The sequence below is a fragment of the Lathyrus oleraceus genome, unplaced genomic scaffold, assembly GCF_024323335.1.
Source record: "Lathyrus oleraceus cultivar Zhongwan6 unplaced genomic scaffold, CAAS_Psat_ZW6_1.0 chrUn0023, whole genome shotgun sequence".
Classification (NCBI taxonomy): domain Eukaryota; kingdom Viridiplantae; phylum Streptophyta; class Magnoliopsida; order Fabales; family Fabaceae; genus Lathyrus; species Lathyrus oleraceus.
The window spans coordinates 41,855-105,320 of NW_026112414.1; the positions used below are offsets into that span (position 1 = coordinate 41,855).

Sequence of the window (63,466 nt, forward strand, 5' to 3'; positions counted from 1 at the left end):
TTTAGCAATATGAACCTATTTAAATAGTCATCTATTGGTTCGGAGTGTTTTCTCTTGACACTGGCTAATTCTTTCAGACTTATTTTTGTTTGTCCCATGTAGAATTGTTCATGGAACAGCCTTTCTAATTGGGTCCACGTGTATACTGAGTTTGCAGGCAAAGATGTAAACCAAGTAAACGCGTTTTTTGTTAAGGAACTAGGGAAATATTTTATTTTCAAATTTTCGTTACGGGCTATCTCCCCTGCCTCGATCAGGTAACGTGCCACATGTTCTATAGTGGACTCACTAGTGTCCCCTGAGAACTTTGTGAACTTAGGGACTTTCCACCTTGGTGGCAATTCTTCTTGCAGAATATATTCTGATAGTGGGGATGCGTAACTAGGCCTTTGTAAACCCATGTTCATCCCATTTTGTGCCATTATCGTTTCGACCATGGCTGCCAAATTATTTTCGACAGGCGGATTATTATACCGCATCCGTTGTTGCAATACAACATCCGCGTCCTGGCCTCTCTGGATTACTATCCTTCTAGGCTCTTGTGGAATGGGGATTTCGACACGAGGCTGTTCGACTACATCCTCTCGGTTTCTGACGTTCGTTTGAGGATTGTCTAACGGTATCTGGTTTATCGTAGGTTCTTCTTGGACCGCTACCGCTGGGTTATGAACCACTTGTTCTCTGTGTCGAGTTTGAGGGACTCCAAAGAAATCAGCAATGGGCGTCATTTGCGCTGCCAACACTTGGTTTGTTTGAGTGGTGTTCTGTATCAGTGGATTAAACACCGCTCCCATTTGTTGCGTCAACATTTGGACCATATCATGATTACTCTCGTCCATCTGCTGTCTAATCACTTGCGCCGAATTATTTGTTATCGGCGGCACGTAAAGTGGTTGTTGATTCAGTCTACTCACGTTTCCACCATATCCTGACCCTTGTAAGGGTGAAGACACGTTGGCCATCGAGTCTGAATATATTAACGGGGAGTTATGTAAATTTGCCATCACCGAAGTTGGCATTCCGAAGGGTTGTTCCCTACCAGGCGGAGGCATGGTGAAATTCGTTACAAAAGGCCTAGAAGTGTTTCCCACAGGGGGGGTGTCCCAATGGGCATTTGTTGTGCCCTGAAGGACGAACTAGGCGCGTTTTGTGACATCGAAACCGCTGGTATCGACCCCGCTGACGAAGGTACAGCCTCTGACACAGGGACCGATCCTATATTGCCTTCTGTCGAAGGGACAGGGTTAGATACTGGGATGGATTCGTTAGGATTATTTGGCTGGTTCGCCATTTTCCTTACTCTTGTTCTTTTAGGTATTTCTACTTCGGATACGGCTAATTTACCGCTTCTCAGTCTCATACAAATGAAGGACAGATTTTGACTAGCGATTATCTAACTTTCTAAATTTTTGCACAGTCCCACTGGGCGTGCCAATTTGTTCGCTGTGAATTTTGGCGAACAACCTCTGGTTTACCAAAACTTGTAGAATTGGGTCACTTGCAGGATCAACCACACAAATCCTAGGACATGTGCAAAATCTAGATGGTCTTGAAGATGTCTAAAATCACTTTCATATCTTTCATTTCTGTTCTCTAAGTGTTTTACGTCGAAATATGCTGATTACAATGTTAAGTGGATGTAGATTTAACAAGATAAAGTAAATGGCGGAAAATAACTGACGAAATGTAAAGTGTCGAAAAGGATAAAGTGCAGAAAGATAAATGACTGGAAAACATAAAAGAGATTTGTAAAGAACTTTGAACTTTATAAAATAAACTTTGAAGGAATTGGTGTTTGTTTACACATACATTTTCCAAATATGACTCTTTTCTCTCACACGGGTACTTTGAGTGTTTTCAGGAATTTTGTATAAGTAATCCTTCACACACTTTTTAGATAATAACTACCCTATATATACACAAATAACATAACTGTTATTAACGACTAAATCCTAAAACTATGACACATGGCTCTCCTCCTTTCGCCAGATGCTTCCACGCGTCTTCTGCCAAACGTCACAACCTTTTAAATTCAAATTTACTTTTAAGTCGAAATGACGTCTTCCTTCAGGATTTTTGTCGAATTATCAACATACTGCAATGTTCTCCCTATCTGTCAAAAGTGCTTTTCCTAGGTGCAAACATCTTTGTCGAAATGACGAAACTTCCATTTTGTCGAAGTGTCGAACCATACTTATTAATCAAATCGTTTCAACCCATGTCATCATTTGTCGAAAACATCATTTCTTACACCAAATCTCATGGCGTCGAAAACGCACGTATACACCTAGCCAATCCAATTGGCACCTCCATTCAAACTTTAAAAGGAGTCGCCAATTGAATTGGCGTCTCGTCCTAAAAGTGGGGTAGTTTGGGATTTTTTTTGAAACCAGGGGTATTTTGGGAATTTCCTTGAAAAATTGGATTATTTTGGTAAAAAAATCTATTAATTCCTTAAAGATAGACAATATTCTTGTAACTTAAATATCCTTTTGGTCTCAATTATTTATATGTGAGCATCATAGGTCCTAAATGAGATTGTCAACGAATTTTCCAAAAACAATGATTTTGAATTGTGGAGAATAACAAGGTGTATGAGGAAGAAATACGAAAGATGTATGTGAGAGATAAAGAAGGCAAGTTCTTGAAGGAGAAGACTATATTGGATGTCCAATAAATTGCTTCACATTTAACATTAGATGAGGTGGTAACAAGGTGAACAAATGTAGAATTAGCAACATAGTATAGAAAGGTAATGCTGGTTTTTGTTTTCTCCAAGAAATAAAATTACCTATTTTCAATTATTTTTTAGTTGCTTTTTTTTTGGGTAACAATTATGTTGAGTGTCTTCTAATGGAGCTAACGGAGCGGCGGATGGTCTGGTTATCTTCTGGAAGAAGGGTCTTTTAAACTTGAACTTTAGCTTCAAGGGCAAGGGGTTTGTTGGAGTCAACGCAGATTGTAAAGGCCAGAACTATTTCTTTCTAAATGTGTACTCTCCTTGTAATATAGAAGGGAAGACCATAACTCATTTAATATAATTTTTATTATTTTTTAAAAATCCATGTGGATTTTTTTATATTTAATTTATATTTTTTTTTTAAAAAAAATTACAAAAATGAATTAAAATATTTTAATTTTTTTCCATTTATATTTTGTGAATAACGAATTTCCTATCACACCTCTTTCCCTTCTTATTCCTTCATGGAATTCACCCCTACATAATCCTAATAACCTCCATGATAAACTTCGCTTGGGGCGCTGCTGAGAGTAATGGTTGTTGGTTATCCGTGTGTTGTTTTTGGTTGTATGACGATTCTTTCCGTGAAGCAGCCTTCTTCCAAGTTGGAAGTCTTTGGATTTCTTTCGTTCCTATTAGTTTTGATCTCTTTGAATCGCTTATGGAAGAACCGTGGAGATGAATGCATTTCCTTATGAAAATGTAGAAATTGTCTAATGTTGAAATAAGATATCATTGTGGTGAATGAATTGGTGGGTATGTATGGGAAAATTAGGAGAATGAAGGATGCATGTAATGTGTTTGATGGAGTGGTTGTGAGAAGTGTTTTGTCAGAATTATGCAGTATTATGAATGTAATGTGTTTGATCTCTTTGAATCGCTTCTTGATGTTATTAAGCAGGTTCCCAAATATGTAAAATTTATGAAAGAGTTATGCACATAAAAAGCATCCATTTAAATCATACAAAGAACAAGATTTGAGACTAATAACAAATTCTCATTTGTTTTATAGAGCAAGATTTCACACTTTCAACTTTGAGATCAAAATTCAAGCTTTCACATAAGAGTGTTAGCAAATCCAACATCTGTATCACTTGCGTTATATACTATGTCACGAAATGTAAAGCATTGAACTTGTTCTGTTTTGGGTTAACTTAAGTTAAAATCAAATTGATCAATATTAATTTTTCTTATACATAGATGTTTGCAAATTAATCATTCTGATAAATATAAAAATTGCATATTTGAAACAATGACTCTTTAGAACATCTCTCAATATATGTTGAGTTTCTCCATTTAGACCCATTCATCATATGAGATATGAAAATCCTTTTGATCATCTAGAAATACATTTGTATATAATAAAATTATAACAAAAGATAATCATTTAACACTTTACAATTGATTACACAAGAACAAAAATAAATAAAATAATTAATTTAATTATAAAATATTGAAACAGACCATTTAATGAATATCAATGGATTGTTTGTGATAAAGAAAGAAAGAATGTGTAGAATTAGTTGGCAGCACTGCAGATACGTCTAATGATTCCGGCGGATCCTGTTAATGGTTGAATATCTCCCATGTTTATCATAGAAGCTGCAAAATCAGATTTAAAAGCGGTAGGATTTTGGCTGTATTGAGAAACGATAGAATCCGTAGATCCACCGCTGAAAAGAACTTGGTCTGATTGTAGAAGACCCTTCTTTTGAATTAAATTCTTAAAGTAGTTGTTGTCAAAAGAATTTGGTGTGACCAAGTCGAGTGCTGCCAACTTCTGATTGTTTGAAGTGGAACTGGAAGATGGACAACCACGTTGGCGAGTGGTAGCGAATCCAGCATCTATGTCACTTGCATTGTTGTATATCCTATCACGAAATGTAAAGCATTGAGCTTGTCCGATTGTGTGGGCACCTAAGTTAGTTAAAATGAAATTGATTAATATAAGCAAATATGAAAATATGGATGTTTGAAACTAGTAATAAATTTACCAGATAGAGCAACCATGTCTTTGGCAGTGAGACCTTTAATAGTAAATTTAGATATAAGAGTTTGAAGATCGTCGGTAAAGAATGGAAGGTCCGTATTGGCCAAACTTTTGCTTGCCGTAGTAGAATCTCTTCTTCCAAGTTTCACTGTCCATGATGGACCACCTACCTGTAATTGTAAATATGAAATTATTAATATATAGTCATGAAATTATTAATAAGCATGCAATGCAAATTGTAAACTTACAGCGAATGATGCATCACGTGCGGCTACAGCTACTATGTCTGCACAAGACACAACTCCGGGACATACTTTCTCTACCTGTGATTTTGCATTATCAATGACTTGAAATCCTCTTGCTGAGTTAAGATTTGGAAGTGCAGTCTTTTCGCTCTCGATTGTGGTACTGTCATCTAGCAAAATGGATGCATCACAGCCCTGCACAAAGCAGTCATGAAAATGAAGGCGAATGAGAGATGCAGCCATGCGACGCTCTTTAGAGACAGCTGTACGAATGGCAGTTCTAATGGTGGTTAGTGCATCGGGGCATGTAGTGTCGTAAAATGTAGAAGACAACTGTGCATCACATATTGTGGCTAGCAGCACCAATATTGTAACAACAATTCTATAAGCCATGTAAGTGTTGATTGATGATTGAATTTCAGAAAATAATATATGAATGTTAGCAAGATGATTATGAAATGATCGATCATGCATATATATATATATATATAGTGTGTGTAATAGAAACTGCGAGAGAATGTTTCATGGTCACTCATGTCCGCTACCTTCAACGCGTTGCACTGCAAAGGTTTGCTAATTCGCTCCTCAACCTTTTCCATATTCACAATTCTGACCAATTCTCCCTTGGTTGGTTGGTTGACAAATAGTATTGTTTCTTGCCACTTCATCATCTCTACGTACATACTTTTCAATATAGCACCTTGAGACAAAATTGATTTTATCGACAACCATACTTTCACATATAGCACCTTGAGACAAAATTGATTTTTTAGAGACTATATTAAATACTCATTTTATTAAATCTGATGATAAGTCAAACAAGTTAAAATCTAAGATTGGTATAATTTCTAACAATTTATGAGAAAGTCTTCGGTTGACAGTTTCTCACAATGACAACCCAAATATTATTATTGTTTTCTTATTATTATGGGTAAAAATTCGTTAAAGATAGACAAGTTTCTTGTAATTAAAATATCCTTTCGATCTCAATTTGTTTATAAGTGAGCATCATAGGTTCTAAATGAGTTTGTCAACGAATTTTCCAAAGACAACGATTTTGAATTCAATAAAAATGTGTCGAACCATTGAACGGTGAGGCATTAATGCGGTATCGAAGTCTTCAGAAGTTTAATTCCCAGGTGGTTTGATACCGTGTTGTTAATCGTTGGCTGAATCGGACGCGGTCAGATGTAACTCTCGTCTCAGATCATATGTAGATTCCGAAGTTGACAAGAAGGTTTGGAAACTCATTTATAAGTTGGGAGTTTCAGGAGCGGATAATAGAGATGGATGCGAGAGATAGAAAAGGCAAGTGCTTGAGGAAGAAGACTATATCGGATGTCCAATGAATTGCTTCACATTCAATATAAGATGAGGTGGTAACAAGGTGAACTGACGTAGAATTACTAACATAATGTAGAAAGGTAACACTGATTTTTGTTTTTTCCACGAAACAAAATTACATATTTTCAATGATTTGTTAGCTGCTTCTTTTTGGGGTAAAAATTGTGTTGAGTCGTATGCTAATGAAGCTAACGGAGCGGAAGGTGGATTGGTTATCCTATGGAAGAAGGGTCTTTTAAGGAAAATTTACTTCATATCCATGCAGTTACACCAACACCCCTATATATTTTTAAAAATACCAAATTTACCCTTGTTTGTTTTTAACCAATTTACCATTTCACTTTTAACCGTTCAATTGAGACTTTCGAAAATTACACTATTCACCCTCATACCGGAACTCATTGGAAAAGATTTCCGGTATGTTTTTTTCCAAACCGGAAGACTTCATTAAAGACATTTAGTTTATTGCATAACGTGTTCCGGAAGACTTACTTGAAGAGTTCCAGTTCAGTTTTGAAAAAACAACGTTTCAGAACACTTATCATATGTGTTACGGTTAATAAAGTCACATACACTTAAAGTCTTTCACAAATACTTCCGGTATGTTATTTGTATGATCTGGAACTCTTCCTTGCAGACTTCCGGTTTACATTTTTAAAATTTTTTTGACTTTTTTTTAAATATTTTTTATTGTACATGTATGTAAATTCTTTCCCAAATATGTGTAGGTACTTCTGATGCTTTTTTAACCACTCAAAGATTTAAAACAGACACTGAAAAAGGTTCAAATCCATAATAAAGTAACTATGATCATCACTCGTTCAGATACTGAAACAGACAAGAGAGAGAGAGAAGTAACAAATTAATATTTGGTTGTGATAAAGGTGGGAAGTACAAGGATACTGATAGTGGAACCCAAAATGCGTCCAAAAAATACGGATGCCCATTTAAAATCAGGCCGACTCCGGCGAAAAATGAGTTTGGTTGGAAGATTGATGTAAAATATTGGGTCCATAATCATAGTTTACTTGATAGATTAGAAGGTCATTCCTTTGTTGGTAGGTTGACCACAAATGAGAAGCATCATATCGTTGATTTGACAAAGAGACATGTACCACCTAGACACATATTGCTTGCAAGAGATCTAGAGAATGTCACTCGGATTACGCAAATATACAAGCATAAGAGTATGATAGAAAAAGAGATAAGAGGTCCTATAAGTGATATACATAATTTGTTTAAGCTTATTAAGGATGCAGACTGTGTCAATCCGTGCATGACTTTCTTTTCTTTGACAAGTTCACAATCACCAAATGTCTCCATTTATTGCACTGGTTTTCTTAACCAAAATCATTGGGTTCAGGTACATATTTTATTTTAAATGACTTACTATTTTAATTATTTAACTTAGTTCACTTTATTAAATATATGTTGTAATTATTGTTATCAGGTAAACATGAAAGAGGGGTTTTCGTTGCCACCGGTCACATTAGATTGGAAGAAGTTTCGTTGTCCAGCAGCAACGACTTGGATGTTAGGATTTGCAAAACGTCTACAACATTGGAAATTACTTAGGCCTATATTAGCATGAATCTGTAATCAAAACATGAATATTATATTATAAATATTATATTATGAATATTATGTCAGTTTTAATACATTCAGTTCTAAAAGTTAATACATAAATCAATGTGAACAAGAAATATGCAAAGCTTCAAATAAATCAACAAACTACAGATCTTCCTCTTCGGCATTAACTTGTCTCAAATAACGATGAATCAATGTAGAAACACGAGCCCAATTAGGACCAGGTGGTCCTGCTTCGTAAACATGAACTGTCACCTGTGTTGGTCCATCATGATGGGGCGGGACCAAACGAGGATGCGAAACACAATAATACCACTATAGGTATCCATCTTCTATATCAGATGGAGTGGTGGTCAATGTTATTGGACGGATCACAGCAACAACGCTTTGATGGTAACAAATCCAATCAACATCAATATCATTAGTCATCATACAATCAGGAGGTGGGGATGGAACATACTGTCTGTACCCGGACTAACGTATACATCTGTCAGGAAAGTATGGAACAACTGTGTCAGCCCACTTCAAACACCCCCTGTACAGACATAACTCATCAAACTGACTTCATCCTCTATGATCCTTAAATGGACGCCATATGATGTCGATAGGTGTCAGCTCGTCCAAAATAGTTCACAAGTCATCCACCTTCAGGACTCCTTGCTTATATGATCATCTCATCCCTCGAGGAAGACCATAATTATCAACTGATTTCTAATTCTCTCCTCTTTTTCCAACAGTTGGAAAGTACTCGTGAATCCAGCACTGTTACAATATAAAAATATAATAAACAAAATAAATTAAATTAACATACTTTATAAAATTAATTAACACATAATAAACAAAATTAAATTAAATACATGTAGGAGAGTAGGATATCCACCGAGCTTCTTGCAACTGAACATGGACGTATCTCCAAAGGTAACTAATGCAGTTGCTCCCCAACTGTATCCCGGACATCTATCTAAGTTCGTAATCAGTAAGAGATATCGTGCCTCGACAAGTGTAAAAGTCTTGTCGGCAAAAATTACGGAACCCACCAACATCAACAAATATGCTCTAGTCGCATATGTCCATCTAGAAGCAGCTTTATGATGTACGAATAAATCGTATAACAACTCCACATTATAATAAGAACTCATGCAGCTACGAACATGTCCATGTGCCTCACTCTGTGACACTCCTAAGTAGTCAACAACAAGTTCAACAACAACTTCTTCAGTGACATCTTGAGGACTCCATAACACACCCCTGATGGGCAAGTGAAGCAGACAAGAGACGTCATCCAAAGTAATGCTCATCTCACCAAACGACATGTGAAATGAAGACGTCTCTAGATTCCATCTCTCCCCAAATGCGGATATAAAGTTTGTGTCTATCTTCGTTAAACTAGTTTTTTGGAGTGAATATAACCCAGACCTAGAAACCCAACTGTCCATCTGTTGTGGAAGAGCTAGTGGAACCCTCGATGTCAACTTAAGTCCGTGTCCAACAACCTTCAAATCTTTCTTCGGACCTATCTCCTGAAAACAATTAAAACACATGTTATAAAACACAATATAAAATATTCAAATATTACTCAATTAAAGCACATTTTTCCGATTAATGTTCAAAATCGTAAGTCTTGTACAAAGAGTTCTAGTATGTTGTTTGTGAACCGGAAGACTTACTCTATGAGTTCCGATTTACAATGGTAAAAATGTTGTTCTGAAAGTCTTGAAGCGAAAATGAAGTAAAAACCAATTTTTTTCAGAAATATAACCTATTTATGGGGTATGAGGTAAAATTTTCGTCTTTTAAACATGAAGTTTAGCTTCAGGGGCGAGGGGTTTGTTGGAGTCAATGTAGATTGTAAAGGCCAGAACTACTTCTTTCGAATGTGTATTCTCCTTGTAATATATAAGGGAATGTCATAACTTATTTAATTTAATTTTTATTATTCTTTTATAATCCACATGGATTTTATTTTATTTTATTTTTAAGTTTTAAAAAAATATTAATTTCTTTTTTAATTTTTTTCATTTATATTTTGTGAATGATGAATTTCCTCTCACACTCACACCATTCCCCACGCCTTTTTCCTTCTTCTTCCTCCATGAAATTCACCAATACATAATCCTAATAATCTCCATGATAAACTTTGTTCGGGGCACCGTTGAGAGTGTCGACTTTTGGTTATCCGTGTGTTGTTTTTAGTTGGATGACGATTCTTTTCGTGAAGCAACTTAAAGTGAACGAGGGTATTGCGTAATTAAATAAATTGATTTTTTAGAAAATTTATTAAATACTCATTTTATAAAATGTGATGATCAGTTAAACAAGTTAAAATCGAAGATTGTTATATCTTATTCGTCAGTCTTAGGCTGATTTATATAGTGAAGATACAATTATTACAATTGATTTTCTCCTTAATGGAGAATTAAGAAAAATAAAAGTAGTATTAAAGGCAATAATAAAACCGGAAATAATATATTTTCCAACACCCCCCTCAAGTTGGTGCATAGATATCTATCATGCCTAACTTGTCTATCAAATACTCAAAAGTAGGTCTTGCCAAACTTTTTATCAGGATATCTGCAGTTTTCTAACTTGAAATCACGAAGGGTAGACATATGATTCCCACATCTAACTTCTCCTTTATGAAGTGTCGATCAATATCGATATGCTTTGTTCTGTCATGTTGAACTGGATTATGAGCTATGCTAATAACATCTTTACTATTAGAGTATAATTTCAATGGAAGCTCAATTTTCATCTTAAGTTCTTCTAGGACTCTAAGGATCCATAATCCTTCACAAATACCTTGATACATATCTCTAAACTCGACCTCTGCACTACTCCTTGCTACAACTCCTTGTTTCTTGCTCCTCCATGTCACAAGATTACCCCAAACATATGCACAATATTTAGAGGTTGATCTTTTATCTGTGACTGAACCTTCCCAATCGACATCGATGAAGATAGACACATTTCTTTCACTAGTCTTAAAAAATAAACCCTTTCCATGATTTCCTTTCAAATATCTCAGTATCCTATAGACTGCCTCAAGATGTTCCTCGAAAGGAGAATGCCTAAATTGACTCACTACACTAACTGAGAAAGCAATATCAGGTTGCATGTGTGATAAATAGATCAGTTTCCGAACCAGACTTTGATATCTCCCAGTATCAACAGAAACATTACCTTCTCCCCAAAGTTTAGCATTAGGATCCATAGGGGTATCTGCAGGACGACATCCACTCATTCATGTTTCTTTCAACAAGTTTAGAATGTATTTCTGCTGTGAAACCACAATACCATCTTTGACCGAGCAACCTCCATACCTAGAAAATATCTCATGAATCCCAAGTCCTTGATTTCAAAGTCTACTGCCAATTTCTCTTTTAAGCTTGCCATGTCCACTGTATCGTCTCCAGTAAGGGCAATATTATAAACATAAACAATCAAGACAACAACTTTCCCATCGTGGGAGAACTTTGTGAACAAGGTGTGGTCAGCCTGTCCTTGGATGTACCCTTGTTTCTTCATGGATTGAGTGAATTTTTCAAACCAAGCTCTAGGGGACTGCTTTAATCCATACAAAGACGTATTTAGTTTGCACACATTTGATCCAAATTTATTTTCAAAGCCAGGAGGAATGTCCATATAAACTTCTTCTTCTAGATCGCCATTAAGAAAGGCATTTTTAACATCTAACTGATGCAAAGGCCAATCCATGTTAGCAGCAAGAGACAAAAGAATTCTGACAGTGTTCAATTTTGCAATAGGAGAAAATGTCTCTGAGTAATCAATACCGTAGGTCTGAGTAAAGCCTTTAGCCACCAAGCGAGACTTGTACCTTTTAATTGACCCATCTAAATTATAATTCACAATAAACACCCATTTACATCCAACTCTCTTCTTGCCATCTGGTAATGACATAACACTTCAAGTTTTATTCTTTTCAAGAGCTTTCATCTCCTCAAGTACAACTTCCATCCACTTTGGAATTTCTAGAGCAACCTGTCACTACGCCAAAAACTGGAATAGACAGCGCACCTTAGAGGGCGCTTTATTACAAAAGCGCTCTCTAAAGTGAAGCGAAAAAATAAGGAGCAATAGACAGCGCACTTTAGAGGGCGCTTTTGTAATAAAGCGCCCTCTAAGGTGAAGCGAAAAAATAAGGAGGAGATAGAGGGACAACAATACATGGCGCTTTTTAGAAAGCGCCCTCTAAGGTTACCCTTAGAGGGCGCTTTTAATAAGCGCCGTCTTAGGCCCCCTTTAGAGGGCGCTTTTTTTCCACAAGCGCCCTCTAAGGTCCCCTTTAGTAAACATTAAAATTATAACATACTGCACGTTTTGTTATTTCACTCTCTGTTATTTTCGTTCTTTTTCACGTTAGGGTTCTAAGGCGTTCTCCTTCCACCTCTGTTAGATCTACGACGTTTCCTCCTTCTACCAATCAAAGGTACACGATGCATACATTATTACTTGCACTATTGCTTTGTTTTAGCTTTGCCCCGTTTCAGTTTTATGTTATTGTTGTTTATGCTACGTTTGTTTCGACCTGTAAAGTTTCAATATTCATAGTCATTTAAATAGTTTGGGTTTATTAGGCAATTGACGGTTGGTTTTTAAATTGCTGAATTTGATATCGCTATGAATCACATTCAAAGACTGTTGTTAGGGTTCGGCTATGGTTGCATTATAGAGACAGTAGAAACCTTTGATTCTAGTAACTTAGCGTACATAGCGTAGCTAGTAACTTAAGAAGTTTAGGTATGGATGTTATTTGATAGAGTAAATGGAGACATGAATGCCCTGCACAGAGTATCTTCTGAAATTGGTTTCTCTTCTGAAATTTTTTTTTGTTTATTCTAATTAGTAATGGATAATACATGGATGTCTTCCAATCGATTGTCGAGAGAGTACGAGAATGGGGTATCAGAATTCATTAAGTTTGCCGTTGCGCACGCTGAAGACCCCAGTAGAATGATATGTCCTTGCTTGGGTTGTTGTTATGGGAAACGGGTTGACGCAGTTCAGTTGACATCGCATCTAATGAGGCATGGAATTGATCGAAGTTATACATGTTGGAATTTGCATGGTGAGAAAAGTAACGAGAATGTTGAACCGGGGGATAGTACGACCTATGCCTCAAACTATAGTGGCGCAGATACATACGATTGTGATCGAGTTGAAGATATTGCAGAAGCACTTGAAGGAGATCTTAAGGATTGTCCCGAAATGTTTGAGAGGTTGGTAAGTGATGCAGAGAAACCTTTGTATGATGGTTGCACTAAATTCACAAGATTGTCTGCGGTATTAAAGTTGTACAACTTAAAGGCGGGCAATGGATGGTCGGATAAAAGTTTCACAGAGTTATTAGCCCTTTTGAAAGATATGCTTCCTGAGGATAATGTTCTTCCCAATCGAACATATGAGACCAAAAAGATGTTGTGCTCTATTGGCATGAGCTATGATAAGATACATGCATGTCCAAACGATTGCGTTTTGTTTCGAAATGAGTATGCATCGTTAAATAAGTGTCCTAAATGCGGTGTCTCGCGATATAAGAACAAGTTGTCTCCAGCAAAAGTCTTGTGGTAATTTCCTGTTATTCCGAGATTTAGACGCATGTTTCGTAGTGAAACCGATTCAAGACACTTGACCTGGCATGCAGATGAAAGAATTATAGATGGAAAGTATCGACATCCGGCAGATTCACCACAGTGGTTGAAATATGATAATGATTATCCTGAATTTGGAGAAGAATCAAGAAACCTTCGCTTGGCATTATCTACTGATGGAATGAACCCACACGGTATCCAGAGTATCTCACACAGTACATGGCCTGTGATTATTATGATTTATAACCTACCTCCATGGCTATGTATGAAGCGTAAGTACATGATGTTGTCTATGTTGATTTCTGGACCTAAACAACCAGGGAATGACATAGACGTGTACTTGAAGCCCTTAATCGAAGATTTAAAGATTTTGTGGGAGACCGGTGTGGAGGTTTATGATGGATATAGGAAAGAAAGTTTCAACTTGAGGGCGATGTTGTTTGGCACAATTAATGATTTTCCAGCATACGGAAATCTATCAGGGTATAGCATAAAAGGTCAATGTGCGTGTCCTATTTGTGAAGATAAAACAGATTGGAAGCGCTTGGAGTTTGGTCAGAAGAATGTCTTTCTCGGTCATCGGAGATTCTTAAATTCAAATCATCACTACCGTGGATGGAGAAAGGCGTTCAATGGAGAGACAGAACAAGGCAGAGCTCCACCTATATTGACGGGTGATCAAATTTTTAAAAAGGTGAAAGATTTGGATACTCAGTTTGGCAAGCCTTTTGCCCACACACTTGTCAAAAGTGGGTGGAAGAAGAGGTCAGTTTTTTTTGAATTGCCGTATTGGAAGTCCTTGTATGTGAGACATTTTCTTGATGTTATGCATATTGAAAAAAATGTATTTGAAAGTGTTATTGGCACGTTACTCAATATACAAGGAAAGTCTAAGGATGGCCTTAAGGCAAGAAAGGACTTGATAGCGATGGGAATAAGAACTGAATTAGGACCCTTGAAGAAAGGAAAACGAACATATCTACCGCCTGCTGCTTATACTCTATCTAGAAAGGAGAAAAAAACATTGTGTAAGTTTCTAAGTGAAGTTAAAGTTCCAGAAGGGTACTCTTCAGATATTAGAAGACTTGTGTCTATGAAAGACCTCAAGTTAAAGAGTTTAAAGACCCATGATTGCCATGTTATAATGGAACATTTTCTCCCAATAGGTATACGTTCTATTCTTCCAGAAAAAGTAAGAAGCTCTATAACTAAGTTGTGTTCTTTCTTCAAGTCAATTTGCAGTAAGGTGATCAATCCTGCGATCTTACCAATGTTGCAAAAAGAAATCGTTATTACTTTGTGTGAGCTTGAAATGTTTTTTCCTCCATCATTTTTTGACATAATGGTATATCTAGTTGTTCATCTTGTGAAAGAGACACAATTGTGTGGACCAGCTTATATGAGATGGATGTACCCTGTTGAACGTTATATGAAAATATTAAAAGGGTACGTGAAGAACCGAAGTCGACCAGAAGATTGTATGGTTGAAAGATACATTGTTGAAGAAGCGATTGAGTTTTGTACTGAATATTTGTCTAATGTTCAGTCAATCGGACTCCCCAAGTCTCAGCTTGTCGAAAAGAAAGAAGGAAAAAATCTAATTGGAAATAAAATCGTGGCAGTATCAAGGGTCGAACGGGATCAAGTGCATTTGTATGTTCTGCACAATGAGAATGAGGTTGAGCCGTATGTTGAAATTCACAAGGATATTCTCCGAGGTTTAAATCCCAATAGAAATGAAAATTGGATAGTACGAGAGCACAATCGATGTTTTATACCTTGGTTTAAGGATCATATTTATTCAAAGTATTATTCAGATCCCGCTTCAATAACAGAAAGGTTGAGATGCTTAGCATATGGTCCAAGTTTCCATGTTTTTTCTTATAGCGCATACGCGATTAATGGATACACATTTTATACCAAAGAACAAGATGATAAAACTACTATGCAGAATAGTGGTGTCACCGTGGTAGCTGAAGCAATGCACATATCAAGTGTGAAGGACTTAAACCCCAAATTTGCAAATCTGTCGTATTTTGGTGTTATCGAGCGCATTTGGGTGTTTGATTATGAGAAGTTTCAGATTCCTATATTTGGTTGCAAGTGGGTTGAAAATAATAACGGCATTCGAATGGATAAGTCAGGATTTTTGCAAGTGGATCTTAATAGGGTGGGATACAAAGATGAGTCTTTTATTCTAGCCTCTCAAGCTAGACAAGTGTTCTATGTCAATGATCCGAAAAGTACGAAATGGTCTATAGTTCTTTTTTCCAACAAAGTAATTGATGAAAACACTGGAGATCAAGGGGATATTGATGTTGAGATTGAATCGTTTACCAGAAATGATCAAGATGAGAAATGTAGAACATATTCCAACCAAGAAAAGAAAGAGAACTTAGTGAAAAAGGTACAGGTCAAATGATTTTAATTATTTTCTTTATTACAGATAAAATGACTTTTATGATTTTAATTGTTTTTACACTTGTCATCTGATTTTAATTGTTTTCTTTATTACAGGTAAAATGGCTATTATGAAGTCAATCATTCGTGCAAGGGGCAAGGGATACTTGAAAGTATCAATTGATATTTGTTTAGATGGAGATGTTCCATTGTCGTCAAGCCTCATTCGCGTAGATGATGATGCTGGATATTTGAAAGTATCCCTCTACGACAATGAAACATGTCCATCTAAACAAATATCAACTCTATCTTCAAAAGATAAGGGACCAAAAAAATAAGCGGATTACGCAGCAAATCGAGTCAGTTGCATAAAAAAAAGGTATAAACACAATTATATGATATTTATGCATAGAAAATGTTAATTCTTGATCTTATACTTCACCTAACTAATTTTATGATATTTTAGGTTCATGCTATTGATAACAAAAAGAGGTTGTTGCTAAGAAGACTGCTGCTAGCAAAAAAAACATACATCTCAGAGATGCTTTTGCTACTTAGTTTTATTTCTTTTTAAGTTATGAATTGGTTGTATATTTAGAATCTTTAGAAGTTAAACGATTATATATCAGTGGATTGTTGTATATGTATGGATTGTTGTATATAAGGCTTGTTCAATGCAATGTGTGAAAAAGGGCTTCAAATTATACAGTTTTGGGTGTACTGCTTCAATATACAGGTTGTCTAAAATAAATAAAAAAATATAGCGCTTTTTAAAAAAAAAAATTTAAATAACCACCCACTTTAGAGGGCGCTTCCCAAAATAAGCGCCTTCTAAACCCTTTAAATTTCCACTTTAGAGGGCGCTTTCCAGTAAAAGCGCCCTCTAAACCCTTAAAAGTTTCCACTTTAGAGGGCGCTTTCTAGGAAAAGCGCCCTCTAAACCCTTAAATGTTTCCACTTTAGAGGGCGCTTTCTTTAAAAAGCGCCCTCTAAAGTGGCCCTTAAAGGGCTTAAAGAGCCACTTTAGACAGCGCTTTCACTAGGAAAAAAAGCGCTCTCTTTACCTATGCAAGCGCCAGATTAGAGGGCGCTTTAAAGCGCTGTTATAGGCCAAAAAAGCGCCCTCTTTTCCCTTATTTGGCGTAGTGTGTATACTTTTTGGAATTTCTACACTAGACAATTTTGAAGTGAAGGCATACATAAATGAAAACAAATTTGAATATGATATAAAATTGGACATGGGATGTTTAGTGCAAGATCTGACAGGTTTTCTAATGGAAACATGATCATCTATATCCGGATACAAAATACGAATCTAAAAAACAAAGATAGACTTACCTTCCCTTTTGTTAGGAAGTTGATCATTCCCCGATTCAGATTCCCGGTAGTGTTGAGATGTGGATTGGTCATTTCCTTTATGGTGCTTTTTCATAAAAATCTTTCCTTTCCAAGTCCTGTTTCCTAATTCAAATTTGTTTTGGTGAAATGACTCATTATTTTGTGGCATTTCAATTAGATCATCATTATCATCGTTTTCAGGATTCTCATTGTTTTCTACAGGAGAAAATGTAGGCTCGGATTCACAAGGTTCCTTACTCATAACAGGAGTAGAATCAGATAAAGAATCATGGCCATTTTCTACTGGTGCAGGAGTAAAAATCTCAGAATTTTGTGATGTTGGGTAAGATAAGTTATTTAAAATCCCATGCCCTAAATTAAAACGAGTCTTCGTTTATCTCCCCCCGTTGAAGATGAGTGTCATCAAAAAAAGATTTATTTTCAAAGAATGTAACATCCATAGTGACAAACATTTTCTTATTTTTTGGATCAAAAAATTAATACCTTTTTGGGTTTGATTTGACCTCAAAGCAACTCGATCTGAGTTGCTTCGAATTGACCTCAAAGCAACTCGGTCTTGTTGCCTATATTGGTAGGACTTCAGACAACCAAAGATCAAGAAGAATTATGGAGAATTGAGTGAGAATCGAAGAGATGAAAATTTCTGGAAAACACCATCAATGCAGGTCTGTATAGACTCGATCTTGCTTCCACTTTCTCTTGATCTTGCTCAGGACACTTGGAGGAATGGAAATGAATCAATAAAAGGTACAGGACTCTTGGAGATTTGAATCTCAAAACAGTGAGATTCAAACTCAATTTCCAAAGGAAATTCTCAAGGTTATCCTTTGAATGAAAGGGTTTTGGAGATTGGGATTCAAATTTGGCGCACATGGTCCTTAATTTTGATCACAAGGGTCTCTATTTATAGCCATATGATTGCTAAATGCACACTTGAAATCAAAGCTCCAAAAATAGAAATGTACATTGCATGGGTGCATGGGCGTGTGATAGGCCCATGTAATCATCTCTTAAGGTCCAAAAACAAGTACAAACATTGTTGAAGTCACATTGGTAAGCCATGCAATTGTGTATGAAAGTTTCAAGTTCACTTGTGCCAAATGGTCGTCCATGTTCAAGCCATGCGCAAGTCACTCATACTTTGTCCAAATGGGATGAAATGGGACTTTTTGGAAAGGTTAGATCAATAGGAACAACTTTTATGTTGGACACTTTTTAATTTGAAGCTTGGATAATGATTAATTTTGAGGTGGAAGTTGGGAAAATCAAACATGTCAAAAAAAAAATCTAAGTGTCAAGCCATATGTTCACTTATTCCAACTTGGCTAACTTTTTATGTGAGCTTCAAATGAAAAAGGTTCCTTCATCAAAATTGTATCTATCTGAAAGTAATTCAAAATGGTTACAAACTTGACCTCATTTGGATTTAATATGAAGGAGTTATGCATTTTTTAAACCCTAGATGTGAGCCTGAGATCAATGGTGAGCACATGCCCTACCTACAATAGAGTTAGTTTATACAAAGACATATTTTTGGTATTTTGGTTAGTAAAGATGATAAAATACAAAGTATAATACAATCAAATATGCTTGGTGATCTTTCCCAATGCAAACCCAATGAATGAGGGGTAAGGAGGATCCAAGATGTGATCCCAATGCCAATGCATATGATGAGATAGCATGAGGGATCTTAGGGTTAAAATTGGGGTCTTACAAACCTTATTTCATTGATTTGATCATATTTTAAAATTTATATTTACATGCAGAAAAAGTATTTCATGAACAACCATACTTTCACATATAGCATCTTGAGACATAATTGTTTTTAGAGAAATTGATGTAATATGTAACACTTCTATTTTTTTTCTTATGAAGTGGACGACTGTATCGTGTAATAAAAAAATGTTTTTTTAGAGACTTTTTTAAATACTCATTTTATTAAATCTGATGATCAGTCAAACAAGTTAAAATCGAATATTGGTAAAATTTATAACAATTTATTAGAAAGTCTTACGTTGATAGTTTCAGACAATGACTGCCAAATATTATTATTGATTTCTTATTATTATGGGTAAAAATTCGTTAAAGATAGGCAAGTTTCTTGTAACTTAAATATCCTTTCAACCTCAATTAGTTTATAAGTGAGCATCATAAGTTCTAAATGAGCTTGTCAAAGAATTTTCCAAAGACAACGATTTTGAATTTAATTAAAATGTGTTGAACCATTGGATGGTGAGGCATTAATGCGGTATCGAAGTGTTCAGAACTTTAATTCCGAGGTGGTTTTATTGTGTGTTATAAATCGTTGGATGAATCGGACTGGGTCAGATGTAACTCTCGTCTCAGGTCAGATATGGATTCTGAAGTTGACAAGAAGTTTTGGAAGCTTATTTAGAAGTTAGGGATTTTAAGGGCGGATAATAACGAGGTGTTTGAGGAAGAAATATGAAAGGTGGATGCGAGAGATAGAGAATGCAAGTGCTTGAGCGAGAAGACTATATTGGGTGTCCAATGAATTCTTTTTCGGTAACCTTATTTCATTGATTTTATCATATTTTCACATTTATATTTACATCTAGAAAAAGTATTTCTTGGACAACCATACTTTCTCATATAGCATCTTGAGACATAACCTTTTTTTTAGAGAAATTGATGTAATATGTAACACTTATATTTATTTTTTCTTTTAAAGTGGACGACTGTATCGCGTAATAAAAAAATTTATTTTTTAGACACTTTTTAAAATACTCATTTTATTAAATCCGGTGATCAGTCAAACGAGTTAAAATCGAATATTGGTATAATTTATAACAATTTATGAGAAGGTCTTATGTATATAATTTCTCACAATGGTTGTCCAAATATTATTATTGTTTTCTTATTATTATGGGTTAAAATTCATTAAAGATAGGCAAGTTTCTTGTAACTTAAATATCATTTCAGCCTCAATTAGTTTATAAGTGTGCATTATATGTTCTAAATGAGCTTGTCAAAGAATTTTGCAAAGACAACAATTTTGAATTTAAAAAAATGTGTTAAACCATTGAACGGTGAGGCATTAATGCGGTATCGAAGTCATCGGAAGTTTAATTCCTAGGTGGTTTGATACTGTGATGTTAATCGTTGGATGATTCGGACTGGGTCAGATGTGACTCTCATCTCAGGTCAGATGTGGATTCCGAAGTTAACAAGAAGTTTTTGAAGCTCGTTTAGAATTTAGGGATTTTAGGAGCGGATAATAACATGGTGTTTAAGGAAGAAATATGAAAGATGGACGCGAGAGATAGAGATTGCAAGTGGTTGAGGGAGAAGACTATATCGGGTGTCTAATGAATTCTTTTTCTAAATGAGCTTGTCAACAAATTTTCCAAGGATAATGATGTTGAATTTAATAAATGTGTTGAATCATTGAAGGGTGAGGCATCAATGTGCTATTGAAGTCTTCAGAAGTTTAATTCTAAGGTGGTTTGAAATTGTGTTGTTAATCGTTGGATGAATCGGACTGGGTCAGATGTAACTCTCGTCTCAAGTCAGATGTGGATTCCGAAGTTGACAAGAAGTTTTGGAAGCTCATTTAGAAGTTAGGGATATTAGGAGCAGATAATAATGAGGTGTGTGAGGAAGAAAGATGAAAGATAGATGGGAGAGATAGAGAATGCAAGTGCATGAGGGAGAAGACTATATCGGGTGTCCAATGAATTCTTTTTCGGATAACCTTATTTCACTGATTTTATCATATTTTCACATTTATATTTACATGTAGAAAATGTATTTCTTGGACAACCATACTTTCTAATTCAACATATTGAGACATAATTGTTTTTAGAGAAATTGATGTAATATGTAACACTTCTATTTTTTTTCCAGTTAAAGTGGATGACTGTATCGCGTAATAAAAAATTGATTTTTTAGAGACTTTTTTAAATACTCATTTTATTAAATCCGTTGATCAGTCAAACAAAATAAAATCGAATATTGGTATAATTTATAACAATTTATGGGAAAGTCCTATGTTGATAGTCTCTCACAATGACTACCCAAATATTATTATTTTTTCTTATTATTATGGGTAAAAATTCATTAAAGATAGGCAAGTTTCTTTTAACTTAAATATCCTTTTCGCCTCAATTAGTTTATAAGTGAGCATCATAAGTTCTAAATGAGCTTGTCAAAGAATTTCCCAAAGATAACGATTTTGAATTTAATAAAAATGTGTCGAACCATTGAACGGTGAGGCATTAATGCGGTATCGAAGTCTTCGGAAGTTTAATTCCCAGGTGGTTTGATACTGTGTTGTTAATCGTTGGATGAATCGGACTGGGTCAGATGTAACTCTCGTCTCAGGTCAGATGTGGATTACGAAGTTGACAAGAAGTTTTGGAAGCTCAGTTAGAATTTAGGAATATTTACATGGACAACCATACTTTCACATATAGCATCTTGAGACAGAATTGTTTTTATAGAAATTGATATAATATGTAACACTTCTATTTTTTTTTCTCTTTTAAAGTGGACGATTGTATTGCGTAATAAAAAAATGGATTTTTTAGAGACTTTTTAAAATACTCATTTTATTAAATCCCATGATCAGTCGTACAAGTGAAAATCGAATATTGATATAATTTATAACAATTTATGAGAAAGTCTTATGTTGATAGTTTCTCACAATGACTGCCCAAATATTATTATTGTTTTATTATTATTATGGGTAAAAATTCGTTAAAGATAAGCATGTTTCTTGTAGCTTAAATATCCTTTCAGCCTCAATTAGTTTATAAGTGAGCATCATAGGTTCTAAATGAGCCTTTCAACTAATTTTCCAAAGACAACGGTTTTGAATTTAATAAAAATGTGTCGAACCATTAATCGATGAGGCATTAATGCGGTATCGAAGTCTTCGGAAGTTTAATTCCCAGGTGGTTTAATACTGTGTTTTTAATCATTGGATGAAGCAGACTGGGTCAGATGTAACTCTCGTCACAGGTCAGATGTGGATTCCGAAGTTGAAACCAAGTTTTGAAAGCTCATTTAGAAGTTTGGGATTTTAGGAGAGGATGATAATGAGTTGTATGAGGAAGAAATATGAAAGATGGATACGAGAGATAGAGAATGCAACTGCTTGAGGGAGAAGACTACATCGGGTGTCCAATGAGTTATTTTCCGGATGACCTTATTTCATTGATTTTATCATATTTTCACATTTATATTTACATGAAGAAAAGGTATTTCATGGACAACCATACTTTCTCACATAGCATCTTGAGACATAATTGTTTTTAGAGAAATTGATGTAATATGTAACATTTCTATTTTTTTCTTTTAAAGTTGACGACTGTATCGCGTAATAAAAAAAATGATTTTTTAGAGACTTTTTTAAATACTCATTTTATTAAATCCGTTGATCAGTCAAACAAAATAAAATCGAATATTGGTATAATTTATAACAATTTATGGGAAAGTCCTATGTTGATAGTTTCCCAAAGATAACGATTTTGAATTTAATAAAAATGTGTCGAACCATTGAACGGTGAGGCATTAATGCGGTATCGAAGTCTTCGGAAGTTTAATTCCCATGTGGTTTGATACTGTGTTGTTAATCGTTGGATGAATCGGACTGGGTCAGGTGTAACTCTCGTCTCAGGTCAGATGTGGATTACGAAGTTGACAAGAAGTTTTCGAAGCTCAGTTAGAATTTCGGAATTTTAGGAGCTGATAATAATGAGGTGTATGAGATAGAAATATGAAAGATGGACGCGAGAGATAGAGATTGCAAGTGGTTGAGGGAGAAGACTATATCGGGTCTCCAATGAATACTTTTTCGGATAACCTTATTTCATTGATTTTATTATATTTTCACATTTATATTTACATGTAGAAAAAGTATTTCATGGACCACCATACTTTCTCATATAGCATCTTGAGACATAATTGTTTTTAGAGTAATTGATGTACTACGTAACACTTCTTTCTTTTTTCTTTTAAAGTAGACGACTGTATCGCGTGATAAAAAATTTGATTTTTTAGAGACTTTTTTAAATACTCATTTTATTAAATCCGATGACCAATCAAACAAATTAAAATCGAATATTGGTATAATTTATAACAATTTATGAGAAAGTCTTCTCTTGATAGTTTCTCACAATGACTGCCAAAATATTATTATTGTTTTCGTATTATTATGGGTAAAAATCCGTTAAAGATAGGCAAGTTTCGTGTATCTTAAATATCCTTCCAGTCTCAGTTAGTTTTCAAGTGAGCATCATAGGTTCTAAATGAGCTTGTCAACTAATTTTCCAAAGACAACGATTTTGAATTTGATAAAAATGTGTCGAACCATTGGACCGTGAGGCATTAATGTGGTATCGAAGTCTTCGGAAGTTTAATTTTAAGGTGGTTTGAATTGTGTTGTTAATCGTTGGATGAATCGGATTGGGTTAGATGTAACTCTTGTCTCAGGTCAGATGTGGATTACGAAGTTGACAAGAAGTATTGAAGCTCATTTAGAAATTAGGTATTTTAGGGGAAGATACTAATGAGGTGTATGAGAAAGAAATATGAAAGATGGATGCGAGAGATAGAGAATGCAAATGCATGAGGGAGAAGACAATATCGGGTGTCCAATGAATTCTTTTTTGTATAACCTTATTTCATTGATTGTATCATATATTCACATTTATATTTACATGTAGAAAATGTATTTCTTGGACAACCATACTTTCTCATTCAGCATATTAAGACATAACTGTTTTTAGAGAAATTGATGTAATAAGTAACACTTCTATTTTTTTCTTTTAAAGTGGATGACTGTATCGCATAATAAATCAATTGATTATTTAGAGACTTTTTAAAATACTCATTTTATTAAATCCGATGATCAGTCAAACAAGTTAAAATCAAATATTGGTATTATTTATAACAATTTATGAGAAAGTCTTATGTTGATAATTTCTCACAATGACTGCCTAAATATTATTATTTTTTCTTATTATTATGGGTAAAAATTCCTTAAAGATAGGCAAGTTTCTTGTAACTTAAATATCCTTTCAGTCGCAATTAGTTTATAAGTGAGCATCATAAGTTCTAACTGAGCTTGTCTACGAATTTTCCAAAGACAACGATTTTGAATTTTAAAAAAACGTATCTTAAATATTGGTAAAAATTCGTTAAAGATGGGCATGTTTCTTGTATCTTAAATATCCTTTCAGCCTCAATTAGTTTATAAGTGAGCATTATAGGTTCTAAATGAGCTTGTCAACAAATTTTCCAAAGAGAATGATTTTGAATGTAATAAAAATTTGTCGAACCATTGAACGGTGAGGCATTAATGTGGTATGAAAGTCTTCGGAAGTTTAATTCCCGTGTGGTTTAATACTGTGTTGTTAATCGTTGGATGAATTGAACTGGGTCAGATGTAACTCTCGTCTCTAGTCAGATGCGGATTTCGAAGTTGACAAGAAGTTTTGGAAGCTCATTTCGAAGTTAGGGATTTTAGGAGCAGATAATAATGAGGTGTATGAGGAAGAATTATGAAAGATGGATGCGGGAGATAGAGAATGCAAGTGCTTGAGGGAGAAGACTATATCGCGTGTCCAATGAATTATTTTTTGGATAACCTTATTTCATTGATTTTCAAATATTTTCACATTTATATTTACATGGACAACCATACTTTCACATATAGCATCTTGAGACAGAATTGTTTTTATAGAAATTGATATAATATGTAACACTTCTATTTTTTTTTCTCTTTTAAAGTGGACGATTGTATTGCGTAATAAAAAAATGGATTTTTTTAGAGACTTTTTAAATAACTCATTTTATTAAATCCCATGATCAGTCGAACAAGTGAAAATCGAATATTGATATAATTTATAACAATTTATGAGAAAGTCTTATGTTGATAGTTTCTCACAATGACTGCCCAAATATTATTATTGTTTTATTATTATTATGGGTAAAAATTCGTTAAAGATAAGCATGTTTCTTGTAGCTTAAATATCCTTTCAGCCTCAATTAGTTTATAAGTGAGCATCATAGGTTCTAAATGAGCCTTTCAACTAATTTTCCAAAGACAACGGTTTTGAATTTAATAAAAATGTGTCGAACCATTAATCGATGAGGCATTAATACGGTATCGAAGTCTTCGGAAGTTTAATTCCCAGGTGGTTTAATACTGTGTTTTTAATCATTGGATGAAGCAGACTGGGTCAGATGTAACTCTCGTCACAGGTCAGATGTGGATTCCGAAGTTGAAACCAAGTTTTGAAAGCTCATTTAGAAGTTTAGGATTTTAGGAGAGGATGATAATGAGTTGTATGAGGAAGAAATATGAAAGATGGATACGAGAGATAGTGAATGCAACTGCTTGAGGGAGAAGACTACATCGGGTGTCCAATGAGTTATTTTCCGGATGACCTTATTTCATTGATTTTATCATATTTTCACATTTATATTTACATGTAGAAAAAGTATTTCATGGACAACCATACTTTCTCACATAGCATCTTGAGACATAATTGTTTTTAGAGAAATTGATGTAATATGTAACATTTCTATTTTTTTCTTTTAAAGTTGACGACTGTATCGCGTAATAAAAAAAATGATTTTTTAGAGGCTTTTTTAAATACTCATTTTATTAAATCCGTTGATCAGTCAAACAAAATAAAATCGAATATTGGTATAATTTATAACAATTTATGGGAAAGTCCTAGGTTGATAGTTTCTCACAATGACTACCCAAATATTATTATTTTTTCTTATTATTATGGGTAAAAATTCATTAAAGATAGGCAAGTTTCTTTTAACTTAAATATCCTTTTCGCCTCAATTAGTTTATAAGTGAGCATCATATGTTCTAAATGAGCTTGTCAAAAAATTTCCCAAAGATAACGATTTTGAATTTAATAAAAATGTGTCGAACCATTGAACGGTGAGGCATTAATGCGGTATCGAAGTCTTCGGAAGTTTAATTCCCATGTGGTTTGATACTGTGTTGTTAATCGTTGGATGAATCGGACTGGGTCAGGTGTAACTCTCGTCTCAGGTCAGATGTGGATTACGAAGTTGACAAGAAGTTTTCGAAGCTCAGTTAGAATTTCGGAATTTTAGGAGCTGATAATAATGAGGTGTATGAGATAGAAATATGAAAGATGGACGCGAGAGATAGAGATTGCAAGTGGTTGAGGGAGAAGACTATATCGGGTCTCCAATGAATACTTTTTCGGATAACCTTATTTCATTGATTTTATTATATTTTCACATTTATATTTACATGTAGAAAAAGTATTTCATGGACCACCATACTTTCTCATATAGCATCTTGAGACATAATTGTTTTTAGAGTAATTGATGTACTACGTAACACTTCTTTCTTTTTTCTTTTAAAGTAGACGACTGTATCGCGTGATAAAAAATTAGATTTTTTAGAGACTTTTTTAAATACTCATTTTATTAAATCCGATGACCAATCAAACAAATTAAAATCGAATATTGGTATAATTTATAACAATTTATGAGAAAGTCTTCTCTTGATAGTTTCTCACAATGACTGCCAAAATATTATTATTGTTTTCGTATTATTATGGGTAAAAATCCGTTAAAGATAGGCAAGTTTCGTGTATCTTAAATATCCTTCCAGTCTCAGTTAGTTTTCAAGTGAGCATCATAGGTTCTAAATGAGCTTGTCAACTAATTTTCCAAAGACAACGATTTTGAATTTGATAAAAATGTGTCGAACCATTGGACCGTGAGGCATTAATGTGGTATCGAAGTCTTCGGAAGTTTAATTTTAAGGTGGTTTGAATTGTGTTGTTAATCGTTGGATGAATCGGATTGGGTTAGATGTAACTCTTGTCTCAGGTCAGATGTGGATTACGAAGTTGACAAGAAGTATTGAAGCTCATTTAGAAGTTAGGTATTTTAGGGGAAGATACTAATGAGGTGTATGAGAAAGAAATATGAAAGATGGATGCGAGAGATAGAGAATGCAAATGCATGAGGGAGAAGACAATATCGGGTGTCCAATGAATTCTTTTTTGTATAACCTTATTTCATTGATTTTATCATATATTCACATTTATATTTACATGTAGAAAATGTATTTCTTGGACAACCATACTTTCTCATTCAGCATATTAAGACAGAACTGTTTTTAGAGAAATTGATGTAATAAGTAACACTTCTATTTTTTTTCTTTTAAAGTGGATGACTGTATCGCATAATAAAAAAATTGATTATTTAGAGACTTTTTAAAATACTCATTTTATTAAATCCGATGATCAGTCAAACAAGTTAAAATCAAATATTGGTATTATTTATAACAATTTATGAGAAAGTCTTATGTTGATAATTTCTCACAATGACTGCCCAAATATTATTATTTTTTCTTATTATTATGGGTAAAAATTCCTTAAAGATAGGCAAGTTTCTTGTAACTTAAATATCCTTTCAGTCGCAATTAGTTTATAAGTGAGCATCATAAGTTCTAACTGAGCTTGTCTACGAATTTTCCAAAGACAACGATTTTGAATTTTAAAAAAACGTATCTTAAATATTGGTAAAAATTCGTTAAAGATGGGCATGTTTCTTGTATCTTAAATATCCTTTCAGCCTCAATTAGTTTATAAGTGAGCATTATAGGTTCTAAATGAGCTTGCCAACAAATTTTCCAAAGAGAATGATTTTGAATGTAATAAAAATTTGTCGAACCATTGAACGGTGAGGCATTAATGTGGTATGAAAGTCTTCGGAAGTTTAATTCCCGTGTGGTTTGATACTGTGTTGTTAATCGTTGGATGAATTGAACTGGGTCAGATGTAACTCTCGTCTCTAGTCAGATGTGGATTTCGAAGTTGACAAGAAGTTTTGGAAGCTCATTTCGAAGTTAGGGATTTTAGGAGCAGATAATAATGAGGTGTATGAGGAAGAAATATGATAGATGGATGCGGGAGATAGAGAATGCAAGTGCTTGAGGGAGAAGACTATATCGCGTGTCCAATGAATTATTTTTTTGGATAACCTTATTTCATTGATTTTCAAATATTTTCACATTTATATTTACATGGACAACCATACTTTCACATATAGCATCTTGAGACAGAATTGTTTTTATAGAAATCGATATAATATCTAACGCTTCTATTTTTTTTTCTCTTTTAAAGTGGACGATTGTATTGCGTAATAAAAAAATGGATTTTTTTAGAGACTTTTTAAATAACTCATTTTATTAAATCCCATGATCAGTCGTACAAGTGAAAATCGAATATTGATATAATTTATAACAATTTATGAGAAAGTCTTATGTTGATAGTTTCTCACAATGACTGCCCAAATATTATTATTGTTTTATTATTATTATGGGTAAAAATTCGTTAAAGATAAGCATGTTTCTTGTAGCTTAAATATCCTTTCAGCCTCAATTAGTTTATAAGTGAGCATCATAGGTTCTAAATGAGCCTTTCAACTAATTTTCCAAAGACAACGGTTTTGAATTTAATAAAAATGTGTCGAACAATTAATCGATGAGGCATTAATGCGGTATCGAAGTCTTCGGAAGTTTAATTCCCAGGTGGTTTAATACTGTGTTTTTAATCATTGGATGAAGCAGACTGGGTCAGATGTAACTCTCGTCACAGGTCAGATGTGGATTCCGAAGTTGAAACCAAGTTTTGAAAGCTCATTTAGAAGTTTGGGATTTTAGGAGAGGATGATAATGAGTTGTATGAGGAAGAAATATGAAAGATGGATACGAGAGATAGAGAATGCAACTGCTTGAGGGAGAAGACTACATCGGGTGTCCAATGAGTTATTTTCCGGATGACCTTATTTCATTGATTTTGTCATATTTTCACATTTATATTTACATGTAGAAAAAGTATTTCATGGACAACCATACTTTCTCACATAGCATCTTGAGACATAATTGTTTTTAGACAAATTGATGTAATATGTAACATTTCTATTTTTTTCTTTTAAAGTTGACGACTGTATCGCGTAATAAAAAAATTGATTTTTTAGAGACTTTTTTAAATACTCATTTTATTAAATCCAATGATCAGTCAAACAAAATAAAATCGAATATTGGTATAATTTATAACAATTTATGGGAAAGTCCCTGGTTGATAGTTTCTCACAATGACTACCTAAATATTATTATTTTTTCTTATTATTATGGGTAAAAATTCATTAAAGATAGGCAAGTTTCTTTTAACTTAAATATCCTTTTCGCCTCAATTAGTTTATAAGTGAGCGTCATATGTTCTAAATGAGCTTGTCAAAGAATTTCCCAAAGATAACGATTTTGAATTTAATAAAAATGTGTCGAACCATTGAACGGTGAGGCATTAATGCGGTATCGAAGTCTTCGGAAGTTTAATTCCCGGGTGGTTTGATATTGTGTTGTTAATCGTTGGATGAATAAGACTGGGTTAGATGTAACTCTCGTCTTAAGTCAGATGTGGATTCCGAAGTTGACAAGAAGTTTTGGAATCTCATTTAGAAGTTAGGGATTTTAGGAGCGGATAATAACGAGGTGTATGAGGAAGAAATATGAAAGATGGATGCGAGAGATAGAGAATGCAAGTGCTTGAGGGAGAAGACTATATCGGGTGTCCAATGAATTCTTTTTCAGATGACCTTATTTCATTGATTTTATCATATTTTCACATTTATATTTACATGTAGAAAAAGTATTTCATGGACAACCATACTTTCACATATAGCATCTTGAGACAGAATTATTTTTAGAGAAATTTTCGTAATATGTAATGCGTAAAGTGCCTATTGACATCATTATATACACATGTCCAAACTAAAAATATCAAATGGACTTGTTATACAATAGTGCCTAAAAATAAAAATCTAAGAACTATGTACAATATCTTCATTATACACAACTCCACAGCGGAAGATCACGATAAACAACATCCCTTGAAACATCAGTAGACAACCTCTCTTGAATTCAACGTGCAAGGACTACATGACAAATAACAACAATAATGGGATGAGATGATAATCTCAGTGAGTTCTCCTATCCTATAGGTCCACTCGGCTCTACAGGCTTTCTACTCGATTCTAACTCAAGTATCCACCTTCCGTTACTTGATCATCACTCGCACCTTGTAACTAGGACTTAGGTAACTAAGGGATAATCACAATGTATGGAAACATGTAACATCACTATTCGGATTCACGAAATATCGATCCCCAACCGTACCTACGTCTAGGCCAAGGCTTGGTTCACGCATGCCCGTATGGTCCAACTTTCACGGTTGATACAGGTTCCCCTATAGGACTTGAATCCACTTTTAAGAACCATCACTCGTATGGGACTCGAATCCACTTTGAGTATCTTTCACTGTATGGGACTCTAACCCACTTAGGTGTCCACCTTTCCGCCATGTCCACCATGGTTGGGGCTCAAACCTAATTGAGGCACGAGTCATTGGTGCCACATTCCCACTTACTGCTTTACCTAAGCCCTTGAAGTGGTATGTGCATAATCATAACTAGTTTCGATAATGTGATTAATTCTCAATAACCAATAGGACTTTCGGAGCAACACTCCTCACCACATTAGGACTTTTGGAACAAAAGTTCCTCACCAAAATATCAAAAAAATTCTCATGATATCATATCAATTCTCATGGCATCATAAAATGATCCATTCTTATTACATAAAGTCACACATGTTCCATACAAAGCATATTATCTCATTTATCAGGTGAATACTTGTCCATGATACACACGTAGGTACTGTTGCGTCCAAGCATCATCGCATACCCATTTCCATAACCTAGATTATCTTCTAAGTTGTTAATCAAGTTATTCTCCTAGGTTTCCTCACTCATCTTCATAGGATTTTAAATCATGTTATTTCACATTCAACACAACAACAATGTTTAGCATTCATCATAATATAATTCGTAGCATTTGTAAGGCACATAATATACTATAACATGGTACAAGAATAATAGTCTTTTACGTTATCTTTCTAACGCATCCGTCCGCGTCAAAAATGGAGTTACAACACTCAAATAATCTAACAATCTAACTTAATCAAGAATATAGGTTAACACTTGTTCCTTGCACACATATTCAACAACAGGAGCTTAGTCTAGTGGTAAGGCTTGCTTCATACCAAGGAGGTCCCGACTTCAACCCCCATTGGTGACATATTTTAATTTAACAAGGAATTAATTCATGTCAATGGATTGATCAAATAAAACCTGCATAAACTTCCTTTTTTTCTAACACAACAATTCAATTGATTCCTAAAACAATACTCATCAAAGTTTCACCTTACATCATACAATCATTCCTTAATTTACCCAAGATCATGAAAACATAATCATAATAACAACAAGTTCATCATGGATTCATCAAGTTCATGGTTATGCATTACACACAAAACCTAACCCCAAATTTATAAAATTTCTTCCCCCCAATGCTACACTAGCTAAGAACTCACCTCGAAGATGAAGATGATGGAAAGGATTTGGTTTGATGGTTGATGTTTTCCATTTCTTCTTCAAGACTTCTTCATCCTTCAAGTTTCCTCTTCTCTCTTTCTCTTCTCCTTTTCTCTTCTTTTTCCCCTTTATTTCTTTTCTTTATGATATCTCTATCTCTAATACCTACTCTTCCTTTCTATCTTTATTCATATCCACTTCTTCTTTCTTTTCAATCACCACCACACAATATACATACATAATATATAACTATAATATATAATATCAAGTAGTGATAAAAATATCTCAATTGATATTTTGTCTTCTAGTACCAATTATTAATGTTATCAAAATGTCCCCTCTTGTACTTATTAATAATGGTCCTTCTCTTTTAATAAGGATTGATCTCTTCAGAGTTCACTTGTTACTCTATTGGTCCCAACTGACAAAAGATAGAGTACATAGGAACTCAATTGGTTTTAACTGATAACTAATTAAGTATTCAAGGGAATATGGGATATTACATTCTCCCCCCTTAAATTGAAATTCACCCTCAAATTTCCTCCTCTCGATAAATAAACAATTCTTGCATAAACGTCTTAGACCAACACTTGACTTCTCTTCAATTTCAAACCTCCTACATATTCATTCTTCCAACTTATTTTCCTTGGCAAACTTCTTTCTTATGTGAACTCTCAATACTTTATGGTCTTAACCATATCCTCATTCCAATACTGGATTAACATTTAAACTTGCTCCCACTTAATTCATCTGATATACCGCTCTACATCAGTTGGTCACTTTCCTCCCGGAAACCACGACTTCCCTTCCTTGCACTAAGTGACACAAAACATAATTACGACATCTTATCTTGATTTGGGTAATAAATACTCATTTAATCTTCATAAGAAAACTTATTGATTCCTTGATCACACACAATATTTATTGCTCTTTTTTTATTATTCCTTCAACAAATGCGACAAACTTTGTAATCCATCTATTGATAATCTCATCAACTTCACTTAATCTGATACTATATGCTGCAAGCCTTTACTCCTACTGTTTCACTTCTCTCATACTACTCCAATAAGATAACACCATTAACATGAGATTGTCTTACACCAATTCTTATGAGTAATTATCTCTCATATCCCTATAATCTTGATTAAGCTCTATCATCCATCACTTTTCACTACACTACTATAATTCCAACAGTCGAACACCCGGGATTCCTAGACATTATTGGTTAGCTAACAGTCTACATAGAGGACCACACCTATCCTCCAGAGTGCCCACCACCCAAAATAGTACTAGGACCTCACTGACATCTATTAATAGAATAAATTTCTTGTTGACATACAAAGGTTTAGAATATGACCAACACCCTCCATAAGATAGATATGCAGGAGCCACATAACTACAACCATAAAGGTGTATGACATTCAGATTTATCCTGTGCTTGAATGAACTTATCCAAATTAGTTTGACAATATCTAATTCTTGTTACTATATTCCATATCAAATCCTCTTATAGGGTTCTGATTCTTTCAAGGTTTCTGCTGACACATGATCTCGACCAATAACAAAATAACACCATCAAGGAACTTCGAGTCATCCATGAGACACCACTTCCAAAAGCCTTAAGCAATCTAGAATGTAACTATGAGTTTCCATACTAGTCTCTGAGACACACAACGCTTCACAACTTTAGAAATAACATTGCACTTCTTATCTAGACCCCTTAATCTTAACGTCTTGATCCATCTTCAAGAATCTTAGCTTAAGCACTTACTAATATACAACATGAGTTACACGGTTAACTTCAGCAACATCTGATTCTCGTTCCTCCTCGAAAGTACAACTCGTGAATCCTTCCAATAGGGTAGAGTATCGTTGTATACAAAAAATACTACTCTCCCGGGGGCCTATATTCGAAGGCATGAATCCAAGAAATTATCGAATGTCATAATCTGACTAACCAATTTACACCTTACTAAAACATATGTAAAATACACAACTAACCTCCTCAAGATCACCACTCGATAAGTCTCTTCCATCTATGTTCCTTATAGTTATTCGTAGTCATAAGAATGTTACTTCCAAGACTTACTTAAACTGAGCATGGGTCACCAGGTGGGTCCTCCAAACATCTGACTTCTATGACATCTCTACAGATGACCAATTACGCATTACACCTTCAAAAATCCCAAATTCAAAACTATCAATCTGACTTATGGTAACTTGTAACTCCATCCTCAATTTGTACATCCACAACGGTACACTTATGAGATTTAGGATACCCTTAGCTCCAATAAGGTGTGAATGTTTATACTCTGTAACCAACTACTTAAGAAGATAAATAACAACTAGACTTCCAATAAGCCACCATTACTCTTGAAATTCAACAAGATGCACTTAAGATGAACCTTAGCATTACCACACACTTATGACTGGACTTTTCTTCTACACCAATACCTACTATACACTTCATCATACTGGGGTTACTCGTATAGATGACTTGCTACTAACATTCCTCATTGTCTCTCCATAAGCTCTTACAACATAACATATTTCACATCCTACACTTAGTCCCCATGCTCCAGCTTGGCTTGTCTTTCGTTGTCTATCATAAACTCAACTTCTCACAATACAAGACTCACTACTCAACAAAGTGTGTGTTACTTCACATCCATCTCAAGACAAGGAATCCATTACGCATACTTGTGACCATAATGTCGTTATCACAGACTTCTCTTAATACCAAGGTTTAACTTTTTCCACTACACTCCCTCCTCGGTAAATATCCACATATGAATGATTATCAACCATACACCCCTATCTTAGCCTCAATAAAATCCTTATGACTCCATAGTCTCCTTATGTGAAGTTCATTCCCTTACGATGATTTTAGTGCAAGGTTTACACTACTCCCAAACTCTATGTCTACTTCTTTTCTATGGTAATGCCATTAACTCCAATAATAGAACCATTCTACTAGAATTTTCCTCATGGTTCTTTCTTTTTCCTCATAATATTGATTCCTCAAACAATATTCATCAAAGTTTCACCTTACATCATACAATCATTCCTTAAGTTACCCAAGATCATGAAAACATAACCATAACAACAACACCAAGTTCATCATGGATTCATCAAGTTCATGATTATGTATTACACACAAAACCTAACCCCAAATTTATAAAATTTCTTCCCCCCAATCTTACACTAGCTAAGAGCTCACCTTGAAGATGAAGATGATGGAAAGGATTTGGTTTAATGGTTGATGTTTTCATTTCTTCTTCAAGTTTTCTTCATCCTCCAAGTTTCCTCTTCTCTCTTTCTCTTCTCCTTTTCTCTTCCTTTTCCCCTTTCTTTCTTTTCTTTCTGATATCTCTATATCTCCTACCTACTCTTCCTTTCTATCTTCATTCATATCCACTTCTTCTTTCTTTTCAATCACCACCACACAATATACATACATAATATATAATATCAAGTAGTGATAAAAATATCTCAATTGATATTTTATCTTCTAGTACCAATTACTAATGTTATCAAAATGTCCCCTCTTGTACTTATTAATAATATTCCTTCTCTTTTAATAAGGATTGATCTCTTCAGAGTTCACTGGTTACTATATTGGTCCCAACTGACAAGAGATAGACTTCAACTTTGAGATCAAAATGTCAAGACTTCAAGCTTTCACATAAGAGTGTTAGAAAATCCAATATCTATATCACTTGCGTTATATACCATGCAACGAAATGCAAAGTGTAACACCCTTCTAAAAATACCCCAATAATAATTAATTCAACAAAATATAAATCAGAGTAGATATGCAATTTAAGGGTGTCACACTTGACACTTCACACCATTCACCAAAATAACTTGTCATGCTCATTTATTCATCAAAATAGAACATTGCATAATTCGCAGCGGATAAAGATCTAATCAATCATGCAAACCATGTAACACATTACATGTAAAGTTGTTCAACACCCAAAATGAAAACAAAGTAAACATCCCGTCCCGATGTTACATCTACCAGAGCATGACCCACTAAGGAACTACACTAGACTCCAAGCACTAGCTTCTACTCAATCACTGCTCGTTACCTGAAACATAGTTGTAAGGGTGAGTTCCTCAATCGATATAATAAGCATTATAAAATATCATGTAATGCTAAGTAAATTAACACATTTCATCACCCTAATCAGATCACACATTCAGTAACGGCAACACCAACTCATAATCACAATCATATTCAACACAAACACAAAACACACGTATAATATTGGAATACATCCATTCATATTATACGCCATACATACATTATGCAATGAGACTCCATGCATGCAGTACCGACTATTCGTGAACATATAGTTCAACCTCACCGATCAAATCCAGATACGGCTATCAAGCTCACTAGTCCCACTCATTTGAGACCTAGTGACTCACATCACTAATTCCTCACCATGGGAATTAGCTACCACCCCAAGGGCTATGCTATGCACGCTAAATCACCTAGCATGCAAACATCAACAACAATCCACAATAATTCACTCACTAATTCCTCACCATGGGAATTAGCTACCACCATAAAGGCCATATTATGCACACTAAATCACCTAGCATGCAACCATCAACAATCCACAATGGACATATGCTCACACTCTAAGCCATAAACAGTCCATTCACAATAGCATACATAATAGATATATTCACAACATTATGCATACTATCACACATCATCAGCATATTTATCACATAATCATATCATGTCATGCCAAATAATAAATCACAGTATTAGCACACTCTACTAATACCTATACTGCTCAAAACAACGGGAAATGATCCCTACTATATCCTACACCAATATAGGCCAATCATCAATTGTTCACAATATTTAAAATATCAGTTTTTCACTTTTCCAACAGTGTTAACCGGTTAACGCCCTGGGTTAACCGGTTAACGCAACACATAACACGCTTCCTGGCACATTTCAACAGTGTTAACCGGTTAACGCCCTGGGTTAACCGGTTAACGCAAACAGAACAACAAATTTTCATAAATCACAACAGTGTTAACCGGTTAACACCCTGGGTTAACCGGTTAACGCAAGACAGACAGCAATATTTCACAATTCATAACAGTGTTAACCGGTTAACACCCTGGGTTAACCGGTTAACGCAAGACAGAAAGCTGTTCCTGCGCTAACACGAAGCAGAATGCAGAATTCTCCGCATTTTCCGCCGTTGGAGGACTTCCGGACCTCCGATTCCAATTCCGTAAAAAGCTACACGTTCAGAAAATCACAACTCACCCAAATATAGATTCAATTACAGCCTTAACATAACTTATTCATCACAATTTTTCAGCACTCATCATCCCAATTAGGGTCAATTCAACGGCTTATTACTACCCATTACATGTCAACCCATAATACCCATTAAACGACGATAAACCCCCCTTACCTGAGTTAATCCGGCAAATCTTTAGCTTCAAGCTTTTCCCTTCTTCAACCCTCGTTCTCTTGCTCTTCCTCCTTGCCCTTTTCTCACTTTCTGTCGCTTCTCTGGTTTTCACGTGAAAAAACCCTTTTTACCAAATGGAACTCTTTATATATATTCCAACTTTATTATTCCAATAATAATAATTTCCAAATAATATTCCAATAATAATCCAATTATTTAATTAAATTAATAAATATACTATTAACTTAATTTAAATAATTATCATATTTTATCGGGGTGTTACAACTCTCCCCCACTAAAAGAGTTTTCGTCCTCGAAAACATACCTCAAGCGAATAACTCTGGATAAGACTCCTTCATCTGACTCTCAAGTTCCCAAGTCACATTGCCACCTGCTGGTCCTCCCCAAGCTACCTTTACCAAAGCAATCTCTTTACCCCGCAACTGCTTCAACTCTCGATCCTCGATCCTCATAGGTGATGTTTCAACAGTCAGGTTATCTCTCACCTGTACATCATCTACTTGGACTACATGCGACGGATCAGGAATGTACCTCCTCAACTGAGACACATGAAAAACCTCATGCAAATTCGCAAGTGACGGCGGTAAAGCGACACGATAGGCTACCTCCCCTATCCTCTCCAAAATCTGATAAGGACCAATAAATCGAGGTGTCAACTTTTTCGACTTCAAAGCTCGACCAACCCCAGTTATCGGAGTAACACGAAGAAACACATGATCTCCCTCTTGAAACTCAAGTGACTTCCTCCTCTTGTCGTGATAACTCTTCTGACGACTCTGAGCAATCCTCATCTTCTCCTGAATCATCTTAATCTTTTCCGTAGTTTGTTGAACAATCTCCGGTCCAACCACATCACTCTCACCGGACTCATACCAACATAAAGGCGTCCAACATCTCCTACCATACAAAGCTTGAAACGGTGCCATACCAATGCTCGAATGAAAACTATTGTTGTAGGTAAACTCAATCAAAGGTAAATAACAATCCCAAGCACCTCCCTTTTCCAAAACACAAGCCCTCAAAAGATCCTCCAGTGACTGAATCGTCCTCTCAGTCTAACCATCAGTCTGCGGATGATATGCAGAACTCAATCTCAGCTTAGTTCCCAAAGCCCTCTGCAAACCTTCCCAGAACTTCGATGTAAATCTAGGATCTCTGTCCGAAACAATACTCGACGGAATACCATGCAAACTTACAATTTTCTCAATATACAACTCAGCTAATCTCTCTAACGGATAATCCATTCTGATCGGAATGAAATGAGCCGATTTTGTCAATCTGTCAACAATCACCCAAATAGCTTCAAAATTCTTAATTGTCCTCGGTAAACCAGAAACAAAATCCATACTGATACTATCCCACTTCCACTCTGGAATAGCCAACGGTTGCATTAGCCCAGACGGCTTCTGATGCTCAATCTTTGACTTCTGACAAGTCAAACAAGAATAAACAAAACTCGCAATTTCTCTTTTCATTCCCGGCCACCAAAATAACTTTTTCAAATCATGATACATCTTCGTAGCCCCAGGATGAATACTCAGGCCACTACGATGTCCTTCCTCAAGAATACTCTTCTTAAGTTCGGTAACATCCGGAATACACACCCGATTACCAAATTTCAAAACACCATTCTCATCGACTCTGAATTCACCACCTTGACCTTGATTCACTAGAGTCAACTTATCAACCAAAAGCACATCGGATTTCTGACCTTCTCTAATCTCATCCAGAATACCACTCGTTAACTTCAACATTCCCAATTTAACACTATTGTGAGTACTCTCACACACCAAACTCAAGTCTCTAAACTGCTCAATTAAATCCAATTCCTTAACCATTAACATAGACATATGCAATGATTTCCGACTCAATGCATCAGCCACTACGTTTGCTTTACCCGGATGGTAATTCAAACCAAAGTCATAATCCTTCAGAAACTCTAACCATCTCCTCTGTCTCATATTCAGCTCTTTCTGCTCAAACAAATACTTTAAACTTTTATGGTCACTGAAAACCTCAAATCTTGACCCGTACAAGTAATGCCTCCATAACTTCAGAACAAATACCACAGCTGCCAACTCTAAATCGTGTGTTGGATAGTTCCTCTCATGAACCTTCAGTTGTCTCGAAGCATAAGCTACAACCTGCTTATTCTGCATCAAAACACCACCCAAACCCAACAATGAAGCATCACAGTAAACCTCAAATGGTTCCGATGGACTTGGTAATATCAGAATAGGAGCAGTAGTTAACCTTCTCTTTAACTCTTGGAAACCTTCTTCACATTTTGAGTCCCAAACAAACGCTTGCCCCTTTCTAGTCAACATCGTCAACGGTAACGCCAACTTAGAAAATCCCTCAATGAATTTCCTATAATAACCTGCAAGTCCAAGAAAACTCCTTATCTCAAAACCTGACTTCGGAGCTTCCCACTTAGATACCGCTTCTATCTTAGAAGGATCAACAGCAACACCACCTCTTGAAACCACATGACCAAGAAAACTAACCTCTTCTAACCAAAATTCACACTTGGACAGTTTAGCAAATAACTTCTTTTCTCGAAGAACTCCTAAAACCACTCTCAAATGTTCAGCATGCTCTTCTTCAGATTTCGAATACACCAAAATATCGTCAATAAACACCACAACAAACTTGTCTAGGTACGGATGGAAAATCCTATTCATATACTCCATAAATACCCCAGGCGCACTAGTCACACCAAAAGGCATTACAGAATACTCATAATGTCCATACCTTGTTCTGAAAGCAGTCTTCTGAATATCCTCAGTTTTCACACGTATCTGATGATACCCCGATCTCAAATCTATTTTGCTGAACACACTCGCACCAACCAACTGATCCATCAAATCATCAATCCTCGGCAAAGGATACCGATTCTTGATCGTCACTTTATTCAGTTGCCTATAGTCCACACACAACCTCATAGTACCTTCTTTCTTCTTAACCAATAACACTGGTGCGCCCCACGGTGACACACTCGGACGAATAAATTTCTTATCCAACAGATCTTCCAACTGGCTCTTCAATTCAGTTAACTCAACAGCAGACATACGGTACGGAGCCATCGACATCGGCCTAGTACCAGGTACCAAATCAATCGAGAACTCAACTTCACGCTCTGGCGGTAATTCATTCACTTCTTCAGGAAACACATCAGGAAAATCACACACCACGGCTAGATCGCAAATCACCAGTTTATCTTTAGCCTCCAAAGTCGCTAACAGCATAAACAACTCTGCTCCATCTGCTACTGCCTCATTCACTTGCCTTGCTGATAGAAACAAACTCTTTCCTTCCTCAATCTCAGGAAAGATCACAGTCTTCTCAAAACAGTTGATAGAAACTCGGTTAAACACCAACCAGTTCATACCCAGGATAACATCAATCTGCACTAGTGGAAGACACACGAGGTCTATCCCAAAGTCTCTACCAAAATACTCAAAGGACAATTTAAACAAACTGAAGTAGTAGTCACTGAACCCTTCGCAGGAGTATCAATCACCATACTCCCATGCATCTCAGATATCTCTAATTTAAGTTTCACAGCACAATCCAAAGATATAAAGGAATGAGTCGCACCTGTGTCAATAATAGCTACAAGAGGAAATCCATTAATATAACACGTACCTCGGATCAAACGATCATCTGTAGAAGTCTCAGAACCCGATAAAGCAAAGACCTTGCCTCCCGACTGGTTCTCTTTCTTCGGCTTAGGACACTGTGGACTGATATGACCCACCTCTCCACAGTTGAAACAAGTCATAGTCTTCAACCGGCACTCTGCAGCCAAGTGACCACCTTTTCCACACTTGAAACACTTCTTCTCATTACTGGTACACTCATGGAAACGATGTCCAGCCTGACCACATCTGTAACACTTAGCAGGGGCACTGGAGTCTCCCCCACTAGGTCTCTTCATCCCACTCTGTCTCTGGGAACCTTTGCCAGCTGCATACGGCTTCCCACGATCATTCTGACTCTTGCCTTTCCTATCAACCCTCTACTGATAGCTCTCCGCTCTGGCCTTGGTATCCTGTTCAAAAATCCTGCAATAGTCCACCAAGTCAGAAAACACTCTAATCCGCTGATACTCAATAGCCTGCTTGATCTCGGGACGTAACCCGTTCTCAAACTTCACACATTTTGAAAATTCCCCAGTAGCCTCATCATAGGGAGTGTAATACTTCGACAGCTCTGTGAACTTAGCAGCATACTCAGTAACAGACCGATTGCCCTGCTTCAATTCTAAGAACTCTATCTCTTTCTTTCCTCTGACATCCTCTGGAAAGTACTTCCTCAGGAGACTCTCTCTGAACACCGCCCAAGTGATCTCAGTACTCCCAGCAGCTTCCAACTCAGTGTGGGCAACAACCCACCAATCATCTGCTTCCTCTGACAGCATATGCGTACCGAACCTGACCTTCTGGTTATCGGCACACTCAGTCACTCGGAAGATCCTCTCGATCTCCTTCAACCACTTCTGAGCACCATCTGGATCGTATGCTCCCTTGAACATTGGAGGATTGTTCTTCTGGAACTCACTCAGTTGACGAGCAGCTCCCATTCCCACAACATTCGGATTCCCTCCAAGTACTCCAGCTAGCATACCCAGAGCCTCAGCAATCGCAGCATCGTCTCTACCTCTTCCAGCCATCTCTATTCTGAAAGCCCAACAAGCTAAAACAATAAGTACTGATAGGGTTATACAACACCTATCCCGTACAGGGGAAACAGAATAATTACGACTCGACTCGACCGACTATGCTCTGATACCACTAATGTAACACCCTTCTAAAAATACCCCAATAATAATTAATTCAACAAAATATAAATCAGAGTAGATATGCAATTTAAGGGTGTCACACTTGACACTTCACACCATTCACCAAAATAACTTGTCATGCTCATTTATTCATCAAAATAGAACATTGCATAATTCGCAGCGGATAAAGATCTAATCAATCATGCAAACCATGTAACACATTACATGTAAAGTTGTTCAACAACCAAAATGAAAACAAAGTAAACATCCCGTCCCGATGTTACATCTACCAGAGCATGACCCACTAAGGAACTACACTAGACTCCAAGCACTAGCTTCTACTCAATCACTGCTCGTTACCTGAAACATAGTTGTAAGGGTGAGTTCCTCAATCGATATAATAAGCATTATAAAATATCATGTAATGCTAAGTAAATTAACACATTTCATCACCCTAATCAGATCACACATTCAGTAACGGCAACACCAACTCATAATCACAATCATATTCAACCCAAACACAAAACACACGTATAATATTGGAATACATCCATTCATATTATACGCCATACATACATTATGCAATGAGACTCCATGCATGCGGTACCGACTATTCGTGAACATATAGTTCAACCTCACCGATCAAATCCAGATACGGCTACCAAGCTCACTAGTCCCACTCATTTGAGACCTAGTGACTCACATCACTAATTCCTCACCATGGGAATTAGCTACCACCCCAAGGGCTATGCTATGCACGCTAAATCACCTAGCATGCAAACATCAACAACAATCCACAATAATTCACTCACTAATTCCTCACCATGGGAATTAGCTACCACCATAAAGGCCATATTATGCACACTAAATCACCTAGCATGCAACCATCAACAATCCACAATGGACATATGCTCACACTCTAAGCCATAAACAGTCCATTCACAATAGCATACATAATAGATATATTCACAACATTATGCATACTATCACACATCATCAGCATATTTATCACATAATCATATCATGTCATGCCAAATAATAAATCACAGTATTAGCACACTCTACTAATACCTATACTGCTCAAAACAACGGGAAATGATCCCTACTATATCCTACACCAATATAGGCCAATCATCAATTGTTCACAATATTTAAAATATCAGTTTTTCACTTTTCCAACAGTGTTAACCGGTTAACGCCCTGGGTTAACCGGTTAACGCAACACAGAACACGCTTCCTGGCACATTTCAATAGTGTTAACCGGTTAACGCCCTGGGTTAACCGGTTAACGCAAACAGAACAACAAATTTTCATAAATCACAACAGTGTTAACCGGTTAACACCCTGGGTTAACCGGTTAACGCAAGACAGACAACAATATTTCACAATTCATAACAGTGTTAACCGGTTAACACCCTGGGTTAACCGGTTAACGCAAGACAGAAAGTTGTTCCTGCGTTAACACGAAGCAGAATGCAGAATTCTCCGCATTTTCCGCCGTTGGAGGACTTCCGGACCTCCGATTCCAATTCCGTAAAAAGCTACACGTTCGGAAAATCACAACTCACCCAAATATAGATTCAATTACAGCCTTAACATAACTTATTCATCACAATTTTCCAGCACTCATCATCCCAATTAGGGTCAATTCAACGGCTTATTACTACCCATTACATGTTAACCCATAATACCCATTAAACGACGATAAACCCCCTTACCTGAGTTAATCCGGCAAATCTTTAGCTTCAAGCTTTTCCCTTCTTCAACCCTCGTTCTCTTGCTCTTCCTCCTTGCCCTTTTCTCACTTTCTGTCGCTTCTCTGGTTTTCACGTGAAAAAACCCTTTTTACCAAATGGAACTCTTTATATATATTCCAACTTTATTATTCCAATAATAATAATTTCCAAATAATATTCCAATAATAATCCAATTATTTAATTAAATTAATAAATATACTATTAACTTAATTTAAATAATTATCATATTTTATCGGGGTGTTACACAAAGCATTGAACTTTTTCTGTTGTGGGCTAACTTAATTAAAATCAAATTGATCAATATTAATTTTTCTCATACATGGATGTTTGCAAATTAATCATTTTGATAAATATAAATTTTTTATAGAGGCAATGACTCTTTAGAACATCTCTCAATATATGCAGAGTTTCTCCATTTAGACTCATTGATCATATGGGATATGAAAATCCTTTTGATCATTAATTCTTTAGAGTAAATTAACCTTCTAAAATGATGCAAAATAAAGTGACTCTGCACAAAAGCACTTACAAAAAAGGCATTCTAAAAAAAGAAAAGACTTAAAATTTTCCATAATTATTCATTTTGCTACATGATTTTTTTTGTCTCTATTATACATTTCAGGTTGGTTTTAATACATTTTCCCCTCATATTTGTGCCATTCACATTCTTGAATCATTTAGTCATTCTCATCATTTCTTGAGTTGTTTCATTCATAATAATTTTGAGTGTATCTTCCTATGCTTAACTTTCTTATTTGTTTTCGAAAATTCTTCTTTTCTTGTCTTATAGTATTTTCTATTTAAACTCTATTGTTGAAAGCCTTTGTAGATTTGTTGCATTATATTTGAAGTCTTGATTGCCATTCTTACTTGGGTTCCTTTTTAAGAACTTGAAAAATGGACTTTGATTGGGAAAATTTAAGATGACAAATCTTTTAGAAGTCATAAATCAAGTGAAAAGACAATTGAAAAATCCAAGAGTGTGGACACATAGTTTACTGAAAATGTCCCTTTTAAACATGGGATTTTCCCACAATCGGCCAAAACATCATTTAAAAAAAAAGAGCTTTTGCACATTATCAATTCAAAAACAGTCTACCAACAACCATCAATTTTACACAGACTCAACTGAATAACTTTATCTAGAGTTTTTACACAGACTCAACTCAAGAACGTTAACTAGAGCTTTTAACATGTTCAACTCAATAAAATTCACTTATCTCTTAACATGCTATGCTTGTAACCTTTAAAATTATTACAAAGAAGACACAAGAGACTATGCTCTTGAATAAACACTTTCATCACAACAATTCTCAAATGGAACTTTTTACTCTTTTTTCGCTAAGACAACTCTAATGAAAAAAGAGTGACAAAAGAAGGCTTCTAATTAGAAAGAAGGCTTATATTTCGCTAAAAAAGAAAATAATCCATGGTCATTCTTAATGAATTAATCGATTAAACCTATGTATTAATCAATTAATCAAGTTAAAATATGAAAATTTGATTTTCTAAATCAGTTAATCGATTATCATCCTCTTTAATCGATTAGGATGCATTACACTTTCATTCTAATTGATTAAATGACCTCTTAACTTAGACATTGTATAATACATTTTTAATTGATTAAGCAAGCTTCTAATCAATTAAGTGCTTTCCTTAGGTGGTTTTAAGAGATTTTATCATAAGAGAAGAGGTTTAAAGACACATTTATCTCTGTGTACGCGCATTGCTTTAATACCTCAAATTTTACTCATATTCCTTAACAATTAAATTGATTATAACTAGAGAAAACTATGCGCATGACAAGAAAATATTTCACACTTTCAACTTTGAGATCAAAATTCAAGCTTTTACATAAGAGTGTTAGCAAATCCAACATCTATATCACTTGCGTTATATACTATGCCACAAAACGTAAAGCATTGAACTTGTTCTGTTGTGGGGTAACTTAAGTTAAAATCAAATTGATCAATATTAATACTTCTTATACATGGATGTTTGCAAATTAACCATTTTTATAAATAAAAAAATTTCATATTTGAAACATTGACTCTTTAGAAGATCTCAATTTGAGACTAATAACTAACTCTCATTTGTTTTATAGAGCAAGATTTCATATTTTCAACTTTGAGATCAAAATGTCAAGACTTCAAACTTTCACATAAGAGTGTTAGCAAATCCAACATCTATATCACTTATGTTATATACTATGCCACGAAATGTAAAGCATTGTACTTGTTCTGTTGTGGGCTAACTTAAGTTAAAATTAAATTGATCAATATTAATATTTCTTATACATAGATGTTTGCAAATTAATCATTCAGATAAATATAAAAATTGCATATTTGAAGCAATGACTCTTTAGAACATCTCTCAATATATGTAGAGTTTCTCCATTTAGATTCATTGATCATATGGGATATGAAAATCCTTTTGATCATTAATTCTCTAGAGTAAATTAACCTTCAATGATATTTTTGTCATGTCGTTTGGACGACTCAATCTTTAAACTTAGGCGTGCAATTTTTTTTAAAAAAAAGTTCTCTCTCTTTTGATTTAAATTATTTTAACACACCACTTATAACCTTCTAAGGCATTTTCCTGATTTTTTTACAAAATATTGTAATTTTAAAATATTGTGTTATTGAGATTCCAAGTTGAGAGTAATAACAATGAATACTCATTTGATTCATAAAGCAAGTATGAAAATTAAGTGAAATGAACATTTAGAAATACATTCGTAAATAATAAAATTATAACAACAGATAATCAGTTAACACTTTACAATTGATTATAGAAGAACAAAAATAAATAAAATAATTAATTTAATTATAAAATATTGAAACGAATGATTTAATGAATAGCAATTGATTGTTTGTGATCAAGAAAGAATGTGAAGAATTAGTTGGCAGCACTGCAGATACGTCTAATGACTCCGGCGGATCCGGTTAATGGTTGAATATCTCCCATGTTTATCATAGCAGTTGCAAAATCAGACTTGAAAACCGTAGGATTTTGGCTGTATTGAGAAACGATAAATGAAGAACATGGGGATCTATATATGATGTCTAGAACCATTGTGAATCATCTCTTGATTGATCTCCTTGCATTGAGTGTCTTAAACCCTAGATATGAGCTTGATGAGGAATTGGTGGACACACACTACCTACAAACACAACAAACTATACATTTTTGGTATTTTGGTTAGTTAATAATGAAAAACAAAGTATGATACAATCAAATTGTGCTTGGTGATCTCTCCCAATGCAAACCCAATGAATGAGGAGGAAGGAGGATGCCAAGGTGTGATCCCAAAACTAATGCACATGATGAGATAGCATGAGGGATCTTAGGGTCAAAATTGGGGTCTTACCCCAACACTTCCTTTGCTGCAGAGAGCAGTGAAAAATAAAAAGATGGATGAGGAACTTAAAGATGACAATAAACATTCCACTTCTTGATGTTATTAAGCAGGTTCCCAAATATGTAAAATTTCTGAAAGAGTTGTGCACACACAAAGGATATTAAAGGAAAATGAAAGAGTGAACATGAGACAAAACGTTTCAACTTTCATTCCACCTATGCATTTATTTGTAAAAGCCAAAATGGGCCAGAATGTTTTGTCTCTCACTCAGACCATGCCCTAAAAGTGAAAAGATTCAGGAAACTTTTCTATTCCACGAACTATTGGGGATACCAAGTTTGAAAATTGCATATTAGATTTAGTTGGTACTGACAAAGGTTTAATCGAGTGTAAAATATCTAAGCTCTGAAAAACACTCCATTTATGCACATAAAAAGCATCCATGTAAATCATACAAAGAACAAGATTTGAGACTAATAACAAATTCTCATTTGTTTTATAGAGCAAGATTTCACACTTTCAACTTTGAAATCAAAATTCAAGCTTTCACATAAGAGTGTTAGCAAATCCAACATCTGTATCACTTGCGTTATATACTATGTCACGAAATGTAAAGCATTGAACTTGTTCTGTTTTGGGCTAACTTAAGTTAAAATCAAATTGATCAATATTAATTTTTCTTATACATAGATGTTTGCAAATTAATCATTCTGATAAATATAAAAATTGCATATTTGAAACAATGACTCTTTAGAACATCTCTCAATATATGTTGAGTTTCTCCATTTAGACCCATTCATCATATGAGATATGAAAATCCTTTTGATCATCTAGAAATACATTTGTATATAATAAAATTATAACAAAAGATAATCATTTAACACTTTACAATTGATTACACAAGAACAAAAATAAATAAAATAATTAATTTAATTATAAAATATTGAAACAGACCATTTAATGAATATCAATGGATTGTTTGTGATAAAGAAAGAAAGAATGTGTAGAATTAGTTGGCAGCACTGCAGATACGTCTAATGATTCCGGCGGATCCTGTTAATGGTTGAATATCTCCCATGTTTATCATAGAAGCTGCAAAATCAGATTTAAAAGCGGTAGGATTTTGGCTGTATTGAGAAACGATAGAATCCGTAGATCCACCGCTGAAAAGAACTTGGTCTGATTGTAGAAGACCCTTCTTTTGAATTAAATTCTTAAAGTAGTTGTTGTCAAAAGAATTTGGTGTGACCAAGTCGAGTGCTGCCAACTTCTGATTGTTTGAAGTGGAACTGGAAGATGGACAACCACGTTGGCGAGTGGTAGCGAATCCAGCATCTATGTCACTTGCATTGTTGTATATCCTATCACGAAATGTAAAGCATTGAGCTTGTCCGATTGTGTGGGCACCTAAGTTAGTTAAAATGAAATTGATTAATATAAGCAAATATGAAAATATGGATGTTTGAAACTAGTAATAAATTTACCAGATAGAGCAACCATGTCTTTGGCAGTGAGACCTTTAATAGTAAATTTAGATATAAGAGTTTGAAGATCGTCGGTAAAGAATGGAAGGTCCGTATTGGCCAAACTTTTGCTTGCCGTAGTAGAATCTCTTCTTCCAAGTTTCACTGTCCATGATGGACCACCTACCTGTAATTGTAAATATGAAATTATTAATATATAGTCATGAAATTATTAATAAGCATGCAATGCAAATTGTAAACTTACAGCGAATGATGCATCACGTGCGGCTACAGCTACTATGTCTGCACAAGACACAACTCCGGGACATACTTTCTCTACCTGTGATTTTGCATTATCAATGACTTGAAATCCTCTTGCTGAGTTAAGATTTGGAAGTGCAGTCTTTTCGCTCTCGATTGTGGTACTGTCATCTAGCAAAATGGATGCATCACAGCCCTGCACAAAGCAGTCATGAAAATGAAGGCGAATGAGAGATGCAGCCATGCGACGCTCTTTAGAGACAGCTGTACGAATGGCAGTTCTAATGGTGGTTAGTGCATCGGGGCATGTAGTGTCGTAAAATGTAGAAGACAACTGTGCATCACATATTGTGGCTAGCAGCACCAATATTGTAACAACAATTCTATAAGCCATGTAAGTGTTGATTGATGATTGAATTTCAGAAAATAATATATGAATGTTAGCAAGATGATTATGAAATGATCGATCATGCATATATATATATATATATAGTGTGTGTAATAGAAACTGCGAGAGAATGTTTCATGGTCACTCATGTCCGCTACCTTCAACGCGTTGCACTGCAAAGGTTTGCTAATTCGCTCCTCAACCTTTTCCATATTCACAATTCTGACCAATTCTCCCTTGGTTGGTTGGTTGACAAATAGTATTGTTTCTTGCCACTTCATCATCTCTACGTACATACTTTTCAATATAGCACCTTGAGACAAAATTGATTTTATCGACAACCATACTTTCACATATAGCACCTTGAGACAAAATTGATTTTTTAGAGACTATATTAAATACTCATTTTATTAAATCTGATGATAAGTCAAACAAGTTAAAATCTAAGATTGGTATAATTTCTAACAATTTATGAGAAAGTCTTCGGTTGACAGTTTCTCACAATGACAACCCAAATATTATTATTGTTTTCTTATTATTATGGGTAAAAATTCGTTAAAGATAGACAAGTTTCTTGTAATTTAAATATCCTTTCGATCTCAATTTGTTTATAAGTGAGCATCATAGGTTCTAAATGAGTTTGTCAACGAATTTTCCAAAGACAACGATTTTGAATTCAATAAAAATGTGTCGAACCATTGAACGGTGAGGCATTAATGCGGTATCGAAGTCTTCAGAAGTTTAATTCCCAGGTGGTTTGATACCGTGTTGTTAATCGTTGGCTGAATCGGACGCGGTCAGATGTAACTCTCGTCTCAGATCATATGTGGATTCCGAAGTTGACAAGAAGGTTTGGAAACTCATTTATAAGTTGGGAGTTTCAGGAGCGGATAATAGAGATGGATGCGAGAGATAGAAAAGGCAAGTGCTTGAGGAAGAAGACTATATCGGATGTCCAATGAATTGCTTCACATTCAATATAAGATGAGGTGGTAACAAGGTGAACTGACGTAGAATTACTAACATAATGTAGAAAGGTAACACTGATTTTTGTTTTTTCCACGAAACAAAATTACATATTTTCAATGATTTGTTAGCTGCTTCTTTTTGGGGTAAAAATTGTGTTGAGTCGTATGCTAATGAAGCTAACGGAGCGGAAGGTGGATTGGTTATCCTATGGAAGAAGGGTCTTTTAAGGAAAATTTACTTCATATCCATGCAGTTACACCAACACCCCTATATATTTTTAAAAATACCAAATTTACCCTTGTTTGTTTTTAACCAATTTACCATTTCACTTTTAACCGTTCAATTGAGACTTTCGAAAATTACACTATTCACCCTCATACCGGAACTCATTGGAAAAGATTTTCGGTATGTTTTTTTCCAAACCGGAAGACTTCATTAAAGACATTTAGTTTATTGCATAACGTGTTCCGGAAGACTTACTTGAAGAGTTCCAGTTCAATTTTGAAAAAACAACGTTTCAGAACACTTATCATATGTGTTACGGTTAATAAAGTCACATACACTTAAAGTCTTTCACAAAGACTTCCGGTATGTTATTTGTATGATCTGGAACTCTTCCTTGTAGACTTCCGGTTTACATTTTTAAAAAAAAATTGGCTTTTTTTTAAATATTTTTTATTGTACATGTATGTAAATTCTTTCCCAAATATGTGTAGGTACTTCTGATACTTTTTTAACCACTCAAAGATTTGAAACAGACACTGAAACAGACACTGAAAAAGGTTCAAATCCATAATAAAGTAACTATGATCATCACTCGTTCAGATACTGAAACAGACAAGAGAGAGAGAGAAGTAACAAATTAATATTTGGTTGTGATAAAGGTGGGAAGTACAAGGATACTGATAGTGGAACCCAAAATGCGTCCAAAAAATACGGATGCCCATTTAAAATCAGGCCGACTCCGGCGAAAAATGAGTCTGGTTGGAAGATTGATGTAAAATATTGGGTCCATAATCATAGTTTACCTGATAGATTAGAAGGTCATTCCTTTGTTGGTAGGTTGACCACAAATGAGAAGCATCATATCGTTGATTTGACAAAGAGACATGTACCACCTAGACACATATTTCTTGCAAGACCGAGATCTAGAGAATGTCACTCGGATTACGCAAATATACAAGCATAAGAGTATGATAGAAAAAGAGATAAGAGGTCCTAGAAGTGATATACATCATTTGTTTAAGCTTATTAAGGATGCAGACTGTGTCAATCCGTGCATGACTTTCTTTTCTTTGACAAGTTCACAATCACCAAATGTCTCCATTTATTGCACTGGTTTTGTTAACCAAAATCATTGGGTTCAGGTACATATTTTATTTTAAATGACTTACTATTTTAATTATTTAACTTAGTTCACTTTATTAAATATAAGTTATAATTATTGTTATCAGGTAAACATGAAAGAGGGGTTTTCGTTGCCACCGGTCACATTAGATTGGAAGAAGTTTCGTTGACCAGCAGCAACGACTTGGATGTTAGGATTTGCAAAACGTCTACAACATTGGAAATTACTTAGGCCTATATTAGCATGAATCTGTAATCAAAACATGAATATTATATTATAAATATTATATTATGAATATTATGTCAGTTTTAATACATTCAGTTCTAAAAGTTAATACATAAATCAATGTGAACAAGAAATATGCAAAGCTTCAAATAAATCAACAAACTACAGATCTTCCTCTTCGGCATTAACTTGTCTCAAATAACGATGAATCAATGTAGAAACACGAGCCCAATTAGGACCAGGTGGTCCTGCTTCGTAAACATGAACTGTCACCTGTGTTGGTCCATCATGATGGGGCGGGACCAAACGAGGATGCGAAACACAATAATACCACTATAGGTATCCATCTTCTATATCAGATGGAGTGGTGGTCAATGTTATTGGACGGATCACAGCAACAACGCTTTGATGGTAACCAATCCAATCAACATCAATATCATTAGTCATCATACAATCAGGAGGTGGGGATGGAACATACTGTCTGTACCCGGACTAACGTATACATCTGTCAGGAAAGTATGGAACAACTGTGTCACCCCACTTCAAACACCCCCTGTACAGACATAACTCATCAAACTGACTTCATCCTCTATGATCCTCAAATGGACGCCATATGATGTCGATAGGTGTCAGCTCGTCCAAAATAGTTCACAAGTCATCCACCTTCAGGACTCCTTGCTTATATGATCATCTCATCCCTCGAGGAAGACCATAATTATCAACTGATTTCTAATTCTCTCCTCTTTTTCCAACAGTTGGAAAGTACTCGTGAATCCAGCACTGTTACAATATAAAAATATAATAAACAAAATAAATGAAATTAACATACTTTATAAAATTAATTAACACAAAATAAACAAAATTAAATTAAATACATGTAGGAGAGTAGGATATCCACCGAGCTTCTTGCAACTGAACATGGACGTATCTCCAAAGGTAACCAATGCAGTTGCTCCCCAACTGTATCCCGGACATCTATCTAAGTTCGTAATCAGTAAGAGATATCGTGCCTCGACAAGTGTAAAAGTCTTGTCGGCAAAAATTATGGAACCCACCAACATCAACAAATATGCTCTAGTCGCATATGTCCATATAGAAGCAGCTTTATGATGTACGAATAAATCGTATAACAACTCCACATTATAATAAGAACTCATGCAACTACGAACATGTCTCTGTGCCTCACTCTGTGACACTCCTAAGTAGTCAACAACAAGTTCAACAACAACTTCTTCAGTGACATCTTGAGGACTCCATAACACACCCCTGATGGGCAAGTGAAGCAGACAAGAGACGTCATCCAAAGTAATGCTCATCTCACCAAACGACATGTGAAATGAAGACGTCTCTAGATTCCATCTCTCCACAAATGCGGATATAAAGTTTGTGTCTATCTTCGTTAAACTAGTTCTTTGGAGTGAATATAACCCAGACCTAGAAACCCAACTGTCCATCTGTTGTGGAAGAGCTAGTGGAAGCCTCGATGTCAACTTAAGTCCGTGTCCAACAACCTTCAAATCTTTCTTCGGACCTATCTCCTGAAAACAATTAAAACACATGTTATAAAACACAATATAAAATATTCAAATATTACTCAATTAAAGCACATTTTTCCGATTAATGTTCAAAATCGTAAGTCTTGTACAAAGAGTTCTAGTATGTTGTTTGTGAACCGGAAGACTTACTCTATGAGTTCCGATTTACAATGGTAAAAATGTTGTTCTGAAAGTCTTGAAGCGAAAATGAAGTAAAAACCAATTTTTTTCAGAAATATAACCTATTTATGGGGTATGAGGTAAAATTTTCGTCTTTTAAACATGAAGTTTAGCTTCAGGGGCGAGGGGTTTGTTGGAGTCAATGTAGATTGTAAAGGTCAGAACTACTTCTTTCGAATGTGTATTCTCCTTGTAATATATAAGGGAATGTCATAACTTATTTAATTTAATTTTTATTATTCTTTTATAATCCACATGGATTTTATTTTATTTTATTTTTAATTTTAAAAAAATATTAATTTCTTTTTTAATATTTTTCATTTATATTTTGTGAATGATGAATTTCCTCTCACACTCACACCATTCCCCACGCCTTTTTCCTTCTTCTTCCTCCATGAAATTCACCAATACATAATCCTAATAATCTCCATGATAAACTTTGTTCGGGGCACCGTTGAGAGTGTCGACTTTTGGTTATCCGTGTGTTGTTTTTAGTTGGATGACGATTCTTTTCGTGAAGCAACTTAAAGTGAACGAGGGTATTGCGTAATTAAATAAATTTATTTTTAGAAAATTTATTAAATACTCATTTTATAAAATGTGATGATCAGTTAAACAAGTTAAAATCGAAGATTGTTATATCTTATTCGTCAGTCTTAGGCTGATTTATATAGTGAAGATACAATTATTACAATTGATTTTCTCCTTAATGGAGAATTAAGAAAAATAAAAGTAGTATTAAAGGCAATAATAAAATCGGAAATAATATATTTTCCAACACCCCCCTCAAGTTGGTGCATAGATATCTATCATGCCTAACTTGTCTATCAAATATTCAAAAGTAGGTCTTGCCAAACTTTTTATCAGGATATCTGCAGTTTTCTAACTTGAAATCACGAAGGGTAGACATATGATTCCCACATCTAACTTCTCCTTTATGAAATGTCGATCAATATCGATATGCTTTGTTCTGTCATGTTGAACTGGATTATGAGCTATGCTAATAACATCTTTACTATTAGAGTATAATTTCAATGGAAGCTCAATTTTCATCTTAAGTTCTTCTAGGACTCTAAGGATCCATAATCCTTCACAAATACCTTGATACATATCTCTAAACTCGACCTCTGCACTACTCCTTGCTACAACTCCTTGTTTATTGCTCCTCCATGTCACAAGATTACCCCAAACATATGCACAATATTCAGAGATTGATCTTTTATCCGTGACTGAACCTTCCCAATCGACATCGGTGAAGATAGACACATTTCTTTCACTAGTCTTAAAAAATAAACCCTTTCCATGATTTCCTTTCAAATATCTCAGTATCCTATAGACTGCCTCAAGATGTTCCTCGAAAGGAGAATGCATAAATTGACTTACTACACTAACTGAGAAAGCAATATCAGGTTGCATGTGTGATAAATAGATCAGTTTCCGAACCAGACTTTGATATCTCCCAGTATCAACAGAAACATTACCTTCTCCCCAAAGTTTAGCATTAGGATCCATAGGGGTATCTGCAGGACGACATCCACTCATTCATGTTTCTTTCAACAAGTTTAGAATGTATTTCTGCTGTGAAACCACAATACCATCTTTGACCGAGCAACCTCCATACCTAGAAAATGTCTCATGAATCCCAAGTCCTTGATTTCAAAGTCTACTGCCAATTTCTCTTTTAAGCTTGCCATGTCCACTGTATCGTCTCCAGTAAGGGCAATATTATAAACATAAACAATCAAGACAACAACTTTCCCATCGTGGGAGAACTTTGTGAACAAGGTGTGGTCAGCCTGTCCTTGGATGTACCCTTGTTTCTTCATGGATTGAGTGAATTTTTCAAACCAAGCTCTAGGGGACTGCTTTAATCCATACAAAGACGTATTTAGTTTGCACACATTTGATCCAAATTTATTTTCAAAGCCAGGAGGAATGTCCATATAAACTTCTTCTTCTAGATCGCCATTAAGAAAGGCATTTTTAACATCTAACTGATGCAAAGGCCAATCCATGTTAGCAGCAAGAGACAAAAGAATTCTGACAGTGTTCAATTTTGCAATAGGAGAAAATGTCTCTGAGTAATCAATACCGTAGGTCTGAGTAAAGCCTTTAGCCACCAAGCGAGACTTGTACCTTTTAATTGACCCATCTAAATTATAATTCACAATAAACACCCATTTACATCCAACTCTCTTCTTGCCATCTGGTAATGCCATAACACTCCAAGTTTTATTCTTTTCAAGAGCTTTCATCTCCTCAAGTACAACTTCCATCCACTTTGGAATTTCTAGAGCAACCTGTATACTTTTTGGAATTTCTACACTAGACAATTTTGAAGTGAAGGCATACATAAATGAAAACAAATTTGAATATGATATAAAATTGGACATGGGATGTTTAGTGCAAGATCTAACAGGTTTTCTAATGGAAACATGATCATCTATATCCGGATACAAAATACGAATCTAAAAAACAAAGATAGACTTACCTTCCCTTTTGTTAGGAAGTTGATCATTCCCCGATTCAGATTCCCGGTAGTGTTGAGATGTGGATTGGTCATTTCCTTTATGGTGCTTTTTCATAAAAACCTTTCCTTTCCAAGTCTTGTTTCCTAATTCAAATTTGTTTTGGTGAAATGACTCATTATTTTGTGGCATTTCAATTAGATCATCATTATCATCGTTTTCAGGATTCTCATTGTTTTCTACAAGAGAAAATGTAGGCTCGGATTCACAAGGTTCCTTACTCATAACAGGAGTAGAATCAGATAAAGAATCATGGCCATTTTCTACTGGTGCAGGAGTAAAAATCTCAGAATTTTGTGATGTTGGCTAAGATAAGTTATTTAAAAAACCCATGCCCTAAATTAAAACGAGTCTTCGTTTATCTCCCCCCGTTGAAGATGAGTGTCATCAAAAAAAGATTTATTTTCAAAGAATGTAACATCCATAGTGACAAACATTTTCTTATTTTTTGGATCAAAAAATTAATACCTTTTTGGGTTTGATTTGACCTCAAAGCAACTCGATTTGAGTTGCTTCGAATTGACCTCAAAGCAACTCGGTCTTGTTGCCTATATTGGTAGGACTTCAGACAACCAAAGATCAAGAAGAATTATGGAGAATTGAGTGAGAATCGAAGAGATGAAAATTTCTGGAAAACACCATCAATGCAGGTCTGTATAGACTCGATCTTGCTTCCACTTTCTCTTGATCTTGCTCAGGACACTTGGAGGAATGGAAATGAATCAATAAAAGGTACAAGACTCTTGGAGATTTGAATCTCAAAACAGTGAGATTCAAACTCAATTTCCAAAGGAAATCTTAAGGTTATCCTTTGAATGAAAGGGTTTTGGAGATTGGGATTCAAATTTGGCGCACATGGTCCTTAATTCTGATCACAAGGGTCTCTATTTATAGCCATATGATTGCTAAATGCACACTTGAAATCAAAGCTCCAAAAATAGAAATGTACATTGCATGGGTGCATGGGCGTGTGATAGGCCCATGTAATCATCTCTTAAGGTCCAAAAACAAGTACAAACATTGTTGAAGTCACATTGGTAAGCCATGCAATTGTGTATGAAAGTTTCAAGTTCACTTGTGCCAAATGGTCGTCCATGTTCAAGCCATGCGCAAGTCACTCATACTTTGTCCAAATGGGATGAAATGGGACTTTTTGGAAAGGTTAGATCAATAGGAACAACTTTTATGTTGGACACTTTTTAATTTGAAGCTTGGATAATGATTAATTTTGAGGTGGAAGTTGGGAAAATCAAACATGTCAAAAAAAAAAATTCTAAGTGTCAAGCCATATGTTCACTTATTCCAACTTGGCTAACTTTTTATGTGAGCTTCAAATGAAAAAGGTTCCTTCATCAAAATTGTATCTATCTGAAAGTAATTCAAAATGGTTACAAACTTGACCTCATTTGGATTTAATATGAAGAAGTTATGCATTTTTTAAACCCTAGATGTGAGCTTGATAGATCAATGGTGAGCACATGCCCTACCTACAATAGAGTTAGTTTATACAAAGACATATTTTTGGTATTTTGGTTAGTAAAGATGATAAAATACAAAGTATAATACAATCAAATATGCTTGGTGATCTTTCCCAATGCAAACCCAATGAATGAGGGGTAAGGAGGATCCAAGATGTGATCCCAATGCCAATGCATATGATGAGATAGCATGAGGGATCTTAGGGTTAAAATTGGGGTCTTACAAACCTTATTTCATTGATTTGATCATATTTTAAAATTTATATTTACATGCAGAAAAAGTATTTCATGAACAACCATACTTTCACATATAGCATCTTGAGACATAATTGTTTTTAGAGAAATTGATGTAATATGTAACACTTCTATTTTTTTTCTTATGAAGTGGACGACTGTATCGTGTAATAAAAAAATGATTTTTTAGAGACTTTTTTAAATACTCATTTTATTAAATCTGATGATCAGTCAAACAAGTTAAAATCGAATATTGGTAAAATTTATAACAATTTATTAGAAAGTCTTACGTTGATAGTTTCAGACAATGACTGCCAAATATTATTATTGTTTTCTTATTATTATGGGTAAAAATTCGTTAAAGATAGGCAAGTTTCTTGTAACTTAAATATCCTTTCAGCCTCAATTAGTTTATAAGTGAGCATCATAAGTTCTAAATGAGCTTGTCAAAGAATTTTCCAAAGACAACGATTTTGAATTTAATTAAAATGTGTCGAACCATTGGATGGTGAGGCATTAATGCGGTATCGAAGTGTTCAGAACTTTAATTCCGAGGTGGTTTTATTCTGTGTTATTAATCGTTGGATGAATCGGACTGGGTCAGATGTAACTCTCGTCTCAGGTCAGATATGGATTCTGAAGTTGACAAGAAGTTTTGGAAGCTTATTTAGAAGTTAGGGATTTTAAGGGCGGATAATAACGAGGTGTTTGAGGAAGAAATATGAAAGGTGGATGCGAGAGATAGAGAATGCAAGTGCTTGAGCGAGAAGACTATATTGGGTGTCCAATGAATTCTTTTTCGATAACCTTATTTCATTGATTTTATCATATTTTCACATTTATATTTACATCTAGAAAAAGTATTTCTTGGACAACCATACTTTCTCCTATAGCATCTTGAGACATAACCTTTTTTTTAGAGAAATTGATGTAATATGTAACACTTATATTTATTTTTTCTTTTAAAGTGGACGATTGTATCGCGTAATAAAAAAATTTATTTTTTAGACACTTTTTAAAATACTCATTTTATTAAATCCGATGATCAGTCAAACGAGTTAAAATCGAATATTGGTATAATTTATAACAATTTATGAGAAGGTCTTATGTTGATAATTTCTCACAATGGTTGTCCAAATATTATTATTGTTTTCTTATTATTATGGGTTAAAATTCATTAAAGATAGGCAAGTTTCTTGTAACTTAAATATCATTTCAGCCTCAATTAGTGTATAAGTGAGCATTATATGTTCTAAATGAGCTTGTCAAAGAATTTTGCAAAGACAACAATTTTGAATTTAATAAAAATGTGTTAAACCGTTGAACGGTGAGGCATTAATGCGGTATCGAAGTCGTCGGAGGTTTAATTCCTAGGTGGTTTGATACTGTGATGTTAATTGTTGGATGATTCGGACTGGGTCAGATGTGACTCTCATCTAAGGTCAGATGTGGATTCCGAAGTTAACAAGAAGTTTTTGAAGCTCGTTTAGAATTTAGGGATTTTAGGAGCGGATAATAACATGGTGTTTAAGGAAGAAATATGAAAGATGGACGCGAGAGATAGAGATTGCAAGTGGTTGAGGGAAAAGACTATATCGGGTGTCTAATGAATTCTTTTTCTAAATGAGCTTGTCAACAAATTTTCCAAGGATAATGATGTTGAATTTAATAAATGTGTTGAATCATTGAAGGGTGAGGCATCAATGTGCTATTGAAGTCTTCAGAAGTTTAATTCTAAGGTGGTTTGAAATTGTGTTGTTAATCGTTGGATGAATCGGACTGGGTCAGATGTAACTCTCGTCTCAAGTCAGATTGGATTCCGAAGTTGACAAGAAGTTTTGGAAGCTCATTTAGAAGTTAGGGATATTAGGAGCAGATAATAATGAGGTGTATGAGGAAGAAAGATGAAAGATAGATGGGAGAGATAGAGAATGCAAGTGCATGAGGGAGAAGACTATATCGGGTGTCCAATGAATTCTTTTTCGGATAACCTTATTTCACTGATTTTATCATATTTTCACATTTATATTTACATGTAGAATATGTATTTCTTGGACAACCATACTTTCTAATTCAACATATTGAGACATAAATGTTTTTAGAGAAATTGATGTAATATGTAACACTTCTATTTTTTTTCCAGTTAAAGTGGATGATTGTATCGCGTAATAAAAAAATTGATTTTTTAGAGACTTTTTTAAATACTCATTTAATTAAATCCGTTGATCAGTCAAACAAAATAAAATCGAATATTGGTATAATTTTTTAGAGACAGAATTGTTTTTATAGAAATTGATATAATATGTAACACTTCTATTTTTTTTTCTCTTTTAAAGTGGACGATTGTATTGCGTAATAAAAAAATAGATTTTTTAGAGACTTTTTAAAATACTCATTTTATTAAATCCCATGATCAGTCGTACAAGTGAAAATCGAATATTGATATAATTTTTAACAATTTATGGGAAAGTCCTATGTTGATAGTTTCTCACAATGACTACCCGAATATTATTATTTTTTCTTATTAGTATGGGTAAAAATTCATTAAAGATAGGCAAGTTTCTTTTAACTTAAATATCCTTTTCGCCTCAATTAGTTTATAAGTGAGCATCATAAGTTCTAAATGAGCTTGTCAAAGAATTTCCCAAAGATAACGATTTTGAATTTAATAAAAATGTGTCGAACCATTGAACGGTGAGGCATTAATGCGGTATCGAAGTCTTCGGAAGTTTAATTCCCAGGAGGTTTGATACTGTGTTGTTAATCGTTGGATGAATCGGACTGGGTCAGATGTAACTCTCGTCTCAGGTCAGATGTGGATTACGAAGTTGACAAGAAGTTTTGGAAGCTCAGTTAGAATTTAGGAATATTTACATGGACAACCATACTTTCACATATAGCATCTTGAGACAGAATTGTTTTTATAGAAATTGATATAATATGTAACACTTCTATTTTTTTTTCTCTTTTAAAGTGGACGATTGTATTGCCTAATAAAAAAATAGATTTTTTAGAGACTTTTTAAAATACTCATTTTATTAAATCCCATGATCAGTCGTACAAGTGAAAATCGAATATTGATATAATTTTTAACAATTTATGAGAAAGTCTTATGTTGATAGTTTCTCACAATGACTGCCCAAATATTATTATTGTTTTATTATTATTATGGGTAAAAATTCGTTAAAGATAAGCATGTTTCTTGTAGCTTAAATATCCTTTCAGCCTCAATTAGTTTATAAGTGAGCATCATAGGTTCTAAATGAGCCTTTCAACTAATTTTCCAAAGACAACGGTTTTGAATTTAATAAAAATGTGTCGAACCATTAATCGATGAGGCATTAATGCGGTATCGAAGTCTTCGGAAGTTTAATTCCCAGGTGGTTTAATATTGTGTTTTTAATCTTTGATTGAAGCAGACTGGGTCAGATGTAACTCTCGTCACAGGTCAGATGTGGATTCCGAAGTTGAAACCAAGTTTTGAAAGCTCATTTAGAAGTTTGGGATTTTAGGAGAGGATGATAATGAGTTGTATGAGGAAGAAATATGAAAGATGGATACGAGAGATAGAGAATGCAACTGCTTGAGGGAGAAGACTACATCGGGTGTCCAATGAGTTATTTTCCGGATGACCTTATTTCATTGATTTTATCATTTATATTTACATGTAGAAAAAGTATTTCATGGACAACCATAACTTTCTCACATAGCATCTTGAGACATAATTGTTTTTAGAGAAATTGATGTAATATGTAACATTTCTATTTTTTTCTTTTAAAGTTGACGACTGTATCGCGTAATAAAAAATTGATTTTTTAGAGACTTTTTTAAATACTCATTTTATTAAATCCGTTGATCAGTCAAACAAAATAAAATCGAATATTGGTATAATTTATAACAATTTATGGGAAAGTTCTATGTTGATAGTTTCTCACAATGACTTCCCAAATATTATTATTTTTTCTTATTATTATAGGTAAAAATTCATTAAAGATAGGCAAGTTTCTTTTAACTTAAATATCCTTTTCGCCTCAATTAGTTTATAAGTGAGCATCATAAGTTCTAAATGAGTTTGTCAAAGAATTTCCCAAAGATAACGATTTTGAATTTAATAAAAATGTGTCGAACCATTGAACGGTGAGGCATTAATGCGGTATCGAAGTCTTCGGAAGTTTAATTCCCATGTGGTTTGATACTGTGTTGTTAATCGTTGGATGAATCGGACTGGGTCAGATGTAACTCTCGTCTCAGGTCAGATGTGGATTACGAAGTTGACAAGAAGTTTTGGAAGCTCAGTTAGAATTTAGGAATTTTAGGAGCCGATAATAATGAGGTGTATGAGATAGAAATATGAAAGATGGACGCGAGAGATAGAGATTGCAAGTGGTTGAGGGAGAAGACTATATCGGGTCTCCAATGAATACTTTTTCGGATAACCTTATTTCATTGATTTTATTATATTTTCACATTTATATTTACATGTAGAAAAAGTATTTCATGGACCACCATACTTTCTCATATAGCATCTTGAGACATAATTGTTTTTAGAGTAATTGATGTAATACGTAACACTTTTTTCTTTTTTCTTTTAAAGTAGACGACTGTATCGCGTGATAAAAAATTTGATTTTTTAGAGACTTGTTTAAATACTCATTTTATTAAATCCGATGACCAATCAAACAAATTAAAATCGAATATTGGTATAATTTATAACAATTTAGGAGAAAGTCTTCTCTTGATAGTTTCTCACAATGACTGCCAAAATATTATTATTGTTTTCGTATTATTATGGGTAAAAATCCGTTAAAGATAGGCAAGTTTCGTGTATCTTAAATATCCTTCCAGTCTCAGTTAGTTTTCAAGTGAGCATCATAGGTTCTTAATGAGCTTGTCAACTAATTTTCCAAAGACAACGATTTTGAATTTGATAAAAATGTGTCGAACCATTGAACCGTGAGGCATTAATGTGGTATCGAAGTGTTCGGAAGTTTAATTTTAAGGTGGTTTGAATTGTGTTGTTAATCATTGGATGAATCGAATTGGGTCAGATGTAACTCTCGTCTCAGGTCAGATGTGGATTACGAAGTTGACAAGAAGTTTTGAAGCTCATTTAGAAGTTAGGTATTTTAGGGGAAGATACTAATGAGGTGTATGAGAAAGAAATATGAAAGATGGATGCGAGAGATAGAGAATGCAAATGCATGAGGGAGAAGACAATATCGGGTGTCCAATGAATTCTTTTTTGGATAACCTTATTTCATTGATTTTATCATATATTCACATTTATATTTACATGTAGAAAATGTATTTCTTGGACAACCATACTTTCTCATTCAGCATATTAAGACATAACTGTTTTAAGAGAAATTGATGTAATATGTAACACTTCTATTTTTTTTCATTTAAAGTGGATGACTGTATCGCATAATAAAAAAATTGATTTTTTAGAGACTTTTTAAAATACTCATTTTATTAAATCCGATGATCAGTCAAACAAGTTAAAATCAAATATTGGTATTATTTATAACAATTTATGAGAAAGTCTTATGTTGATAATTTCTCACAATGACTGCCCAAATATTATTATTTTTTCTTATTATTATGGGTAAAAATTCCTTAAAGATAGGCAAGTTTCTTGTAACTTAAATATCCTTTCAGTCGCAATTAGTTTATAAGTGAGCATCATAAGTTCTAACTGAGCTTGTCTGCGAATTTTCCAAAGACAACGATTTTGAAT

At 34.7% G+C, this 63,466-nt stretch overlaps 2 protein-coding genes across 2 annotated transcripts; both read right to left on the reverse strand.

Annotated features, from left to right (window-relative positions):
• Positions 1-3,999: 3,999 nt before the first annotated feature.
• Positions 4,000-5,414, reverse strand: LOC127112039 (lignin-forming anionic peroxidase). Its single transcript, XM_051046232.1, has 3 exons — positions 4,979-5,414; positions 4,735-4,900; positions 4,000-4,657 (listed from the first exon to the last, which is right to left on the reverse strand). Exons 1-3 carry the CDS (start codon positions 5,366-5,368, stop codon positions 4,260-4,262), a joined length of 954 nt encoding a protein of 317 aa, XP_050902189.1. The 5' UTR covers positions 5,369-5,414; the 3' UTR covers positions 4,000-4,259.
• Positions 5,415-47,869: 42,455 nt separating this feature from the next.
• LOC127112040 (lignin-forming anionic peroxidase) lies at positions 47,870-49,284 on the reverse strand. Its single transcript, XM_051046234.1, has 3 exons — positions 48,849-49,284; positions 48,605-48,770; positions 47,870-48,527 (listed from the first exon to the last, which is right to left on the reverse strand). Exons 1-3 carry the CDS (start codon positions 49,236-49,238, stop codon positions 48,130-48,132), a joined length of 954 nt encoding a protein of 317 aa, XP_050902191.1. The 5' UTR covers positions 49,239-49,284; the 3' UTR covers positions 47,870-48,129.
• Positions 49,285-63,466: the final 14,182 nt, after the last annotated feature.

Coding starts and splice junctions, on each gene's coding strand:
- LOC127112040 (XM_051046234.1), bottom strand. CDS start 49,238: ATGGCTTATAGAATTGTTGTTACAATATTGGTGCTGCTAGCCACAATA. Junction 48,771..48,848: donor CACGTGATGCATCATTCGCT/GTAAGTTTACAA, acceptor TTACAATTACAG/GTAGGTGGTCCATCATGGAC. Junction 48,528..48,604: donor AGACATGGTTGCTCTATCTG/GTAAATTTATTA, acceptor TAACTAACTTAG/GTGCCCACACAATCGGACAA.
- LOC127112039 (XM_051046232.1), bottom strand. CDS start 5,368: ATGGCTTATAGAATTGTTGTTACAATATTGGTGCTGCTAGCCACAATA. Junction 4,901..4,978: donor CACGTGATGCATCATTCGCT/GTAAGTTTACAA, acceptor TTACAATTACAG/GTAGGTGGTCCATCATGGAC. Junction 4,658..4,734: donor AGACATGGTTGCTCTATCTG/GTAAATTTATTA, acceptor TAACTAACTTAG/GTGCCCACACAATCGGACAA.